Source organism: Carassius gibelio, chromosome B7 (genome assembly GCF_023724105.1).
Source record: "Carassius gibelio isolate Cgi1373 ecotype wild population from Czech Republic chromosome B7, carGib1.2-hapl.c, whole genome shotgun sequence".
Taxonomy (NCBI): Eukaryota; Metazoa; Chordata; class Actinopteri; order Cypriniformes; family Cyprinidae; genus Carassius; species Carassius gibelio.
In genome coordinates, this window is record NC_068402.1 from 16903811 (window position 1) to 16975899 (window position 72089).

A 72089-nucleotide genomic window follows, 5' to 3' on the forward strand; every position below is an offset into this window, starting at 1 on the left:
AATGTTGGAAAAGAGGCATGTTTAACACTGTCACATCAACCTTCCTTTTAATTAAAATGTTTAATTGTTTGGGAATTAAGGATACCAATTGTTCAAGTTTTGCAAGCATCATTGTTGTCCACTCTCGCTTGATACAAGACTTCAGATGCACAGCAGTCTGTGATCGTTGTTGTAAACCATGCTGTTGTAGCACATGCAAGATGAGACCTGGGATTGTCTTGATCTAATAACCATGAACTTCCCATGAAACACATCATCTTGATGTCCACATATATCTTTGTACAATCCCAATATATGCTTCCATGTCAATAGTACCTTTGCACATAGGCCAGTTACTCATGATGTTTGCTCTGACCTCAGTCTGTTGCTGCAACTTGAATATAAGTTACTCTAGAAGAAAGCTATATATCAATTCTATGCAGTGATGCTGCTGGGTTCTCTGGGCCAGAGCTCATCTCATATAGTCAAATATTTTAAAGAATAAATAAAAAAAACTTGAAATTGTGTGCTGTAAACAGATGAGTACACATTTCAACAGAAAAATGGATTTTGAATTCTCAGTCCCAAAGACCAAAGGGACCATCCAGACTTTTATTAGTGACAGAAGCAAAAGCAAATGTCTGGGGGGGTTTCTGAAGTACTCCTGAGCCAATGTGTCTATATTTTACACTGCAGCATGACGGTTTCTTAAGCAATGCCATCTGTGGGCTCAAAGGTCGAGCACATTCAACTGAGGTGTCCTGCCTTGCCCTACGTGTACTGTGATTTCTCTGGATTATCTGAATCTTTTCACAAAATGATGTATGGTATTTGGTGAAAGACCTAAACTTTTTAGCAATTTTGCATTGTGAAATATGATTTTTGATTTGACACTTCTCTCGTGAAATTTGGCACAAAGTGACTAGCCATGATCCAGCTTTTCTTGCAAAGACTGAGATGTTCCTTTTATAACCAAACATCATGCCTTGACCATTTACCAATTCACATTCTGTCAACTGTTTCAAAACAATTGAAGCAAATGTGTTGTAGCCGTCAAAAACAAAATTTGTTCATATTTACAGAGTACATTTACATTGGTCAGTGAAAACTTTGGAAATCTTTTTAGTAATTTTGTCAATTAAATAAAAGTTAAAGAGAATTAACAAATCACAGATTCTTGATTTTACTGCATTTTGCAAAATGTCCCAACTTTTCTGGGACTGGGGTTGTACTAGGCATTACCCTGGAAAGAAAAAATGAAAAATTTGTCAGAAATATCTTGGCTGATGTATAAAATCTCAAACTCAACGCATATGCAAACTTTTTCATGGAACACTTCACTGAACCTTCAGACAAAAAATAAATGAAATAAAAATAAATAAAAGTTGCATTTGTGTTGAGAATCAAATTTTACACATCAGGCTTTTGTGACTCAATACTCAAGGTTGGAGAAACAACTCAGGTTCATTGAGACCCCCACAATATGCTGTTTGGTGCAGCTGCTGATACTTATAAAAGAAGATGAAATTCTGATAGCTTCTGATAAATACTACTTGTCAATCTATATTTCCCAATATGTCTTGTAAGGACTTTATTGTTATAGTGTGCATATTTGAACTTTTTCATATATATTTGTCACTTACAATCAAAAGGACAGTTTTGTAGTTGTACACGTTATTCTGTAAGCATCACTCAGAAATGCCAGAGCTGCTCCGTTTACATTCATGTGGTTACATTACCCCCGGTTACACGGAAGAATACATTTCTGAATATTTATATCTTTACCGACATCACACAGCATGATATAACAGTAGACACTTTGCTTTAAATGTTTTACATTCACATTTTATAAAGAATTTGTTACATACAATATTAGATATATAACAAAAGAATATATTTGTATCTCTTTATATGTCATAATCCACATATGTTGCTTACTTCCTACCAGTGATCATGTTTTCTGTAATTTTTTTGTATTTCAAATGATTCTACACAAATAAATAAAACACAAACCAACATAATGGCAGTTGATTTTGACACTTTAAAATGTTAAAACAGTTCCTTCAAGCAAAAATCCCACAGTGAATCACAAAATGTATGCGTCATCTTGAGACAAAGACAACCATATAGACTATTGATTTTAACTAGTTTGATAACCTAAGAGACTTAATCTGTTATCTATACTCACACACAGACACACACACATTCCATACAAGGCATGAAATGATCAACAAGACCACATGATAATGGGATTGTACCACAAGAGCTCAATTAATTGAATTTTCAGTGTATAGTGTAAAAAGATTTCCAATGTCATGTCAAACAGAATTTTAACTAAATAAGCTAAACCCCTGCCTAGTGTATTTGAACATTGCTGCTTTACTGTACATCAGCTGGACTTTCCTTCATGAGTTTAAAATATAATGTTATTTGTCTTTATCTGATAATTTTGAATTTCTCGAAGGGGCAAAAATGTCTTGTGCAAAGTAGCGAATTTGTGACAATAATAATTGTTGCTCTGACCCAAGGCCGTAAGTAAAGCATAAAAGTTGATCCATTGACTCTAAGCACAAAAAATCCCTTTTCTTTAAAACTATAACAAAATAAAAGCTCTTCAGCTCTACTTGAGACAAATCATTGGAGCTCAGTTCATTTTGAAAGCTATGAGCATAAATTGAGCGTCATTTGGCATGGAGTTAATTGAGACTCTCTCTCAATGAGATGCTTTAGCCACTCTCTTCATGAGGATGAGTAACTTAATGACAGGAAGTTTATGACTAGATAAGGCACTGACACAATGGTGTACGTCTGCTTTGTGAGGTTTGTCAAAAAGGAAAAAGATGTGCTTAAAAAAATGCTTGGTGGACACTTGATGTAAGCCAGCTGTTGCAAAACCAAGGTAAAATGTGAGAAACTCACAGCTGCGCTCTAACATGTACTGTAGCAATGACTCAAAATGCTCCAAACCTGTTATATATTTCCTGGAATATCAAGGGGGTTTCCATTTCTCAGTGTGTTACGTAAAGCTCTACAACTTACACTATGAAATAGATTGTAAGTTAACCCGTCACACCCACACACATTCACCTTCCCAGTCATACAGAACAAAATAGCTTGGGGGGGTGGGTTCTGCTTACATTTTCATACATAAAGACCTATAACCATCATAACCAAAACTAAAATATTAATAATATAACTAATATATAAATAAACATCTTAAGAGGATTGAAACCTAAGGGTATGATTTAAAAGAAGTACAGACGCCATACAATATAAAAAAGTCTAGTCAACCACTGAACACAAATGGAGCAGACTTGACAGTACAGTGTGTGGTTGGGAAATGCACAAAGCCATTGCTTCATTCTGTCCTTTTCTCAGGGGACACTTTTCAAATGGTAAAAGGCCTTTGCAGAAACTTTTCTCTCTCTTACACATGCCATATCTTCTCCAGTATTCAAGTAGCATTTGAAAGGTCACTCCCACCTGACCCCTTCATCAGATGGATAACCAATGTCTGAGCTGGAAAAAAAACAAGACCAAACATGCAATAGGAAAACCATGAGGATGTTGCTCCGGGACATTTTCTTCAAAATAATATCGGTAAACTGTAATTGTAATGGTAGATTTTGCATTATCTTACCTTAGACTGTCTGATATTACCCTCCATCACCATGTGATATTCATGTTCAGGAGTAATGCAGTACGCTATCCTCTGCAATGAAGGACATTAAAAGCAAAAAAATGAACTAGCAGAAATAATAAACCACACGTTTAAACAAAAACTTAATTATTGGCTCAGAAACAGATGGCAATGTGGCATTTTATTTTGCATAGGTTAGATAATCTCTGAAGCCATTTAAGATAGCATGCTGCTTGTGGAAAATATGAGTATGTAAGCACTGAGCCAGATGTCAGTAGCATGTTTGTGGCTTTGGGAAGTGACGCATTTTGAAATGAAAACATCTCTCAGTTTTAGGACCACACAAAGTCATGAAGCAGACTTAAGTGTTGGACAGATTTACTGAGGGCATTCAACGTATGATGAGATTGAAACAAGGAATCTGCTGGAAGTTCACTCTGCTTGAGTGAAAATGAAGGGGTGTATGAATATAAAACCTAATATAATATAATAACAATATGTATGTGTGTGTGTGTGTGTATATATATATATATATATATATATATTCTTTTTAATTTTTTTTCTTTGTTTCCTTTTTCACCGATAAATGTGTCACTTACCAGTGTGTGTGTGTGTCTGTCTACATATACCTATAGCATTAAACCATATTTTGAGGAAAATTTATATTATTTATTAACTTGCTATATGCAAAAATAATAAAAGTCCTCATTTAGACCATTAATACAAACGTGTTTACTAACCTGTGTGAAGGTGCCTGGCAAAATAAAGAATTTGTAGATGGCGTAGACTGGTACACACAGCATGGAGGACAAGGCTATGAACCAGCCCAACGTATTTGACCAGGTAGGGAAAACATAGTCATCATATGTCAGTTCGCCGGAGGTAACAATGCTGGCGATTACCACAAACTGCACAGAAAAAGAAGTCAGGAAGTGCATAAACAAGGTGTAATTCCCTATTCTGTACAAATGAGCCAGATTTGTCAGCATAAGAAAGTATATATATATATTTTTTTTACTAGTTGAAACAAGTACACTTGAGTAAATTTTCGGTTAACTGTCAAAAGAGATTTAATAATCTGACAGGGGACAGAGAAAGACATTATTTCCTTAAAGGTGTTATGACATGAAAAACCAAATTTCCCTTGATCTTTTGACATAGAAGAGGTCTTTGTATGCTTGCTACATCCTGCAAGTTTCATAACTTTAATTTCCTCATGATCAATAAAAAAGCATTTATCTAATAACCCTCAGAAAATGGCTCATTTGGATCTGAGGTGCCAGGTGACATAAACTGGGCACAGTAGTTTGCATATGACCACCTCCAGAGCAAGTAATCTTCTCAACATATGGCCCCACCCACTTTCAGATGTTTAACAGCTGACACCATGTCCTAACTACACGCGACGACGCAACACGCGATTAAAGGTATATTTTCCATGTAAACCATGTAACTTTCACCTAGATATTACACTATAGAGACTATGTCTGTATCCTGAACAAGAAAATACAAAAAACATCCAAACCAATTTAAGAGTAACAATTTAATTGTGATTCAACAAATAAAAAACAGATGCAATACGGATTAAACAAATGATAAAGCTTGGTTTATTGAATATCAGGTCCCTTTCTACGAAAGTACTTTTTTAAATTATATGATCACTGATCATAACCTAGATGTGCTCTGTTTGACAGAAACCTGGCTAAAACCTGATGATTATATTATTTTAAATGAGTCTACCTCCCAAGATTACTGTATAAACATGAGCCGTGTTCAAAAGGTAAAGGGGGAGGTGTTGCTTCAATTTATAACAATGATTTCAGTATTTCTCAGAGGGCGGGCTTGAAGTATAACTCGTTTGAAGTAATTGCGCTTCATATAACATTATCCAGAGAAATGTGTGTTAATGATATAATGATAAGAAAACAAACACAACACAACCCCAGGTATTTATTCAATACAGTGGCTAAATTAACGAGAGATAAAGCATCAACAAGTGCTGACATTTTACAACAGCACAGCAGTAATGACTTTATGAACTATTTTACTTCTAAGATCGATACTATTAGAGATAAAATTTTACCCATGCTGCCTTCAGCTACAGCATCGCATCAGACAGTGCACTATAGATCCCCTTAGGAACAGTTCCACTTATTCTCTACTATAGGAGAGGAATAATTGTATAAACTTGTTAAATCATCTTAACCAACAACATGTATGTTAGACCCATCTAAGCTCCTAAAAGAGGTGGTTCCAGAAGTCATATATCCTCTTCTGACTATTATTAATTCATCATTATCATTAGGATATGTTCCCAAAACCTTAAAACGGGATGTTATTAAGCCTCTCATCAAAAAAAACCCCCAAAACTCGACCCCCCCAAAATTAGTTAATTACAGACCAATCTCGAATCTCCCTTTTCTATCCAAGATACTAGAAAAGGTAGTATCCTCACATTTATATTCCTTCTTAGAAAAAATGGTACCTGTGACTTCCAGTTGGGATTTAGACTGTATCATAGAACTGATACTGCTCTCCTTAGAGTTACAAATAACCTGCTTGTATCATCTGATTGTGGTTGTATCTCTCTATTAGTGCAATTGGATCTTAGTGCTGCGTTCGACACTATTGACCACAACATTCTTTTGCATAGACTAGAAAACTTTGTTGGCATTAATGGAAGTGCATTAGCATGGTTTAAATCATACTTATATGACCGCCATCAGTTCATGGCAGTGAATGAAGAGGTATAATATCGATCACAAGTGCATTATGGAGTACCTCAAGGCTCAGTACTAGGGCCGTTACTCTTCACGCTTTACACGTTACCCTTGGGAGATATCATCAGAAAACACGATGTTAGCTTGTTGTCCACTGTTATGCTGATGATACTCAGCTCTATATTTCTTCATGGCCTGGTGAAACATACCAATTTGAAAAACTAACGGTTCTAATGGCCACATTGCTTTGTCTTTGTTTATTTTGACCATGTGCTCCTTTTGTCCTGCCCCCTTGTTTCACATTACCACGCCCCCTCGTTTAGTCCTTGTTTGGTGCTTATTACTTGATTGTTCTCACCTTTCCTGTGTGCTTTCCTTCCTATTTTTTGTGCTCATTTTCCTCATGTGTTTGCTGGTTCGTTTTGTGTGTGTTTGCGTAGCTCGCTAGCTGATCTTTGCAAAATAAGAGTTTTTTCTGTTAAGGTCTGGTTTTTATTAGTTAAAGTCTATTTTTGTCTATTATTGTTTTTCTTTTAGTTTGGATCTCATTTTTAGTATTCTTAAGTATGACTTATTTTTATTTCAAGGATTTATTTTTTTCCTTTGAGTCATTTCATTTATTAGACTTTCCAGTTATTTCAAGAGCTTTTATTTTCTTTACTTTTATTCATTTCTTTACTTTTTCGTTTACTTTGGTTTGTCACCGTTGGTTATTTTTCTAGCTCCCCTTTTACTTACAGTATTTTGTTTCTAGGTCATAATATTCCTGTCTGCCTTTTTGCTCTCGTTTTGTTATTGTTATTATTATAATTATTATTATTTCTGTGTTCTCTTGTTGTCATTGTTGTCTTGAGTCTCGTCTGGTGTTTGAGTTCTCTGTCTGTTCCTGTCTTGCTTCCTGATGTCTCCCTGGCCACTGGGTCTGCTCCGCCTGGAGGTCTGATGTGTGCGGCTTCACCTCCATAGCCAAGTGCCCTTGGTTCCTGGTGCAGTGGTCTGGTCTCTAGTGCTGCCTCCTCCCTTACATTCCTCCACTCGGTTGTCACCCAGGGCCCTTCACCCCCCCCCCCCCCCCCCCCCCACCTGCCTGCACCACAGTTGTGTACCCTACTGTCTGGTCAATTCAAGCCATTCCCTTCTATTGTGCCTTGTCTAATTTGTCAATAAACTGATGGTCACTGCAGTCACCCAGATCCAGTACATATCCAGCCCAGATGGTGGATCGGCATCTAGAGAGGATCTCTACAGCCCAGAAAGACAGAGGAGACCAGTACAACTAGATGAGTTCCAGAGACAGATTCATAGTCGAGACCTTGTCTCCTAGACAGCCACCAGGACAAGACCACAGGAAACAGATGATGCTTCTGCACAATCTGACTGTGCTGCAGCATGGATGAACCTGCTGGTTTCGTCTGGCCAGAGGAGAACTGGAACCCGACTGAGCCTGGTTTCTCCAAAGGTTTTTTTCTCCATTTTGTTACCAATGGAGTTTTGGTTCCTTGCTACTCTCACCTCTGGCTTGCTTAGTTGGGGACACTTCATTTTTAGCGATATCATTGACTTGATTGCACAGATACTATATAAACCGAACTGAGCTGGATTATGACATCACTGAATTCAGTGATGAACTGCCTTTAACTGTCATTTTGCATTATTGACACACTGTTTTCCTAATTTATGTTGTTCAGTTGCTTTGACACAATCTGTTTTGTTTAAAGCAATATATATATAAAAAAAATGACTTGACTTTAGAAAAAAAAAATCCTGATTTTCAGTTTTTTACATGTGCTGAGAGTGGGGAAAAGAGGGTAAACTCAACTCATGCACACCCCTGCCAGTGATACAAGTATTACTTTCGATTAAACATTGGGAAAATTTCCTCACCATCACACACAAGTTGAAAGATGAAGTGGAATTAGATCTGACTCCAGCTGATTCACAAACCATAAGAAAATGATTTCATAATGCTTTGTTTTGAAATGACCATTTTATTTTGATTATGTTGATACTTTTTCCTATGCAATGACGTTAGATAATCATAACAGTGGCTGAATACTAACAAGCATTAAAGGACTCGCTTTTGTCCTTTGTAAATACGTACGTCTAAATAAAAACAGGTTATTTTTGACAGAGGGTCAGAATGAGGGTTGAGAAATAATAAATATTTTTTTCTTTTTGGCAATTTTTTTTTTAACATTATAGGTACACCTCAAGGAATGTATTAAATAAAAAATAAAAAGAAAATCCATGTCATGACCCCTTTAAGAGACAAATTACATCAGGTGTTATGTTCATACACCCCTGTTTCACTCACCAGTAAGAACGTTGGACTGACGTACTTCCAGCAGAGCCTCCAGTAGATCCCTGGTTTGAAGCCTGTCATGCGTTCAATGTCCTCACTAAATCTGTCCACGCCTAAGGGACAAACACACATGGAAATTTGCAGCATCTGGACATCATTTCAAGATAAAAGTACCAGAGACCTTTCTCTGTATTTCTCTGAATTGTGGTTTCTCTTCAATATCAATGATGATCTGAACTCTTTGTACCGCACTCTTAGACATCACTGTATTTAAAATTTATGTAATACTATATGAAGTAGATATGAGTTTTGGATCTCTGGAAGTGATGTAATGGAATGCAGTGCAGATAATTGACATTTTAAAGAGTAGTTGCATAAAATAATATTACAGACAATGTGTTGAAATGTACAGTATGCAAACCATTTTGAAATTCACACAATACAAAGTAGGACTATAATAAATTACATCCCTTGCAGTAACTTAAACTTAATGTGTTTTGGAATAATTACAAAAATATATGAAGTTGAGATAAATGTATAATTTTTGGTCAGTCTTCAAACTTTCATTGTCATAGCTCTGATATGGTTCAGTTCTGACCTTACTTGCACTGTAATGCATGTAATGGAGTTGGTCCTCCCTTTGTACCTTCCACTCTTCTGGAAAGGCTTTCCACGAGAATTTGGAGGGTTTCTGTGGGAATTTATGCCCATTCATTCAGAAGAGCATTTGTGAAATCAGGCAGTGATGTTGGATGAGAAGGCCTACAATGCAATCTCCATACATGTTCATGCCAAGGGTGTTTGATGGATTTGAGGTCAGGGCTCTGAGCAGGCCAGTCAAGTTGTTCCACACCAAACTCTTCCAACAAAAGCTATGTTTTTATCCACATATTTTTATCCACATTTTGGAAAAATTAAATAAATATATTAAATTCAATTTTTTTATATAAATGTGCATAAAAACGTATGCACTCAACTAAGTAATTAGTTGTTATCAATTTCTTATCCTGGAAACACTTTTACCAAATATATTCCTTAATGCACATCAAAAAGGATTTTGCAATGGGACAACATAACTGGACTAAAAACCAACAGAACGATCTCTTTGCACAGCATCTGAAATGCTAGTTCTGTAATTCTAAAATGCTTGCGCATGTCTTGCCATAGTGCTTTGTTATAATTAACTCCCAGAACTGTGTTCCCAAATAGCAAGCTCTGAAAATAAGATAACATAACATAACTGTATTTTGTCTGTGCAGCCTGAAGCTCATTATTTATTGTATACTTTAATTATTAAATAAAGTGCCTACTCCTACTTCAGCAAATAAGTTTTTTGTTTTCTACAACTCACTGAATGGAAAGAGAGGTTCATTCACAAATGTTTATTTCAATAATCTATTTTTGCACATAAGTTTATTTCGTAACTTCATAATGAAAGCATATCAAACTGACTTTCACAGTACCATGCTAGAATTCACACTTGAATTACCCATTTTTGTCACAAATGTTTTTCAATGCAGACTGCATGGCTAGGTGCTTGATTGTATACACCTGTGGCAATGGGTCTAAGTGAAACAGTTATTGTTTAATTTACATTTATGCATTTGGCAGATGCTTTTATCCAAAGCGACTTACACTGCATTCAAGTTATTAATTTTTTTACCTAACATGTGTTCCCTGGGAATCGAACCCACAACCTTTTGCACTGCTAACACAATGCTCTAACACTGAGCCATAGGAACTAAAGGTGTGCCCCAATACATTTATTTGCCGGCAGCCATATCACCCTGGAGCCCAAGACCGGTTTCCCACTGAAGGTAAGCAGGACTGAGCCTGGTCAGTAACTGGATGGGAGACCTCCTGGAAAAACTAGGTTGCTGCTGGAAGAGGTGCTAGTGAGGCCAGTAGGGGGTGCTCACCCTGAGGTCTGTGTGGGTCCTAGTGCCCCAGTGTAGTGATGGGGACACTATACTGTCAACAAGCACCGTCCTTCGGATGAGACGATAAACCGAGGTCCTGACTCTCTGTGGCCAGTAAAAATCTTTCGAAAAGAGTAGAGGTGTGACCTCGGCATCCTGGCTAAATTTGCCCATTGGCCTCCGACCATCATGGCCTCCTAACAATCCCCATATCTGCTGACTGGCTTCATCACTCTGTCTCCTCTCCACCAGTAAGCTGGTGTGTGATGGGTGTTCTGGCGCACTATGGCTGCCGTCGCATCATCCAGGTGAATGCTGCACACTGGTGCCGGATGAGGATATACCCCTGACAATGTAAAGCGCTAGAAAAGTGCCTAGAAAAACGCTATATAAATGTAATGAATTATGAATTATTATCCAAGCAGTGTATATATTAATATATGTACCTTAGGGTGGCCACATGCGCCGTTCATACGGGACTCGTCCCAGCCAGGATTTTAATATTGGCTAAAATATCCAGGTTGTGTGACATTCATGAGTTATAGAAAGCAGAGCAGACAGCTCCTAATGCTTTCGATTCGCTCTCACGAACCTACTTTTTGATGAAGTGTCTTTTTTTGAGTGTGAAGCAACGATTCAAGTCAAACGACCGAACAAACATGTGCTTTGCATGTGCATCAGATTTGCCAGTTCTCCCACTCTTCCACCAAAGCACTTGCAATTTCTCAAACATTTTTGGGGAGACACAAGGTTTCCTTCCTGTCTCCCTGTAACTGTTTTAGGCATTTTCCATTACAGACACTTCAGTTTATTGCTTTAGCCACATCTCCCTGCAGTCCCTGAGTAAGTAGAAAGGTGTCTTTGCTGTCCTAAGTTACTGTAAATGTGACCTTCATTGCCTTACGCCTGTAAACTGTTATCACAACTGTTTTAAGGACTGTTCCATAGGTGCATGTGGTATACTTAATAAAGGTTCATTAAACACTGTTTAAACCCTTTCCAAAAAAAAAAAAAAAAATATCTGTAAAGCTTATTTGTATTATTCTAAACGTAGTAGATAAACCTGTTAAAGATTACAAAAAATGTGCTCATCTGTGCATGAAATTCTGTCAGTAGTGGAAAGAACCTTAAAAGACAAAAATATGTTGTTTATTTCTGCTCACCATAGAACCAAGCTACTCCAATAGCCTCAATCAGCACCCCAAATAGAATAGATGTCCCTGCAGCATAGTTGTCCAACAGGGTCAGCACATAGATCCCTCCCTGTCATGACCGAGATATAAGTCAAAATGCTGCTGAATAAAGGACTTAAATTAAATTAACTCAACATTATATTTATTTTAAGTTTATTTTGTGAATATTCATTTATTTTGCCTGTTCATGGTTATATATATTCACAAAACATAATTTGATCTGCTAAGTTTTTTTTCTTTGTAACCCAATGCATGCTGAAATGCTCGATAGTGTACATTTTACTGATTTGAACACATTGATCACACTACTGAAGCTAAATAAATATGATCACAATAGCAAATTAAATAGGGATATTATATATGATAAAATATAATGTGGCAAGAAAAAAAATCATAGTATTTTCATATGGTCACACTGCTAAAAACAGACCCAACATACTTACATTTGTGATGCACAAAAGGGCCACTAGGAATGTCCCAAATGCTACAATAAACGTAAATACTTTTCTATTCCTCTTCAGAATTTTGAAGTCATCTGACAGCCCAGTGATCACTGCCTCCATGCCACCCATCTAAATAAGACATTATTAGTAACTCAGTTATTATTAGTAGTAATTCAAAAATAATTTTTTTGTAATTGCACTGTTTTTGTCAATTAACATTTTTGTGAGATGGCCCAGACAAATCAAAGGTGTTTAACCAAAAGGACTATTTGCATGATCTTTATATATGCCATACAAATATATTACAAACTAGTTCCATATAAATTGAGACAATTACAGTGTCACTTTGTACTCACAGCGCTGTCAATTCCAAGAGTCAAGAGCATAATGAAAAAGACTATCGCAAAGAATGTGGCTCCAGGTAGGGTTGAGATCGCCTCTGGGTAGATAATAAAAACCAATCCAGCTCCTGCACACAGATATAAACAATCACTACACAGATCAGCAGAGGGACACTGTACAACATCATAAAAATAATTACGTTTGTTGGGGATCAACCTCTGAGAAACTGAGAAAAACATGAATAGGTTGAGTAATAAACAGAGTAAAATGGTGAGGTTTTAGGAGTCACATACCCTCAGTGGCCACATCCTTTATGTCGACATGATGCTGATTAGCCATATAGCCCAGTACTGAAAAGATTGCAAACCCTGAGAAGAAACTGGTCACGCAGTTTATTGTGCTTGTCAGAATAGCATCCCTGCAACAAAGCACAAAGCAGAACAGTTTACATTGCACCAGAAGTCTCAAAACTGCTGAGTAGAATCTATGACTTGAACACTTTAATGGCGCAGCGAGTTGATACCAAAGCTGTGGCTTATCCCCACTGTGGATATGCTTCGAGTTATCGAGTCTCATTTAGATTGTTCCTGTGCAGAGGAACTGTGCACTGTTGAAGTTTAGCATTGTTCTTTGAAAGCTTGTTCACTTGTTCCCACAATGTCTGTCAGTTGCAGTGACTAGACATTACAAAAGCCCAATTCATAAGCAAACAATTTATACAAAGAGTAGATCCAAGAAGAAAGAATACAACAATTCATGATTTTAATCATTTCAAAGTGTGTCCTAGGGTAGGACCATTCAGTGTAGTCTGTGAAGAAGCGCATAAATCTGAGCAGCCATCTGCTTGCAATGTATTGCTATGGTGGCCAAAAGCTGAAGAGGTGCAAAATGCTGCTGAATACTACATCATTTAAATGTATATAATGTGAAGATGAATATTTCAAACTGACATCTTCATTGGTTTTCTTTATTTCCCATTAAAAACTAAAAAAAATATTTTGTCATTTTAGGTCTTAGTAAGACATATGTGCCCTGGAGAGCAAAACCCTGTTGGATCAGTGGGGTCATTGACATGCTTTAGATGTGCACATTGACAAAGCATCAAAAGAAGATTGCAATTCTGAATATTAATGTCATTAAACACAAGCCAACCAAAGTGGGCATTGACTTCATTGAACATTGGGCATTGAAATAAACTTATGAAGTCAATTAATAATTCAGACTGACTTTTGCCTCTTCATACCAGAAATCAGCACATTCAAGCGTCTAGTAACTTTGTACCAATTTCAACTACATGACAAATTTTTTTTTAATACTGACAACCATATCTGCATTGTTCTTTCATTCATACCTGACAGTTTTACCCAATTGCAAATATGTGATTTCCACCTCTGCAATTACTCAAAAATTGACAAGTTGTGTCGTTAATCATAATGAGGTTAAATGGTTAGTGCACAACTGAATGAGGGTTGAAACATATAAATCTACAGACTGACATTAGTCTATTTGACAAGAATTTTGTACTAAAACCTACCTGTTATTTTGTCTATTGGGTTCCACAAAGCCCACAAGGTGACTGCCACCTGCTGGTCCAACTAACAACTCTTCCTAACCTTTGATCTCTGGAAATAACATGCTGGTTTTCCCATGAAAGCTTTAACCCACCAGCAAGCAAAGCCATAGCATCTCAGTATTAGTAAACTGAAATGGTTCTGGGTATCAGATCAGAAAAAAATAATTATAATCCTTCAAATAAGATTTTACTCACATTGGAACCTGTTTGTAGTAAACACCATTATATAATTCTGAATAGATGTTATTATTAAGGACAATGCACACTGAACAGACAGAAGCAGACCAGCGCCAACAGTCAACCGATTATAGTGAAGTGAAGACCTGACAAACACTGATTCAGCATCGACGAAATTGAGTGTAGACCGATGGCAACAGATACTGACAGATGTAACACAACAATCCGACAAAAAATCTTTGTTGCCGGTTGTCTGCATCTGTGAAAAGGCATTTAGGGAATTTACAAACTTATCAAAGACTGGTCGTACCTGTAGCAGTTATTTTCAAATTTATTGTAGCTTGCGAAGGCGATGAGGACTCCAAACCCAGCTCCTAGAGAATAGAAAATCTGAGTAGCTGCGTCAATCCATACCTGCAGCAAACAAAAATGAGTGACAATCCATCTCTATTAACGAAAAGCGTGGATTTGTCCAAAAATCCAAGATATACAGTATATATCAGGAATAGTTCATAAAATAGGTTGAGCCCTGGTGGCATGAACTTACTTGAGGATTATTGAGCTTCTGTAGGTCAATGTGGAGATATGCCCTAATTCCATTCATTGCACCAGGGAGAGTGATTCCTCGAATCAGCAACACTAACAGCACTACGTAGGGCATAGTAGCTGTAACATACACCACCTAAACACCCCACAAATAAAGAAAGGTATTTTTTGTCCAGTGCCTTGAGATTGTTTTTCAGTGAAAAAGTGTATATATGAACAATAAATTCATCTTTGACAAAATGGCCAAACAACAACAACAACAACAAAAACATTTATCTGGTGTTTTTGCACCTTTCCCGAGGACTTGACTCCCTTCCACAGGCTGAAGTACAGGATAAAGACAACCACCAAAAGGCAGATAGCGAGCTCCCAGCGAGGAAGACCCAGGTCACTGATGCCTCTACTCTCATGAATGTGCAGCACCCCGCGCCTGGAGGAGGAGAAATGGTAGAAAAGAGTATTTTGTTCATAGTCACACTGTCTAAAAGTGGGAAAAAATGTTGAGAAATGTTGTGTGTGCCTTTTTCAAAGGCTCTCCAAGAGTAAAGGAAGTGTCCTGGGCCACAGTTCTCCTGGGACCAAGATATTCTTTAGAGTGATTTCCTCATCAAATGATCTCTATTCTTATCTCTGTTATGCTCTATTCTTAGTCATGCTCCAAGAGAATGGTGCAAAAATATTTATCTGCACATCAAAAAATGTTTTGAATAAACATACTGTACAGGTTCATTGGTGCCAAGGAACACCCTCTTTTCAGCAGAGTGTGTCACTGAGTTATAAACCATTGACATTCTTGTTAGACTCTAAAGTTTATGTAGGAGTTGCCTTGTCACTTGACATCACTGCCCATATAATACTATAATAAGGGGTTATGCATCAAAATAAAAGTGATGTTCTCTACAAACTTGAGTTAAGCTGCCACTTATAAAAGAGATTTCTATTCTATTTGTCATATACACCAGAAAAGGCAAATTATATTGTAAAGAAGGAGGCCTATGCCAGTCATTCATTAATGTTAATGATACGAATTTCAATTAAAATGTGTGGTGTGATGTGGACTGGGTGTGGTGGGCCGCTCTGTGCCAGAAAGTTCAACGCCATTTTTTTTAGCCCCAGTCCACCCGACTGTGTGTCACACACTGTGCTGCGTCAATCGCTTCAAAAGATTTGCCAGAGAGTAAATTAACCATAAACTTGCTCCCCAACAGGGAGGACCTACGTTTCTAACATTTTAATGGCTGCATAAATAAAAAAGGGTTGAATAATGGTTAAGAACAAAGGTTTCTCAACCAGCCAATGATGAATAGTATTGCTGGTTCTCGCAAAATATCTGGATACACCCCGTGAAAAGAGTCTCTGTATAATGTGATCTAAATGATTCCTGTGCTTCACCCAGTGAGGTTCAAAGCAGAAAAACAGTACAGGCCATTGTTCATATATTATAAACAAACCCCTATAGCACTGCCAGAATATTGTTGTAGTCTTTTCTACTGAAAGAAGTATCTTGTAAAGGAAAAAACGAAAACTGCTCTGTTTGAATACACTTTATGAGTTTAGAACCCATGATGTGAATGTAAGGTTAAAGACAGCATTTGGGTGTTTCCAAGTAATCTGCTCACCGGATCCAGTATTAAAGGGGTCATATGATGTCATATGAAGAGATTTTTCCTTTCTCTTTGGAGTGTTACAAGCCCGTGGTGCATAAAGAATATATGTAAAGTTGCAAAGACTAAAGTATAAAATCCAAAGAGATATTCTTTATAAAAGTTAAGACTCATCCACACCCCCTGAAACGGCTCATTCTAATATGCCCTCACATCTCTACATCACTGTGTGGGAAGATTTGCATAAGCCGCCCAAATGTTCAAGCAAAGATTAAAGGCGTAACTTTTATTCTCTCTGTTGCCACCGCTGCCATGTCGTGGAGTTGCTGTTTGTTTCATTGTGAAAGTGAAGCTACTACTTTGGCCTTTTCCTGTTTCCTGAACCAGTAGCCTCCAATGCATCTGTGGCACAATGGCTGTTTCTATAAAGTTGGGCAGTTCAAACATTGCAAGGACAGTCTGGCGCTTCTGACTCACAGCCTGTAAGTACATTATTTATATAAAGAATTTGCCACTGATGATTCAAACGCGAGTTTTGAGCGGTGTACTGTAGGCTTGTTTCTTGTATCTCAGATCACTAATGCAGACATAGTAACGCGATATGCAACGCAATGCTTAAAAAGACAATATAACTCTGACGCTAAATAAACCAATATCCTGAGTTATTCAGTTACTCCTAACAGTACATTGACTGAACTGCTAAAAGAGAACCGATGATGGGATGTGCATGGACTGAGTCTCGTGCTGCTGGCTTTGGGGACCACATAGTATGTTAAGGGCCGCATAGCATGAAACACGCTTGAGGCATTCGGCCAATCACAATGCACTGATTAGCTGGCCAATCAGAGCACACTTTTCAGAGCGATGAACCTTGTAAAAATCAACACGTTTCAGAAGGCTGGGCATAGAGGAGAAAAAAATGATGTGCAGTATGTGGAAAATAATTTATTAAAGTTTTTTTAACCTTAAACTGCATAAACACATTGCATTACACCAAATACACCAAATAATGTTATTTTTTTAGCAACGTCATATAACCCCTTTAAGGAACTATTATATAGATAAAGGACTCACTCAATGATGGGTTTGTTTCTTACAAACACCACTTTTTGTTTCACCGTATGTTAATTGATAGACTGTGGGATACTTGTGGATTACTGTGATGTTTTTTATAAGCTGTTTGGACTCATTCTGATGGCAACCGTTCACTGCAGAGGATTCATTGGTTGGCAGGTGATGTAATACTAAATTTCTCCAAATCTTTTTAGATGAACTAACAAGCTCATCTACAACTAAAATTGCCTTAAAGTGAGTACGTTTTCATTTTTGGGCACATTTTGAAGAATCCAATGCTCTGTTATTGGCCAGTGACAAAACTAGTCATTCTTTCACACTATGACAGAAGTAACTGTAATAATATATAGTCCAAAAACACACAAACAGAAACTCCTAGATACACTCCTAAATAATCTTCCTAACTTCAGAAACAGACATAACCACTCTTTTCATTCTGTGGCAGCAGATCTTGAGCCTGAGATCAGTTTCGGTGACAGCGGTTAAGTCAGGACAGATGTGAGCACAGCCTCCTCTAATTGAATAATTACATTAGATTGGCGAGTATCTTGGCAAGCGTTCCCTCTGCTCTTCATTTATCTGATGTCCCATCCTTGCCAAGCTAAATCCAAACACCTATGATTTCAATATATCCTCAGCTGAGCCAGAAATCAGTCACAGAAGAAAACTCTGATGGCATGCGGGGTCTCATCACAGCTTGCTTAACTCTGGGACAAATTATATTTGTTTTCATATAAGGCAACATAATGTCCTAATATGTGTGTGTATGTTTGCGTTTAATTTCCTTCCTATTATTTTTGTAATTATTAACAACGCACAAGCACTGCAAATGAATAGCATTTGTAAGAATTACAACAATCATATTTCATTTTGACAAAATGAAAAACTATTTACTGAAACACAACCGCTTGGTACTTTTAATAAATCGGGACATAACAAAATAAATCAAACAAGCACAATGAACCTATATACTAAGGGTTCACCATTATGCTGGTTTTATTTACTATTTTAATTACTTTTACCCCCCCCAACCCAGTAATCACAAAAAATGGTTTAAGCCTAGTCCCACACTGAAATGCATGACTTAATGCATGAGATGTTTTAACTGAATAATAATAATAATAAAAGTATTACAATATGTACAGTAAGTGCCTTTGATTTGTCTCAAGATGCACTCCAGTAATATTTTTTTTTTCTAAGGCATGTTTGCAAAAATTATTTTAATGTTCTATTTAAACTATGGCCTAATCCTGGCTTAGTCTGAAATCAGGCCTTAATGATTATTATTTGAAGGCACAAAAAGCAAGCTTTGTCTCTGCTTTTCAAATGATTATATTTTTCCTCAAAATCCACTATTTCTAGCTTCATGACATCAGTCCAGTGTTAAATCTAACAAGATTTCAGTAATGACAGAATAATTAGATCTAGGACACCTGCTGTGTAAAACAATACAACGGAGCAGTAACGGTTCATTATTCTCAACAAACAGTGATCGACTCGAACATGTCAAGATCGGCAGAGACAGCGTAGTCAAAGGATATGCGGGAGGCATACAAACTGAGGAAATTTGCTTTGTTGAGCTTGTCATATTTTGCTTTTGTCTGGTTGTCGGTTGTTTTAGAAAGATGTGTGGCACGAAGGGTTTGTGTAAGACCAATGAACTTCTGGATGGCTTCTGGACTGAAAGCTGCTGGTTCAACACCTCTTTCTGCTTAATCTAATATTCAATGTACGGCACACCTGCTGAGCATGTGAATCTGCTGTATGTGTGACAGTAATGAATATTCTCTAGTGCCCTGTTTGCTGTCCCATGATGGCAGGATTACTGGTGGCCGAAAACTATTATGGGGGAGGAAATGACAGCTTTCCACATCCCCTCACACACAGAAGACAGCTGGGGAAATGACACTTCAAAGGACTGCTGGGTGGAAAACCAGTCCAAAAGTGGGTAAGAGCACAGGAGAGGGAGAAAGTGAGAGAAACAGCTAAACAGACAGTGAGAACAAGACAAGCAGAGGGTTTAAGAAGCGGCAGATCACCGAGAAAGATGAGAAAAGGGGAGAAGCAAATGTGTTTAAAATATTAATTAAAATATATCATATCTGTATATATAGGAGAGAAACTTATGGATGAATATCTACATTTTACAGTGATGCTAGACTCTTTAAGAGATTGTGTGATATACAAACATGCATAAGATTTGAGCATTAATAAAGACACGGAAACCCTCACTAGAATCTGATGACGTGTCTCTGTGATTTTGTCCATAACTGCTTGTAAACAAATCGGCAAGTGCTGTAGGTTCTTCATTGTTTTACACATTCTTCTGGTTTCCCCTGACACAAGGAGCCAAATTTTCCCTTAGACACCGGGAAAGAATTGCTTTTCTTTGAAGTGCAAGCGGCTGCCTTTCTTTCAGTCAACATCAAGAGTTTTACATACTGATTGTAGGCAGAAGTTTCTGAGTTTCAAGTGATTGCATACATGTTTCAGTGATTTTGAACTAATTTTGCGAAATTGTTTACATCAGATCTGCTAATCATTGGGCCTGTGTTCCACCCCCAGAACAGCAACTGGGTACAATATAACTGGATAATAGTTAGGAAGGAATAGTTGACGAAAAAATATAATTCTGTCAATGTTTACTCAATCTCTTGTTGTTCAAAATCTATATGCTTAACTTGCCTCTATGGAACATAAAATAAGATATTTTGAAGAACCTTGAACAGTTTGGTGACAACTGACCATTATTATTATTATTTTTATATATAAAACACTCAGAATGTCTTATGTTCCACAGAAGAAGGAAATCATACAGGTTCGGAATAACATGAGGGTGAACTATATAATGAAAGACTTAGGAAAAGCTTTAAAAAGATTGATTTTCTAGAACTTACTATAAAATGTGGTAAAATTACTAGATAAATGCAGACTAAAAACCTTTTCCTTGGTATTTTTCATGGGATCAATAAAGCCAATTAACTTTTCCAATTGGCTGTCCCTGATACATATGCATCTCAAATCTTGGACATACAGTGCACACATGAAATTAAACTGTAGCTTCACAGTTCTAGAAGAAATTTGACCAAATATTGCTTCAACAAGATAATTATGTTAACTGCTAAAATGAATGGAAATCAACCTGTCTTCCAATACTAAACTAGCACTGACTGATTTATTCTCCCTCACAGCTAACTCCTCATGCAACTAGAAGTAATGATTAACTAAAACCCAAGACCCCTCCAACACAGCCTGATAGGGGCGCAGGCACAGCCAGGTTTGATATGTCTTTTCATCTTTTCCTGTCTGATCCAAAAGAAATCATTCCTATCTTTCAGAATGTCCTCATGATCTCACACAAGAATGAGAAAAAGAATATATGAAAAACAAATAGCTAAATGATAGCTCCATAAGGTGCCATATCAGCAAGACTCCATAAGCGACAAGCAACTGGTACAACATGACAAACTGAAACAGTGTAGAAAGACATCACGGACATTGTGAAGCAAGGAAACACCTGACTTGTTAAACAGCTGTATCATTCATAACTGATTTTGTACTTGAAAATGTTTCATTTACATTTACAAAACTACAGTAAAAGTGTTTGTTTAATAAACAGGATATTCATACTTGCAAATCTCAAGCTCACTGCAGTTGATTAAATAGAAAATATATAAACTGTCTGCCTGAATTCATTTAACTGACAATGATATGAAGATTTCATTTGCAAAAACATAACTCAGTTTTTAACCATTTTTAATAATTGATGTTCTTTCATTGTGCATTCAAATGAATATAAATCAAAATGCAGCTGGGTTATTTTGATTAGGCAAAGCAAAAAATGCAGCTAACTAACACAATAAAACACCATAAAAACATAACAATAAAAATAAAATATATGATTTTTGAAAATTAAAAGAGTTATCTGTTCATGCAAATAAACTTTTCATATTGCGTCACGTGTTCCTAGACATTTTTATGATACTATTGTTGGAATAATACACACAACAACAAAGCCACAGAGCCATAATAAAAAAAACATGATAAAAATGAATTTAAGACTCACTCGTAGAACTCTGCGGCTGGTGTGTTCTTGTACTTGGAATAGGAGGTTCTGTTACCCAAGACAGTGCCATTGATGTGTTGTGGTTCTGTGCAGTTTGGGCTGTTCCATGGGTTATTACACTTGAGCCAGGGCAGCTCACTCGTCAAAGAGGCAAATAAGTAATACAGTGACCAAGCTATGATGACGTTGTAGTAAAAGCCCACGTACAATGCTATGATGATCACAGTGTACCCAACACCTGAGGAGGAAAGTCACAAATATTTTGTAATTATATGTAAATATAATTTACATTGCTTTATCTGTTTCAGGCCTTTCTTTAAAAGTGTGTGCACTGACTTCAAAGTCACAAGAGAGTCAGTATAACCTAGTTCACTGCCCCATTGAATAGATTTGTTGGCTTTAGTTGGATCATTGAGTTAACCCTGTTTTTGTTTGTTGGGTCAGTGTAAAAGGAAACATCCAAAAGTTAGAACATTTGTTTTGGGGTTCGTTGGGCGAACTGTGTTCAGTGTTGAAATGTGTGAATCTGGTACAGTTAATCTCAGCATCTTTTATGTCTACAAATTTTCAGCGTACCTTTAAATACAGGGCAGATCTTCCAAACTGTAGCTGCTCCCTCTCTGTTAAACTGACCCAAGGCAAGTTCCATGTAGAACAGGGGCATCCCAGCAATGACAAGGAACAGAACGTATGGGATCAAAAAGGCACCTGGGAGGACACATTATAGAATTTTACATTTGATAGCTGATAGATTATGTACAGATGGCCAAAGAACAAATGGAGGCTAAACAACTGGCATTTGTGACTATACCTGCTAACATAGTGAATAGTCAATCAACAGTGGAGTTAGAAGCAGTTTGACGTAATCATAGTCTGACTTTGCATTATAATGTATTCACATATGGAAAATTCGACATGGTGTAACATTCTCATAAAACTTTCTGACCCTATGATTATATTTTCAAAATCAGAAATCTACCCGATCCCTGCTATATTTGTCTTTGTTCATGATGTTTTAATAACATAGTTTTAATATTATAATTGATACAAAAAAGTAAAATGTATAATTTATGCAAAAAGTGGTTTATTTTATGAAAAACTGATTACTGATTACTGTTTACTTTTCCACTAAAAAGTTAGACTGTTTCAATCATAAACACATTTCTGTCTCAAAGCTGATATAGATGCCTAAAACGGAAAAAAAAAATACATTTTGTTAGCTACTCATAAATTAAAGAAGATAACAAACTGTTAAACAACAGCCCACTAGTAGTTAATGAGTTGACTGACAGTGATATCTAGTACAGGGACGACTGGCAGGTTGTTGAGAAAAACAACAGGTTACAATTTTAATCTTTAACGACTGGAATAAAATGATGTAATGTTGATTAAAATGCATAAGTATACAATGAAATATGTATGTATGTATGTATGTATATATGTGTGTATTCTTTTGTAAATTATAGGGCAATTAAAAAGATATTTTTTCAATATTTCAACATATATTTCTCAATTTATGTTAAGATAATACAGTTGTCAAATTATTTTGTTCTTTTTTTCTTTCATACAATATTTGCTCTAACTCAGCAAGAAAATAATAGATTCAGCTCAAAGAATTTCTGAAACACAAAATGTGTTTTAAGCTAATACTTTGATACATAATATGTATGTTATACAGTGTATGTTCAATCAAAATTAACTTCAAAATCAAGAACAACGCTTGTAAATTCGTAAGCTGCTCCTCACAATAATTATATATCAAGTAGCCCACATTTTGTTCAGGGTGAAGGGTGACCCTCAGAATAAACAGAAGAACCAATTCTTACCTCCTCCATTTTTGTAACACAGGTAGGGGAACCTCCACACATTGGCCAGGTCCACAGCGAAGCCTATGACAGAGAGCAGAAAGTCCATTTTCTTGCCCCAGGTCTCCCTGACAACATCATCACTGGAGCCGGGGGTGCCGCCGCGGGAGCCCGGAGAAGCCACGACAGAGGAGTTCGTGTACTGGACCCCGTTCTGCTCCTTCACCAGGATCAGCTCCACTTCCTTTTTCTCCATGTTAAACTGCTTCAGCGGGGCCACCGAGGACAGTTTATGCTCAGGCAGGAGTTGGATGTTCATCTTTGCGCCCTGACGCTCTCGTGGCCCCAAGGATGTGGAGCAAGTGAGGTGCGTGCCGCTCGAACTGACGATGATGATGCTGATGATGCTCCTGTTGAGGATGATGATGATGGTGATGATGATGAATAGGAAACGCTACAGCAGTTGCTCTCCCGGAGAGGTAGATTGTTGCCAAGTCTTCATCAGCTGAAAGAGAGGAGAGATGAAAGTTTACTGTTACTGTGAGAAATGAAAAGCATCCCATGCATCATACTGTTAACCAGCCGAGCGCGCAAAACGATTTACAATGAAAGCGCTCTGTAACGGTCAACGAGGAAAAGAAAACTTTACGATGAAGATCACTAGGCATTTTCCTCTGGGCGCAACATAGTTCATGGGGTAACTGTATATGCCTGCATAAAGTGTCGCTTTTCAAGTCTGTAATATTTAAAGATGACTGTACTTGTCAGCATGAGGGGGTCCCTCCATGATCCGTCCCTTCTGCTTGATACAGAAAATGAGAGACTGCTGCTTCTCATGAAGTTTTACTTTCCCCTCCCTTCCAGCTGGAGCCTATAAATTCTGAGCATTTAAACCAACATCCAGTTTCTTCACACGTGATATTTTCCATACGATCATCTTCATCCTCTCTTCTTAATGTTTTTTTTAAGCTTCTCCGCCTCAAAATCACAGTCATCTTCAATCACGCGCTGCGCCACTATCGGACTTAAAACATGAAGCACCTTACGGAAAGTTTTTTTTTTGGTCACATTTAACACCAACGTGTTGTATAAATAGTTTCGTAATTTAGGAGAAGCGCAGTATAACATTACTGAATTGTTAGTAAAGCAATTCAGTGTGTAAACTATTCTATTCTGTTTATTCGGTTTAATTATTCTTACAACGGAATAAAATAATTGGACGTTTGTTCCAAGTTATATGATTTTCAATAACGTTCTCAAAATAACAGCTCAAAATAATATATATATATATATATATATATTTTTTTATGGAACTTTTTTTCTTTCCTGAAACGTTTTAGTTGAATATTTTTCGTTTATATAACGTCATTTGTTCAGATCGTTCATTCAGAAGCAGGCTAACAATTTCGTAATGTTTTACAAAATTACAAGATGGAACTTTCCCTTAATGTTTTCCCTAATGTTTAAACTAGGAAAAACGTGCCTTTGAGTGTTAAGAGATAATTTCATAACTTAATGGAAACTTAAAGCTAAACGTTCTTATATTTTAGCCGATGACGCCCCTTATACTTTGTATTTGTATTTTTGTTTAGTTTTGTTATTTGCTGGTTATATGTAGGGTGAATTCATCAGGTAAAGTGGGCCATTTAAGCTTGATTGTACTGTGCTCAAAGGGTTTACACTTTCAGAGCATAACAATCATTCTTAATTAAAGGGACACTATTTCTCTAATAAATAGTTTTGGTTGATGCAATGTGACACTGGTGGGTGTGGCTACCCCTTAAAGGAGGACTGTGTCATGGTTAAAGGTAGAATCTTTGACATAAGAGTTTTACTTGTAACTTATAAGGTTGCTCACTAAATATAAACAAACATGAATCTATAGTTTCTGTTTTATTCAATACTACCATTAACAGGGAATATATATATATATATATATATATATATATATATATATATATATATATATATATATATATATATATATATATATATATATATATATATTGCTGGTCCACGTTGGCTGAATTTGTTAGATATAGAGAGTTAACCTTCAGTAATTATAAACAAATTAATTAAATAAACTGACATTAACTGGTTATTTTTAAGTTGGCATTTAAAATGTACTTATTTAGAAAACAGAAATGAGACTGCAGTCAGAAATGGAAAGAGAGAATAGAAAGGAAGTTGAGTCATGAATTTCAATCTGTGGAGTGAAGAAAGGTTGATAGTAGTAAAATATAGATATAGAATATAAATCTTTAAAATATGGGCACAAGTGAAAATCATTTAAAATGTTAATTTTTTATATATATATATGGTTACCATTTTAAATGTTCCCCTTATTAGTGTTTTTAACCTATATATTTTTGCTTGTATTATGGTCACATGTATAATATATTGTAATTGAGATTTTTTTTTTAATCAGTATTCTGATTTCTGAATATTGTCAATGTTTGTCCAAGACTGATCTGGATAGAAGGCGCTTGAGGAACAAACCATTGCTGTTTGCCATTGCTTATGTCTGTAAACTCAATCAAACTGAATCTTGTAATCTACATCTTTACTAAAACATTGTGCAGTGGAAAATAAATACATTTTAACAAGTATTGCATTTGGAGTTACCAAGATAGTAGGCCTATTAATCTGGCCATATACGTATTATCTCAACATGTGGGGATTTGCTCCATGCAAAATAAAACAGCTTTATGTCATATGAATCATCATCTTATATGTGCATGATTTTAAATGTGTTCAAAAATACTGCTCACTTACCCTCTACAATTAGAAGGGTCAGATTTCCCAAATCCCTCTCTTAATTCACACCTTGTGTTTTTTGTCAAGAATTCATAACATATAAACATATTAGAGCTATGTCCATCTCCCATCACTACTACATTTTTTTTTTCCAAAGTCTGTTTTTATTCCTCTTTGAGTTGCCTGTTTCTTCTCTCTTCTTCTACATAGATTCAATTAGTTGTTTTCTAAGAAGCAGTAAAAGCATTGTGTTCCACATGTAATCTAATTCCACACCCGCTTTAGCCAAAGGCGACGATTTCTATTAGATATGGCCAATCAGTTCATCCCATTAAAGTCAATGAATGTCCCCTTAAAGCTCTCCAGCGTTTCTTTTATGAAACCTTTACAGGCCTGTTTTTGTGCAGTTTTGTACATATTTGGGTTCAGATTAGATAACAAAAGTAAGGAGCAGGGTTTAGAGGTTTTTGTTTATTCATTTGTTCCTTAATACACATTCTTCCTCCAAAGGAACTGGAATCTTTCATTTCTGTTGATGTTGCCATACATGTAAGAGAGGGTGATGCTAAAGAAGGTCACCTTTAGAGCAAAGCATCCTTTCCTTGAAGCATAAACGATGTTTGAATATTTTGCATCAATATTGCAATTAGTCTCAGGAGTTAGACTGGAGTAATCACTTGTATTATCTGCCATATGAACCACTACAATATCTGTGGGCATCTTATATTCAGGCTATAAACACAATCATTGACCTCTGATCTTCACTTTTATCTAAAATTTACCGACTATTAACATGAAATTGATTCTGCATGGTAAATCTATACACCAGTTCAGGGTACAATATATTTTATTTAAATGAAACTCAAAGCAGTAGATGATCAACGGTGCCAGGGCTTACAGTAAAAAGTCACTGATTGCACTAAATAAGGACTTTGATGTCAAAACATTAATATTCTTGAATTCCCCTAATTATGCCGTTTTCATTTCTGTGACAGATCAATATCATGAATATGGGGTCAAGCATGTGATTCAGTACAAGACTGGTGAGCTAGGATCACATTTGCCCTTTTCGTTTACTAATGATTGTATTTACATGTAGTTTGGATAATGTTGGATCAAAGTTTCAGCATTTTTACAAAGCATGTATTGACCACTTAACACATGTACACATTCATTTTGTGTATTTTGTCATTTTGATATTGCTTTAAAACCCTCAGTATAAAACAGAAATTGTGACAAAAATATTAGGACACCAAAATGTTAAAGGGGTCATATGATTTTTAAAGATCATTATTTTGTGTATTTGGTGTAACAGAATATGTTGACTTGCCTTAATGTAAAAACAACAACAACAAAAAACACAGTATTTTTCAAATACTGTAAATTTTTGTAGGTTCTCTATTCCCTGTCGTTTTCTACAACGTCTCTCCTTCTGACAAGCGAAGTCATCTCTGATTGGCCAACTGACCCAGTGTATTGTGATTGGCCGATTTTACCGTCACTTCAAGCCTGAAAGGGGAACAGAGTGGTGTGACAGACAGTGATGAAGCTCATATGTTTTTGCAATATGCAAGCCAAGGACAGTTAAGACAGCTGACTCCACTGTGATGTGAGTGAGTACAGTAGCTGATTCAGAAGCCCCAGATTTTCGTAGCCAAGTCAGAATTACCTCCTCTCCAAGGTTCACTAAACTGTCATCCATAAAATGCGGTTCTGTTATGTTGTAACCTGTAAGTAATCTTAAAGATTCCGAAATGCATCTACTTTCGGTAGTCCAAATATAATGGCTGCTTCAACACTAAGGTTACTGAAACCACGCCTTCTTTCATTGCGTGAACATTTGGGCGGCATTACACAAATATTTCCACGAAGTGATGTAGACGTGGGGGCATGTTTGAACGAACCATAGAGGGGCATGGCAGAGTCTTCATTTTGATAAAGAATATCTCTTTGGTTTTGAGACTTTAGTCTTTGTAACTTCAGGGATATGCACAATCAGCTTGTAACACTCCAAAGAGAAAGAAAAACTTGAAATCACATCATATGACCCCTTTAAGATAATGAATCTTGATGTTGTATACATTTTACATTACATATTTAAAAGGACTTAAAATAAGTCAACAATTGTATTGCTGCTCTTCTAATCCTTATTGATCATGGTCAGATTGAAATTGAGATTCATTCATTTCTTTCTAAATCCCATACGAAAGATTTTTGTAGCTGTTATAATGTTTGGCAAATACTTCCTACATTAGCAGTAAACCAACAATCCATCACTTAATGCTGGCTAAATCTATCCTGGTTAACATCAGGAGATCTTTTGTGTACAGTAGCCTATTTCGGCATGAGATCAATCCTAATCCCGATGTTGACGTACATTGTTCTAGTTCACACTACAGTTTTGCTGTTATGCTTTTGCTGTCCTGTCTGAGAGAATAGATTTGGATCCATCAGCATTAATTCATCCAACAGATGGCGAAAGCTTAATGCATGTTTTATATGTGCTCTCACTATAAGAGGAACTATAAGATGCTTCTTTCCAAGGTCAGGCCCTCCTGCTCTGTAGGCGTGATGGCTCCAAATAGAGAGAGAGAGAGAGAGAGAGAGAGAAGTTAATATGATAAGACAGCGATTTAAAGCCCTCATTCTGCCATTTTGACAAACAAATTAAAACTAAGAACTAGGGAGAGAGAAGGAGGAGAAAAGATGCAGTATGTTATACATTTCCTTCTAAGGGAAAAGTATTTGATGTATATATTGTCTACACATACAGTGGGAGTGAAGGGTCAGTGATTTGCAGCTATTTTGCAACCCGTCAATTAGCAGTGTAGCCTGTCGGCACTGACCTTTTCAGACGAGCCCCCGATCAGCCCCCTCATCTGTTCCAGACCGCCCAGTCAAAGCCCTAACAGCTAACTCTTGTTTGGTCTTGTGCAAATAAAACCAGATTACTTGGGCTGATTGCCCACAATTTGACTAGGCAGACTCACCTCAGGCTGAAATAAAAATGAATGCTGCAATATTGTGAGCAAAAAAAGGGAGAAAGAGAGCGAAAGAAAGAAAGATGGACATGGAGACAGCGAGAGACGGAGAGAGAGAAACAGTAACAACAATGTGACTTAATTGATTCCATGCAATCTCATCAATTGTGATTAAATGAAATGAATTTAATGAAATGCCCCCGTCATGTCTGAAAAGGTTAAAACAAATTGACGGTGGAAATCACAGCTGGTTATCACAGCGTGTGGAGCAGCAGGACTTTAATGAAGTGAGTGCAATCTCATCCTTCATCCTGCTGTATCAAGACAAGAGAGAGAGAGAGAACATTAGCTGCTCATAAGACATCATCATATCGTCGTCCCTGACCTGCCCTCTGATGATATTATATGGACAAAAGCACTGCAAGTTGCTTGCTGAGTACTCTTACTGATTGACTTGGTTTTGATATACTGCAGCTCAGCACAACAGAAGGTACATTACAGAAACCACTTAATGATGAACCTGTTTCTCCTTTACCAACCTCCTTTATGATATTAAAGAGGTCAGATATTTCATCCTACGCTGATGGAAACTTGAAAAGGCGCTGCAGGCATTGTGTTTCACTATCATGAATCAATGTAATTCTGAGGCCCTGTTCTTTTTAAATAGTTTGAACTTTTGATTTCATTTATGGCAAGAAATTAGTATTGTAGTAGTAATTAAATATACACTTGGTTTCCACCAAACCTCTCTCAATTTTGCTATCAAGAGAAAAATGACATTATCAAATAAAAATGTTATAATTAAAAAAAATCATGCTTCCTCAGAAGCTCGTCAAGATTTGTGAGATACCTTCTGTACGTGCCCAAACGCTGACTGCAAAGTCATTGCCCGACAGCCAGCGAGGCAATATTTCAACTGCCTAAACTCCTGGACACAGAGAAAGGGTGTCTTTATGACCACTATGTCCCCTAAAATCTTTTTTTTTTTTGCATTGATGCTGACTATACCCGACAGTCTTTGTGACATTATGACATCAAAATGTGTGAATTCCGACTGTAGATGCTTATGCTGCTTTTTGGGAGCAACAAAGATGATGAAACATGACCTTTGACCTCAATTGCATGGCATTTTATAATCACATGAGACAGCAGAGAAGTCCCTTTTCATTTTATTATTTTTAACTTTGTACACATGCATTCTGAAACTCCATAAAAGCAGAAGTTCATCTAATATTGTGGATGTACATTTCCAGTATTTGCACATTCACTAAAGATTTCTTTGGAAATGAGGAGCCGTTTATGCAGACGAGCTGCTTTCTGTATATACTAGGAGTTGCTGTCACCTAGTGGAAGTTTTCAGTATGAAAGTATTCTTAGCAGGCTGCTTATCAGCAGTTTTTCTTCTGTATTTCCTGACAATTCACAAGAGTGTACAAACTCTTCTAACAAGTGCTCATGCACTCAAACATAAAAGGGACAACACATACTAGTTAAAATTCAAAGGATTATTTTAATTGCAAAAAAAAAAAGCTAACTTTGCTGTGTTAACAAAATCATAATTGCAACCTGCATTGCTAAATAAATACCACTGCAGAGGGATCATTTGGAATCAAGCCCTTTGTTGCATACTACTGTGGGCGTGTTGTGTTGCCGGTTTGCTCACAAATTGGCCTATTTTCAGCGGATGCAACAGAGTATTAGTCTGAACAAGCAGCAGGGACAGAACGCTAACTCAGCAACATCTCCCCTCGATGGGAATGCAAATAAAAACAAGATGCAAAGTTAAACCTTTGATTACAACTCGCTTTCTGTACCAACATCCCTGAGCAGAAAAGTGGGAAAAAAGGAAAAAAGAAAAGAAACTTGGTATTTGTATAATAATCTCTTTTGTAAAATATTCATTTTAAGAAATATATACTTTTCCATTAAAGACACACAATTATCTCCAATGCAATCACAAAATAATTTTCCAGATTAGATATATTCAAATAATATATATTTGTTTATTAGACATTATCAAATAAAATGCATAAAAACTGAATTGGAACTAAGCTTCGTGTCTAAAAAATTGAGTTGTGTTATAACAATAAAATTTACTTTTTAGCTGCAGATTAAGATTAAAATGTATTTTCAATGTCCAATTCTCACGATTAACCAGCCATTAACTATGATTTTTGCCTCAATATACTCCTAATTCGCTGCTTATTAATAGCTATTAAGGTAATGTTCAGGTTTAGGTACTGGGTAAGATTATGGATGTAGAATATGTTCATGCAGAATATTTCCTTAAAATACTAATAAACAGCCATTATGTTAACAATAGGCATGCTAATAAGCTACTAGTTAATAGGGAGAATTGTAACCTGTCCTAAAGTGTTGCCAAAACATTTTAGCATGCCTGTGTGCATTTGCATTTATCTGAAACCCTTTAAATAAACCACTGAATAGTTTATGAAATACTTGGTGGTGTAAACAGAAAACTGCTGACATGGCATATGTGAGAGTACAATCCTTCCGGCCAAGCTTAATGCACATGTTTAAATGGCGTGGCAGAAAATGAACCTTATGGCTGCATGCTGTCAGTCATCTTTCTTATCAGAGGTACTGTCCTCTTGGTGGTTACTATGAGAAGCAGTGCAGCACTCAGACAAACTGGCATCAAAATCGAGCTCCTCCCCCTGGAGCCCCTGGTAACGCTGTAGCTCGATGTAGGTGGTGAAGAGCTTGGCATACTCCGGATGGGTGAGAGCGAAGGAGCAGAACTCATCTGAGAGACAAATAGAGAAAGCAAATTAGTTACAGATTTATACTTCTTTCGATACTCAAAAAGAAACCACACTAATCAAGTAAGTGTGGCAGGCATTAATGAATGAATAACATAATATGAATATGCTATGGGAAATAGGACACTGTGTGAAAACATCCTTGATTTAATTTGGCATGCGGCTGAAATCAACTCACAAAACTTTCAACAAGTTTTACAAAAGACCAATCCTAGTCATGATTCAACCTTGACAACTGATAGATGAGACAGACAACAAGCCTTCACTTGAAAGTGTTCATGAATCCGCACACATATATTTCCCTAGGCATTTACATACACACAATGGAATCATGTGATGCCAGCGGTGTCATGCACTCTTGATTTTTGAGTGGGCATGTGAGGGGGTGGGCTGGGTTGTAATGCTGTATAACTGATAAAGGATTATGTTTTTTTTTTCTTTTCTCTTTTTATTATAAATATTTCCAAACATGTAAACTACATTAGGGAATATCTCGATTCTCAAATATGTGCAGCTTTTAAATGCGTCTGCACCTTTATAGATTGTTAATTGATCAATAAATGGTGATGGGCACTATTAGTAGACTAATAGTGTAATCTATTAACCTCACATAAAAATACTTTTATCTTAAGTGGCAGATATGGGTGTCATGCCATAAAATATTTTTAATATGACTGAATTTGCATTTAATGTGACAATATTGTAAGTTGCTTATTATACAATTTACATTATCAAAGAACATTTTCATTCAGTCTAGCCAGTTCAGGCACTCTCAAAGACATTCGTACACACATTTGCACTTTGTTGTTTCTGATGAGAGAATTTGCCACATAATCAGTCAGCGAGCAAGTGAACAAAACTCATCTGAACGTCTCTGATTGGCCATTGCATTCATAAGCTCAGCAGAATCATATGTGATTGGTTATAATGCAGCGTCTGTCTCTGGCTCAGCGCCAGCCAGCGAGCGATGCTGTGCCGCACTGGACGATCTAATCACACCGGTGTGATTGTAAAAAATAATATTATACTCTGTGTGCTGCTAACCATGATACTTTCATTGGAAAAAAAAGCCTTGGGCCCTGGGGTGATGCTTTTAAATAATTGATTGTGGAAACTTCTGTTGGACTTTTAAACCTAAACTGATAAACAGCATTCAGACTTAGAAATCTGCTAGTTCTCTTCTAGTATCAGACAGCCCAAAGTCAAGGTTCAATTCAGACGAGTTAAATCATGACATGAAATGATCTGTTTCAAAAGATTTGGATTGTGATACTGCCTAGATTGTCAAGTCAAGTCAAATCCATGATTGTAAAGCAGCTTCACAGGAAAATCCTCCTGAGAGTCCTCACTGAGCAGTTGTATTTAAACATTTATTGGAACAATTATGCTTAAATATATTTTCAAATCAATAAAATTAGTTTAATAAAGATGATACTAGTATAAAGAAATTTAGCATTGAGTAATTCGCTTAATACAACTAAAACAGGCAACCAAAGTTAACATGGCCAGTATTAGGCCTGTGTGTAGTTCAGTTTAGTCTTACAAGCAACAATTGGGTTTGACAACTTTCAAAAAAACTAAACTGAAAAACTAGACAATCACTGCCACCGTTTCCGTGAATTATGTTTCTTTGTAAAAAAAAAAAAAAAAAAAAAAAAACTAATGATAAAACACTGAATGTAGCAACAAATGTAATCATCATGACAGCCCACAAAACAATTGGTTATAATAGTACTAGTTATTTGTTTACTAAATTGCCTAATTTATATTAGGTGGCCTTAACTACTGTGTACTTGCATCACAAATGTACTTATTGTGTTCGTATTGTATTGCAAAACACTTTTTTTGCTATTGAGGTTTGGGGACGTTTAAGGGTGGGTTAAGGTGTAAAGAATGGGTCGACAGTGTAATTATCAATGTAATTAGATAAATCAATTACAGATGCAATTACATGCAGATATGTTTTCAAATATAAGTACAATGTAAAAACATGTATGTACACAATATGTGCACTGTACCAAATTATTAATTTAAATGTAAGTACATAGTAGTAAAGGCCACCTAATAAAAAGTGTGAATAAAAGAAGTATTCTCTGAATGATAGCTCTATTAATGTGACAGTTCCTATCACTGTGGTAGTTGCTATACAGTTGGCATACAGACCATAAGTTATGTGTCCTGATCCATCTGCATCAATTTCTTTGAAGAGGCTGTGGACATCAAGATCACATACACCGAGAGCAGAACGCAGCAAACCGCTAAACTCCTCTTGTGTGATACAGTTGTCCTCATCAATGTCAAACAGCTGTAGAAACAATTCAAAGACACGTGAAAATATTTTTGACGATAAATCCCACTATAGTACTCCCACATACTGTAGTATTGTTCTACTGATGACTGATGACTGATGATTTTTTTTTTTTTTGTAAACCACCTCGAGGTGTTAACAACCACTGGCACCAAAAAACCAAACCACAAAATATGTTTAATCTTTTAATCTTTATCAGATGAAATCTTCTTTTAATCTTTGCATAGTCACATTTTGAGATCATTGATATTTTTTTTTTTGTTTTTTTTACAATAAAATCAGTGCTATCTGTGACATCATTACAGTACCTTAAAAACAGTCTGAATGACTTCCTCGTTATTAGCTGGGCGGCACAGAACTGTGACACCAATCACATACTCTCTGAAATCAATGGTCCCATCGCCATTCTACAAAGAGAAAACATATGCTTTAAACAGACCACACTGTGGATAAAATAGAATGCCGTTAGAGTCATCCAGTACCATAGATTCACTGTAGATTTGTTGTTTTGGAAATATTATTAAGCAGACTTTAAAGCAGATATCTGAGAGCATTTTATACATTTATAAGCTTCTGTTCTGTGATGCTCTTTTCCCTATCTTTTTCCATGTGGTTAGTTATAGACAAACTCACCCTGTCAAACAGAGTGAAGAGCTCCTGTAGAGCTGGGCTGACAGGCAGTTTGAGAAAGCCGGCAAACTCCTCAATTGTGATCCTGCCGCCTTTGCAGGAACAGGCTATGTTGGCAAAACTCTCCAATTCCTTCTTCACATTGTCCCATTTTAATCTGGAGTTACGACAGAAGCAAAGATTTTAAATGGTGCGTCATGTGGGATACCAGTTTCAAAATGTTTACAATTTTTTTTTTTTTATTAAATACACAGTCATACTCCAATTTCCTGCTGATCTTGGTAAACTCCACGAGGCCTGCCTCCATAGGCAGAGTCAGTTCTCCTGCTGCAATCATCAGACGACAATCTTCGTAGGTGTGGTCTGTGACCGGAAGGCCCAGAGACCTAGTGACAGAGAGAGAAATTAACACTGAAATACTGTATTGTGCACACATCTTAAATATCCAATAAATATAATATTATAAAGACACAGAATAATAAACGGCAACAAGGCATGCTTACTCAGCCATCACAGCTCTCACTGAATGAGCAAACTTGATAGGACACTTTTTCTCCATCTCAGTAGGAATTTGAGGGGGCAGAAACTAAAACACAAATGCAATACATATACTTAACTTTCTGGAAATTAGCTGTATAGTATGTGGGATTAGCTTAGTCATTCATGTTTCTTCATTAAAGGGGTAAAATGCTGAGATACTGAAATCATAAGATCATGAAATACACAAATGTTTCTCACAGACCTCAACCTCCACTGTAGTATAGAGCTGACAGAGTGTGAGCAGCAGTAGTCTGGCCCTAAAACAGGAACTGGTGGTGAGGTTCCAAACCAACAGCATTTCAGGAAGCATTGCTCTCTTTACATGCATGACTGTGCAACTGCGTTTCTTGTATAACATACTACAAAAGGGTCTCAAAACCAAGCTTATCTAAGAAAGCAATCTACAACACTACGCATGCAGAGATGTCTCGCCGTGTAAGGAGGAAGATGAGAATTTGGTCAGACCACATGTTATTTCCCCATTTGGTTTGAATATAAAATATCTCTCATCTTCAGTTCCAATAAACAAATGAAACATCATTTTTGGCTCATCATCAGAGTGTTTCTTGCAACATAATATTTAATTCTGGTGACTTTTTCCTTGTAACAGTGATGGGAAAATACCCAGTTGTGAAAGCATTTCATCAACTGTGTTAAAACTTCTGACTTTGTTTATATTAATTACTACTTACGATTTTGGGCCCTGCCATGTCCATGTAACTGTGTCCTATAAGTATTAAAAATACACACATTGGTAAGAAACCTTCCATTTAAAGAGGTATGAACATTTGATCTACTGTATTCACACAAGAGCAGCAGATTATGAAAGTCCTCAACTGACATACTGGCAGAGCCTTCAGTTTGCTTGGTATGCATTTGTATGCTTATTTTATGGTCTCCTAAAGTGCTCTTTGGTTATTTACGGATTTGTATTTTGCATATATTTAAAATTCTTATGTTACTCAAAAATGGAGGCATCATGACAACAGTATAGGACTTTTGTTGAATTCATACTGACCAGCTTATTTGGGTATCTGATCAGAACAGGCTGTACTGGGACCCCTGGGACAAAGGCTCCTGTGGAGTTTAAGAAGAGAGTAGCACATAAGCACCTTTCATTCTTTCTCATGAACAATTCTCAAATGCTTCAGAATGCTGTTAAATCCCTGTCTGACACTCCATTGATCAAACCATGCCCTACATATGAGGTCATAGCTATCTGACAGGTTCTCAAGCGGACAATCAATGATTATCAATCAAGCAAACACCGTCTAATGATATGACTTGATGGTAGAGAGAAATCTATAAATCTCACATGATACAAAAATAAATATAAATCACTCTGAACCGCTAAATTAATGGATCCTACTGCAAACACAGTTCTTTATATATATATATATATATATATATATATATATATATATATATATATATATATATATATATATATATATATATACATTTAAATAAATGTCACAGACTCAAAGGGATAACGTCTGAGTGGTGTGGATAATACCTTTTCATAGACACAATACTCCTGTCTCTTTTATGTGCTGTATTTTGCTGGTTTCAGACCTCATTCTACTTTTTATAGTACGCAGAAACAAACCATGTCCCATAACACCATGATAGTTTCTTTTTCCTTTCTCTTGTATATATTTGCATTAGTAAAAGCAGTTATCTGATAACAGACAATACGATTTCCATATGGTGCAGTCAATATACAATCTTCATTATGTACTGACTTTGTATTATAGTGTCTATGTTATAATTATTATGCATAATATATAGAATATCAACAGAAATAAACATAATCTGCTAACCTTGTTTAAAGGTAATGAGACATGATCTGTTGGTACATGTTCCTTCAGGGAAAATGAGCACCTGAAAAAGAAAATAAAAAGAAATTTACATTTAATTCAGCTGGATAAACGAATAAAAAATCCAAAATGTTGACATCATTGTTTTGGAACCGGACATCCTTTGTTCTAGCTGGGGAAGTACAGTACAGTAATTTCCTGCTTTCAAAAGTTGGAAAACTTTGTTTGTTACTTTGGTTTCACATGGTCAGATTCACATGGTATTCTTAAAACCTTTTTTTGACATGGTTTTATTTTTGACCATTTTAAAGTCACATGTGAATTTTTTTTTTTTAAATGAGGTAGTGAAATCTTTCACGGAGTATGATGAAATGCAGTAAATTAGTGGTGTGACCTAATTTAGACCTTTAGGAGGCTAGAAGTAGAGACGCTCACCTGTGGCCAGTGTCCTCCTGACTTTGCTCTCCGCTCAATCTCAAGGATAGTGTTTCTGCGAGAGTCTGGATCTTTGCGTGAAACAAGCACTGGCTGCACACAGCGCAAAAACCCTGGGGAACATAATATCATCTTACCCACTGAAGAATAAGGGATGCTAAGTAATGATAATAGTCATAATAACACATGTAAAATTATCATCAATAATGGATATTTAACTTTCTGCCCTGGTTTTGTTTGGATTTGTCTCTGTGTTGTCTATGATACTCACAATTTGCAGTAACAGAAACTAAACTAATAAACAAAGTATACATATTCAACGCTACGGGAACACATTATAAAAACATTCGCCATTAGATTTTGTGTAGACCAATATTGACAAACATCCATACTGCCAAAGATTGGTGCTTCCAGGGACTCCGAACGGGATACAGTAGAGGGTAGACCAGTTTCAATGCAGGCAATGGCATCAAAGAAAGAAGAGTGGGGGGCCACAGCTAGAATGGGGGCCTCTGTACTGCTGGCCTTCTTCCCCTTCACCACCACCCTGAAGCCCATGCCGAAGAAATACAGCCGACCTAGAAAGGTCATCACTCTTTTGTGCATGATCCTGTCCACAAACACACATATACAAGCACACAAACATGAGGAATTTTACTGGATAATGACATTAATTAGTCCAACATACTAACGGCTTTGACACCTTGTGCTCATCGGATGTCAGATCAGCACATTGTTGCATCATTTTAGAGAATAACCACATCCCTCCAACCGCCGTGCTACCTCCTACGCTAAGACTTCATTAATCTGATCGGTGTGGTCAATTCAAGAAGAAACGAGAAACAGCAAAATGAGCTGTTTTGCAATAAACCATGTGGCTTGTTTTTACAGAGAAGCATGAATTAAACAGACTGGAGGGGTTCTGTAATGCAGCAATTATGTGTAACTGCCGATATGCAAACCACAAATTTCACATCATCAAAATCATCTCTCACATCTATTATTAATACAGAGGAAACAAACACGCATAAACCCACCTTCCTCTACCCACAGCTCCTGACAGACCACTATTAGCTTAGGTTTATCTTTTTTGCATGCAGCAAAAGGAACAAATCAGGAACTAAGACAAAATCAACAAATGGAAAGAAGTAACGCTATCTGTAATGTTAGGTGCAAGGTTTGATGTGCTACATGTCAAGTTTAGTTAGTAGGCCAGGAGTATATGTAAGCGCAAAAGAGGAACACATATTTTAGTGCTGAAATGTAGGAGGTGAAATGTATCGGTGTTTAACATGAGTGAACAGGGACTGATCTTTACCTTCTCCAGCCAGTCATGGGCTCCACTGCTCCTTTCAGAGACTGTCTGAATGTTATCATGACAGAAACCGGCCACATCATCATAAGAACGAGAAGCAAGAAAATGCCACGGAGCGGCACAAGGATGATTCCCAGAAGAAAACACTAGATACACAAATTAGATAAAAAAATGTACACACTACATTAATATAACAGTTATTTTTTTAAATACATTTCATTAACTTATCTAATATACAAATAACCCAGCGCATCTTCCATCCTTGGCAACAGGTTGACAGAATAGACTATTATGTGGACATGCAATGCAGTCAAGAAAACATTCATAATAAAACCAATCAGATTCAAACATTCAACAGCCCTGTAGTATAAACTCATGTAAAATTAAATAAATAAATAATAATAAAATAAATGTAAAAAGTCAAGAAAAAAATATATAGTTTTATACTTGTTTCGAAGGACATACACTTTTTTTTTTTTTTTTAATGTCTGGAATCAGAAAACAAAATAGTTTGAAAAAGCATCTTTCACATAATTAGTTCAAAATAGCTGAGCATATAAGATGGGGTTGGGTTACCTCAAACATTGCTTGGGAAAGTTTGAGAGACACTGACCCAGCATGTAAACTAGCCCCTTTTAAACAGTGTCAGAGATCTTGATTGTGTTCAACAATTAAAAACATACCATGCCTAATTTTCCATTATCTATCTATATATTTATATTCTATACTGTAGTAAAAACATCTTATTAACTATTTAAAATGACCAGAAATGCAACATTTATAACATTCTCTCTACCACATGTTTTGAACTGCGTTCCTGCGTGATTTTCCCGTATTACAAAAACTGTTTTCCCGTATTACAAAAACTGTAAGATTGTAAAATACAAGAAGTAACATCATCTGAACACTTCTGCATCAGATGGAATTTTTATATTTCTCACGTGTTTACTTATCTTACTAATTAAACGTTTTACATTTGATGAAAGCATTTACTAGTCCCTTTTCCTATTCAACCAGTAAGATGTATCGGTAAAAGGAGGAAGGAGAAAATAAGAGTTCCTGCAGAGGGAAACGGATCATAGACAAATCAAATAGAAGTGGACACATTAATACGCTGAAGACCTGAATGACGTCGGTGAAGAATAATATTGACAGGCATGTCACAAATGGAGAGCAGCACTCACTTTGATTGTATCGGCTTTGGTTAACTTAAGGTCGTGCACGAAAGGGTTGATGACGGCGGGCAGCAGCAGGGAATGCTGTCTGGGCAGCGCGAACACTCTCTGCGGAACACCGGGCATCTTCACTCATCACAGCAGCAGCAGCTTCTTCATGTGTCCAAGCCTCTGTCAACAAAGCGCTTTCTCTATACACACCACAAGCACCACCTCACACATGACTTCAGCCCTAGCGGTCTGCGGATGTGTTTCACAATCAAGTGAGCTACCTAACTAGAAAGCATTTGAAAATCACAGACAAGCCGCATGCTGAAACTTTTGGCCATCCCAGGAGTCTGAGTGTCTGTGTGTGCACCGGCTGCCCCGAGATGCGCTTGTTATGTCCTAAAACGTTATAGCTAACTAGACAGCTCAGTAGGTTTTTGAGACCGAGCCGGTGTGTTTACACCCCCCCCCCCTCTTAGGGACATAATCCTATTAGCCATGTAGTAGCCACTAAATGAGCCCTAGTTGTTATTCTCTACAGGTTAACATATTGGATGACATTAGACTTAAAATGATTCATAGATTCACGCACAATTATCCATGTAGGCTACTGAATACATTGTATGCATGTATCTTACGAACCACGAACAAATGCGTTCATCTATTAATAATTTTGAGTCTAATACCATCCCATATTGAAGCCCTGATGGAATATTTCTGATACATACATCGCCTGACTTTATTGTATACGTGGCTGAGAATTTTTTTTGTGACCATATTCATGTCGGGGGCTCCGTTGACCGGTTGGATGCAGTGAAGCTCGACTCGAAAATGAATCACTCATTTGAGTCGATTCTTTTTAAAGGGCTGAACAAACGTTAAGGTCGGAACAGTATGGACCCCCTGTTTTAAAACAGTGTAAGGTTCGGACACGCACTGAATCGTTTAAAGCGGTTCTTCACTCAGCACAACATTAACGGGATATTTACACTAGAAGATAAAAGAAGAAAAATCAAGTACATATTGAATTAGCTACAGTTCATTGCCAAACTAAATCCTAGATGTTTTCAGCGACGAATTCCTTAAGTTCAGCCGTGCATTTACTAGCCATCTTCAAACCAAAAAGACTAGTAAAACACTACCACAAAAGCAGTTAAGCTATCAAAAAGTACAATATAAGCCTTAATAAATAAATAAATAACCCATAGATAAATAAATGTGGGGGTGTAAAATACATGGTCGCCTACATAAACATATTGAGAGCTCGACATTTTACACAATAACCACTAGATGTCGCTGTTTATCTAGATACGAGGAGTCATTTTAAGGCGTTTAATAATGGGAACCATACGGTTTTCTTGATGTGAAAGTCAAAGAATCATAGGCTACAGTACAATGCTTTACACAAACTATTAAAATTTAAAAGTTGAATGACAAAATTCCACGTAAAGTATAGTTCATATTTATTTTGAGACAGTGACAAAGTGCACAAAGCAAAACAGAAAGTAATAAAGCAAAACATTACAAATATAAACAAATTGCATGTCATTTAAAAACAAAAACAAACTAAAATAAAAAGAGTACAAATGATTATTAATCAGTAATCTCAAGATACTTGCTTGACATGAGTCCATCATGCAACAAACCCTTTACAGTCTTCAGGCAACCCGTGCCATGAAACTCTCTGTACCATGAGAAGAAAGAAACAAGACTAACAAAAAATGATGTGTTTCAACAGTTGTTTGGTCTCATTATCATGTATAAAATGTGTCTCTTATTAAAAGCAGATTTTTTATTGGACTTTATTCACTACAAAATAAAACATTAATTAATTCCTTAATCTTTGCATATCAAATACTAAGAACATTTGTGCTTTTACATACTGCCTGGATTAATTTATTCTGGACAAAAAAGAAAAAAAAGAAAAGATGCATCTCACTGCCAGAACTGGGAAATGCCAGAAGTCCTTTTAAATCTGATGATATACAGTACATGTAGGCTATATTAAGGGGTAGGAGCTGCACTAAACCCTATCATTATAAAAATGAACAAAATTATCATGTTATGACAAAACAACAATAATTACGGTCTTTTCTGCCTATGTTTGGCATGCAGACATGGTCCAGGCAGTGAAGGCTACTCACAGGCCTCTCTGGTTAGCTAAGAATAGGTTATAATCTAATAGGCTCTGACTAACCAGGAGGGGCAGAATGGTAAATTTGAGTGCTGTCATTTGGCAAGGTAACACTGGCCTTGTTTATCTAGTGATGGAGGTCATCACAGAGCGCCAGGGCTGAATGTTCTGCTGATGTTCAGCAACGTAGCCAGTCCTTTTTGATCTCCCCAACTTTGACCATTTTCAGAGTGTCATCCATCTTGAGATAGTGGGAGTCTTTGAAGAAGTAGCTGTGACCTGAAAATATTAAATTTGTGTAAATACCAAGTAAAAATACATTAAAGGTTAAAGTTGAATGCAAATGTAATAATTTCACCCCAACCCCCCAAACTATTCAAACGTTTTGTATATTCAGAATTGATGAATAGAAAGTTCAAAAGAACAGCGTTTATGCAAAATAGATTTGTTTGTAACAACGAAAAAGTCTCAATTAAAAGTAAAAAAAAAATTTGAACTCCAAACTTTTGCAAGGTAGTGTAAAAAACTGAGGTCAATTAAATTGTGTCCATTTCATATAGTTTAGTTAACCATTAACCATCACCAGTTATCTTTAAAATGTTGGTGAGTGGGGTCGAATTCACAACCTAGAGAAGCTGTTTTTACTTGCTCAGATCCGATCAGGCTAATTACAAACAGAGGAACCTTTCAGATTCCCCACAGGCTTGCTCTATGAGGTGTGTACATGTGTGTGTATACCTGTATGAGTGTAGATGTGAGTTAGTGATAGCACAGGAAAGAGTTGGGTGGTCGTAAAAGTATGTATGTCAAGTAAATTCCCGTAAATCTAAATAAAACCAGAGCACCTTCCTTAAAACTGTTATAAATCCTTAATCTCTCTCTTTTAAGCTTTTCTCTCGTTTAGAGTTCTTATGTGCTCTTTAGACAGAGGCTGTTATTGGAAAAAAATGCCTCATCTTGAGCAGAGGGGAACCATATAGCCAGAGTTTTTTTGTTGTTGTTGAAGGCCTAAAGCCAGCAGTAATTGGGTTGGGGTTAACTGCCAAGAATGCTCGACCAAGCTCAATTTTTGTCCACACACACACACACACACACACACACACACACACACACACACACACACACACACACACACACACACACACACACACACACACACACTCTTACCATCACTATTAAGGCTGAAAGCAGCATCTACGTCATCAGGGACAGCACTCCAAGAATCTGCAATAATTTTAGGGTAGCCTGGATCCATCTTTTTCTTGGCTTCATTGTATCTGAGAAGTAATGGAAAAAAGTTAACATTATAATCAACCTATTCCTGCTTTTGCTTAGCTTTGAAATTCCATGATACTTCTTCAGAAGGTGTGTAGTTTTAAAAGCATGAGTAAATTCCAGTAAACCTCATGTCTGAAAATTTCATAATTCACAACTATGTACTTCTACTTTAGTTTCTTAAGGATCACTTGTAGTTTGCTCATTAAATCACAGCGAACACACGTTATTAAACTCAAACATTAAAAATAGATTACCTCCAGAACTTGTTTCCAGCAAATAAGTAAGTCTTCTTGCTCTTGTGGAAGGAGTAGGCAGCATCAATTGCATGCAAATCTGAAGGAAGACCCATGCTGGAGATCTTCTTGGGATAGTCTCTCTCCAGAGTATTAGTAGAATATACCCACATCTCATCACCTTTAGAAACAGTTCAAATATTTTAAACACAAATTCAAATATTTTAAACAAATTGTGTTTGGAGGACACACACACACACACAATATTTATAATTTAGAATATATACAGTAATTGACAAAAACTTGAATCCTGACATACACTTCCGTTCAAAGTTTTTTTTGTATTTTCCGCGCGAGATTGACTGTGATTGGAATTGCATTCAGTGTAAACGGAGACTGCTAATGTATTGATGTTGTGCCAGACAAGAGACGTCTCTCAGAAACGTATCGATGCACACTGCGGCAGTTTAAAGGAAATTGGCGCTATGATTTAGCTAAACAACATTGCACAACCAAGATGTTTCCGCAAAAATCAACATGACTGCAATGTGACACTGATTTTATACAATATAGCTCATAAACAAGTTAAATAAATAACTTCATTTTCAGAATCGGCCAAGAAAATTGCAATCGGTGCATCTCTATTATTATCAATGCTGAAAACAGTTGTGCTGCTTAAAATTTTTGTGGAAACCATGATGCATTTTTAAGCATTTTTTTTGTGAAAACCATGATGCATTTTTAAGCATTCTTTGAGGAATAACATTTCAAAAGAACAGCATTTATTTAAAACACATTTTTTTGGTAACATTATAAAGGTCGTTGTCACTTTTGATCAATTTAATGCATCCTCACTGAATATGTATAAACAAACAAACATACTGAACCTCAAACTTTTGAATGGTGGTGTATGTTTCTCAGTAAGCAAATAAGGACATTTTAAACAAGAGAGAAACATACCCACATAAAACCTTAAACTTGAAAATGAAGAGAATTTTTTTATGGAGAGACAGAGAGAAACAACTTGTATATACTTATAAGAATTTAAGAGAGACACGTAGACAGTTCGTAAAATGTGACTGAAGTCCACTGGCAAGCATTACACTATCCCATAAACACAGGATGCAAAACAGATAAACTACAAGCAAATAACCAAAAGAGAAGTCAAATCCAGCAGTATCATTTAGCAGCATCATATTTACTAGCACATAATGGAACCAAAAGAAGATACTGGCAATGCCATGCAAGGCAAGGCAAGGTTTCACTAAGTGTACCATCACTATCTTCTGTATTATTGATAGCAAGAGACTTCACAGGCCAGTGTCATGACTTATTCATGACCGGATTCGACCTATACCAGGTCCCAAAAGTGTTTTTTCAGTCTCAAATCTCACATATATAAACCATAACCCATCTCTGTTTCTAATGCCAGTATGTGAAGAGTGTGGGTTTACAGAGATGGAATGTGGATAAACTACAGTATGTAAATGTGTGAATGTTAGATTTGGTAGGTTCTGTGCTCAACTTAAATTGATAAAAATGTGTTCTGCAGCCTTTTACTGATCAAATAGCATGATCAACATTTATACTTGGCATTTCATGTGGTTTTATATTCACAGCCATCAAACATGCTGTTTTTTTTACCTGCAAAGAAGACAGTCTTCTCCTCTAGAGGATTCTCATAAGCTGCGTCAATCTTTTCCGGAAGTTCACTCCAAAATGTAGCCACCAGCATGGGGCCTGTCGGCTTCCTCCTGAAATCAGCAGTCTTGAAGAGGTATCTGTAACAGGAGGGGTAAGAATTAGGACAACATTATGCTTGTGCACCTACTGTATAAAGAGAAAGGGTAAACACGAGCGAGAGGGGGAAAAAAATAAGCAAGTAGGATAGAAGGAGACAGAGTGTACCGAACTCTAGCTACAATCAGGTGATTCACTGAGCAGATGTTTCTTATTATGGCTGAAGAATGAGTTAGGAGGAATTTGGACATGTCCAAATATGCCTGCTGCCCCAGAATAAACCACAAAAACAATACCAACCACCCCGGACCTCTTTCCACTGACCTATTTTTTTAAAAGGCAAAAACAGTTCATCTTTAGAGAAGACCGAGATCTCAGGACTTTCAAGGGTTGCACTTTATTTTACAGTACGTGTACTAACATGTACTTATAGTGTACTTATAGTGTATTTATCTAAGAAAGTTCTGGTAATACAAGGTAACTATATGGGGTAGGGTTAGGTTTAGGGGTAGGTTCAGGGTTAGTACTTAGTTATTACATAGTTATTGTAATTACTAAAATAAGTACATAGTATGTATATGAGGAACAGGACTGTAAAATAAAGTGCTACCCCTTCAAGTGACTACAGCTCATGCACTACATTGAAGAAAAGCGTCTGTGAGCAGCACACAGCCTCTGTCAGCAGTTATTTCACTTTCTGGTAACTGGTAACAGCACTAAGTTAGAACTGAACTTTTATTAAACATTTTGCCCCAAAGCTCCACTTCTTCAGATGAAAACACTTCTAAACATCCCTCCCTTCTCTGTTTATGCAATTAAACATGTAAGAACAGAACACTCCTGTAGTTAAAACACTACTTGAGTTCAGTTCTTATTCGCAGCGATAGACAGAAGAGGAATTCATTTCACCAAATGCCTTAGATGGGTCTTATAAATCTGAGCCAGAGATTAGATCAAATAAAGACTTTCTGGTGCAGCTGAATAAACAAAACATTAGTGAACCTTTTGAGGCTGCGCTCTCTGGCCTTACTCTCTTCTTCTTTCTTTTTCTCTGCGAAATGGCTTAAACAGCTGTCGCATTTATGCAGCTGGGTGAATATCAGAGATCTCAAGTCATTTTACCCACACAGTAAAGTGAGACTTGCAGCTCCAGGGATTCTCAGAATTACACTGTAATTTGATCATAACTCTATAATAATGACATTTCCACTGCTCAACCGTTTGACTCCTTTCCTGCACAGACAAATAATAAATCATCAGCGAAAATATGGAGAGCGGTTCAGACACTTGGAGAAGACTGATTTGTAAGTTAACCTACCATAGGCAGAAATCACCAGACGTCCCATGATGCAACAATATGTCAATAATTGGATTGCATTGTATCATAGAGTGAGTGAGACTTTTACGGTTTTAGAAGCATTTTTGCTATAAATTATAATTTGAACTAATTTAAACAAACAAAAAAAAACAAATAAATTGGATAAAATCATTGGTAAAATGGGGAGGGGGCTTGAGAATATTTAATTTCCCCTCATTTTCCTCCATCAGAGAGAAAAAGGACTGCAAAGGTAACGGAAATAACAGGCTTTATTTTTGATTTATGGAATCAACATGATCTGGATACTTTAGATCAGAATTTCAGGATCTTGCTTCGAGGTTATAAGAGTCCTATACAGACATACAGTCATACCCAGCATACACTATTTTCAGTGTGTGTGTGGTCTTGTGATGATCTCTGTAACCGCACAGCAGTCCGCTTTAAAAACGGAGGTGTGTGTAGAATACTGGCTCTTTTTCGTTCCAGAGCTCCTGATCCATGAGCACGTTGGTGAAAACCAATGACAGCACTCTTTATACTCCCCGTATATTTGCTTTGGACACCCTTCCAAAATGTTAACATTTATGATATTTACTGTACCTCTGATTATGCAAGTAATAAGTGTGGAGCATAAATACTATTTCAAAACTAAAAACAAATTAGCAAAATGGTCAATAATATTTAAATGGATGGAATATATATGTGTTGATTTATTTAGGTTGTTTCTCAGGCACCCACATAACAGGGAAACTCAAGCAACTTCAGTACTGTGGCAGAGGTACACTGAATGGTTCTCTAAGAGAGAGATTCTTGACTAATTGTTTTAAAGTAATACTGGTAGTGGTTGACTTAAAATTTACAAACAACAAATTTGTATTTTAAAGTCTCCTATTTAACAACCCTTCAAAAATATGTACAAATGTCTATAGTCAGCAATTTGTAAAGTGTTTACACTCTCATGACCATTTTCTACATTAAAGCAGTCAAAAGCAGACAAAAACAATGTACTCAAAGGAATAAGAATGCCCCCTGATATGGTAATGTCTGTGTTTAGATATTTAGATATTTAGGTATTTAGATTTCGGGATGTGGGATCAGATTTGTGGACTTTCCCTTCTCTACCCACTCTCGCCACCACTTACTTTGTTTGAACTTCGAATTCTGGACTAACAATGTGGCTAAAGCATCAGCATGATTCTTCTCCTGTTTAAATCGTCATCCTGTTATTCCAACCATTATAAAGCCATAACTCGCATTCATACTGATTTCAAATAGATATGCTGAAGTTTTTTAATAGGCAGATAAACTGGGTCATGAAGTTTTCCCCAGATGGCCATGGGGCCATTTCCTGTGCATGCAAGCAGAAAGATTTTGAAACCACTGCAAACAGATGAATTGAGCATTCCCTGGCAGCAAACTCGAAAATGAAATAACTGCTACCCACAGTTGCGTGTGCTTGGTTTCATGGTGTTCTATTCAACCGGTCAAATTATTGCATAGATGTTTTGTGGACAAAAAGCCAAAAGTAAGCAATACTTTTCTATTAAATGGGTGTCCTTAGTTACCTGTCCTTAAAGAAGATGATATCTCCTCTGATCTGGGCTACAGCATCAAATATGATGTTTTCATTACATACATCCATTGGCGTGACCGGAGGGGGTTCAGTGGGCAATGGTTTGTCCGTTGATACACCTGTACAGAGGAAAGTGTTAAGAGGAATAAAGAAAAGAAAAATATTTAGAATCATCACAACATCTGTTTAAACAAATATAATGAACTTGCAAGTACTAAAGTGCCTAAGTTAAGTCTTTTCTGGTCAATACGGTCTTCAACACTCCACACTCACCATAGAGATCCTGGATGCCTTTAACGTCATCATTAGACAACGTCAAGGTTTTGGTGAATTTGTAGACAGGTGCCATGAGAGCTTCAGGGTCATCAGAGTGCTCCAAACCCAGGGCATGGCCAAACTCATGGGCCGCCACCAGGAATAGACTGTAGCCTGAGAAAAAGACAAAGGACAATTTATTAATCGGACTACAAATACATAAGTAAAGAATCACAACAAGACACAGGAAGTGGAAAAATTTATATTTTTTATGACATGACAACCAATAGATATATTTTGCATGCTCCAAATTATATTGAAATAATACCTTGGTCAGGACAGAAGCCCCACTTGCGGTCGTCATCATAGCTTTTGGTGACGGCACACCACATCTTCCCATCACTGCGTCCTGACGTGGTGCAGGCGTCATAAGTGTTGCCCAGAAATTTAAAGGGGAAGACACAGGGTGCGCCTTCTGAATTTCCTCCGACCGTTGACATGGCTGTGTCATTTAAATAAATACCAACAATTTTAGAGGTTGATAATGACAAAAGTGGTGTTATAAAAAGTATGATCTACATGCATTCTAAACAATAAAAGGGGCCAGCTCTTAATTAAACAATAAATAGCTTAACAACTAATAAAATACAGAGAAAAGCAAAAGAAACAGTGATATGGAAACTGTTACGATTAAGTATGTGTATCTGTTTTTCAAATATGATGTCACAAGATATAACACAAGCTGTAGTTAGTGGTAAACCCACATATTAGACCATGGCATTCAAACCTACAGTAAAGAAAAACTACAGGAGCTAAGAGAGGCATCAGGGAGGAGTCCTCCTCAATTACACAGACTCAACAGTCTGAATCACACTGACTCAACAGACTCAAAAGACGGACACACCAGCTTCAGCTTTGTAAAAGTTCAGCTCAAGTATGGGACTGTGGTCCAATGTGACGGCTTGCACCATACTGGACTTGTTTTTGTAACTCAGCACGCATGCACGCACGCACGCACACAAATAGGAAGAGAGGGCTGCTTTCCCAGGGTATTATAACCAGATGAGTTCTGTGCTACTGACTTGCTTATGCCAGATCAGTAACACAATGGAAAAGATGCTGTAATAAAGAAAAAAAAAACTTTTACAGGCTGCTGGAAACTAAGACGTAAACGGAAAACTGCTTTAAAGACTGACTCACTTTAAAAAACAATTGCAGAGGTTTGTTAGGCACTATTCTGTAACACGTTTTTAGGAGTATGCATTATGAAGAACTGAATTGAACATAAATATACAGCATTATTTTCTGTTATTTTTGAGGTCTCTTTGATTAATATAAAGTTTAAAATAATATCAATTATTATTATTATTATTATTATTATTATTTATTTCTTTTTATTATTTACCTTTTTTGTTACAAATTGCTTTTGATCAATTTAATGCATGCCTACTGAAGTATTAATTTAATTAATTTATTAATTTAATTCAATTTTATTAATTTATTTTATTAATTTACAAACAAACATTTGAATTACTTACCAAACATTTATGGTAGTATAAGTTTTACTTGGTTTTGGTTTTCAAAGAAATCTAAATAAACACTGTTCTGGATTGAGACTTATTACAACTTATAGACTGACCTGTCTCAGGACAGAATCCATAAGTCTTGTCACGGTCATAATCATCGGTAGTGGCACACCAACGGTACCCATCATCCCGGCCCGAGGTGGTGCAACTGTCATATTTTTCCGCCTGAAATGTGAAGGGGAACTTACAAGGAGCTCCATCTGCATTCCCACCCAATGTGAACAGGACTGCAACACAGGAAGGAACAAAACTCAGTGAGTCAGTGATTATGACATTATTACAGTCACTATCTGTCACACACATTACTTCCCCAAATTAAGTCTGGGACTTTGCACCACTTTGGATGTGAACAGTGTCAAATTATACTTTAATCTAAAACTTAGCACAAAGGGTACTCACGCTCATGAGGACAGAAGCCATACTTTCCATCTTCATCAAAATTGTATGTGGTAGAGCACCATAGGAACCCATCATCTCGACCCTGAGAGGTGCAGCTGGTGTATTCTTTACCCATGAACAAGAATGGAAACTTACAGAACTCCCCTTCTGCATTGCCATATTTCACCTTTACCACTAAATCAAGATGGAGAGAGAGCAGATCACTGTATCACCTTTCATGAACAAATGTAGCAAAATAGTAAAAAACAAACAAAAAACAGCTACTTGAATTTAAAGAGGTAACAAGTCACCAGAAGCAAGACAATTCATATACCTTGTCCCTCTCCCAATGTCCACAGCTCATCATCATCGAAGTGAGAGTCTCCTCCAGTACCAGGTCCAGGAGCAAAGGCATGAGCCAGAAGACCATCCTTCCCATCAAATGGGTAACCATCACCATGTTCTAGAACAAATAGAACACATTTAACTCAAATTTTTGTTTTAATCATGACATAACATACCAGGCATGGTGTTTTGGGTAGGTAATAGTTTTTAACATAGGTCTCAAGTATAGTTTCATTTTATTTAGATTTTGTCCACAATTTTTCATTTACAGCATGCTCAGGAATGATTTACACTGTGACAATATTTGATTTTTTTGTAATTGCCTTGTGATCTAACGGTGGTATTTCAAAAGACCACAATGTAAATCAGTCTCTAGTGCAGGAAGCTTTATACTAAGGATTTTCCGAAGTGACTGTGGTTAGTATGTGACTTTAGTAGTTAGAATTGTGATTAGAACAAAATAAAAAAATAATCTGGGGTTTGTATATTTACACCACAGTAGTTTAGAACCTTACATAGAAACATTTTATAGAAAGACATACAGTAGACAAAAGGTTTTCTTGAATACCATTTCGGCCAAAGTTAATCATGATGTCAGCTTCTCCATCCATGATCCTTTTGAATTTCAGAGGTGTGACATCACTCCAGACTTTAAATGCACGAAAGAAAGCATCATCAATAGTTTCTTCATCCAGATCCGGGGTGTGCCCTAAGATCCTGCGGAAGAAGAAAACAATATTGCCTTCTTTTTTAACTATAATTTCCAGTTGATTATTCCATATTTTATTTACTATAGTTTCTCATTTATGGAACTATCTGTTATTTTTATAGTAGAAAAGTGGGTACTGCATTTGCTTTTAATCTCATGACTTTGAGTGGCTCAAGAATGCATATGCTTATAAGTCCAGATAAAAAGTTGCCAGTCATATTGTTCCACAATGGCAACGTCAAACTCAAGTATCATGTGCAGAAAACCTTTGGATGCCTTCATGCTTTTTGCTATGGTCTTTCTGTGTCAATAGTTTTCCACCAATTTCTTTTTGCATTACAAAGAGACATGGGGATGTCCAAGCTCCCAGCTCCATCCAATCATCATCAAGCTATTACGATCACTCACACACAGCGATCAGAGGACAGCTGGTTACACTGATCACCTGCTGGTGTGCAGCATGGTCTGGTTTCTTTATCCTAAGGAGGGATCTCCACTTCAAACCAAAACCAGGACTGTCAAATCCAAACCTGTTCTGGCATTACAAGGCAGTCTGAAATGGCCCCTACAGAAAAATGGAGCAACATCAAACAAATTTGGCAGGTGCAAAAAACTAAAAAAGGTTCTGTACTAATAATCAGTAAGAAAAGCTTTTCAATAGTCCCAGAACAGCATGGGGTGAAACACTGTTATTCTGACCACCCTGGAATACATAGATGATACTGCTAGCCTCTGACAAAAGACACAGCCATTTACAATGTACTGTACAATGACAACAAGGAACTTTCCGTGCAGCCATCATTACAACAAAATAAATGGGACTGAATGCTCAGAGCTCTTGCCAGTGTTTGGCAGCCTACTGTAGCAACTAGCAAATAAGCAAGTAACTTAACTTGTGGCAGTTATCAAAGCTTGAATCTTAATCACATGAAATACTAAAGTTATCATATTTTCTAGTACCAAACCACAGCACAATCTACAAGGAGCTGCATTTGCTTTCACCTATGTTTATGCACATTTTGGAATATCGCATTAAAAACTCTGGATGGAAATGCCAAGATACATGTAAATTAAAAAAAAAATTCATAAAAAAAAAATAAATAAATAAAATAAAACAGAGTAGAATAAACTTATTTTTCCGATATGAAAAAATTTGCATAAACTATGATGGAGACACATTTACCAAATAAATTAATCAATGCACATTGAAAAAGTCTCCCCTCTCTTGCAGTCCGCAGACAGACACTATTAGGATAACTTGACTAGCAGTTGACCGATCTCGTTCACAGCATCTATATGTTATGGTCATTCACCCTAGGGGAAACTAAAAACCAATTGTGACAGAGAATCAGTGTTGGTTACAGTTTCACAAGTAAGACGCTTCACAGCTTCACTTGATTTACAGAACAGCACAGATTCGGGAATGATGAACTGACTGCAAATATCAACCTGATTGTACATTTTTTTATTGCAATTATTATTGATGTTAATTGTGCTGTTTAATATTAATTAACATTTAATGAGGAGCTAGGCTTAATATAGACTTCTTTATAAAAGCCCTATATATATAAACTAGCAAAGCTGACACTGGCAGAAAATCTAAGGCTGAGCCATTTCTTCCACAAATCTGTGTAGGGAGGCTGAAAACTTTACCGGTAAAGCAACATAGCTGTGGTCATGACTCATTTAAACACTGAGGACATGTAGGCAAGTAAATATCCTCAAGATCCCAACTCTGTCCTTTTTGTTACAAAAGACTATTGATCACTTGTTGTTTTTGATTGTTGGCCAATTTTTTCAATGACAGTAAATATTCATTCATGGCCAAACATTTCTTGCACTTCCTGTAACTTTATAAATTATTAAATTTAGATTTGATGTTCCTTTTTCAGCTCCAACTTCAACACAGCCACAAAGGTCCAGCTGGGAACATTCTTTAAAGATATGTTTGTGCTCTCTGTGTTTTTGACTGGCTTACTGACTCACACAAATATGGTCCATATGTTTCTTTTAAAAAAATCTTTTTGGAAGCACAAAACGTCCCTAGGTTACGTATGTAACCCTAGTTCCTCGAGGGAACGATATGCTGCGTTGAGCGCTTTTGGGGAACGCCTTTGGCAAGAACAACTCTGAACATCGTGTGCAATCAGTCCAATGGAAGAGCGTGACGTAGCGACCAGGAAGCTATAAAGGCACGTGCCACGCAGCTGGCTTCAGCTTCGAGTAGGGAAGCAAGCGCCGGCAGGGGTGCCGGGAGTATGGCTCTGCGATGCAGCGTCTCATTCCCTCGAGGAACTAGGGTTACATACGTAACATAGGGACGTTCCTCTTCGGGAACTCTAGCTGCGTCGAACGCTTTTGGGGAACGATGTGCCAACGCTGCCAGACTTCCAAACCCCTGCCTTGTGTGTATCCGAAGAGCACAGCTAAGGCGAAAGAACAGAAGAGCCAGGAGCGGCTCACATATCAAGATTGTAAAATCTGGCAAATGTAGAGGGCGTGGACCACCCAGCAGCTTTGCAGATGTCCAAGAGGGAAACACCTGCTAGAAAGGCCTTAGAGGCAGCCATACTCCGTGTAGAGTGAGCCTCGGCTCCCAAAGGAAGGGGAAGACCAGATGACTCTTAGGAGACGTTGATAGCCTCGACTATCCAACGACTAAGGGTCTGCTTAGAGGCAGGGGAACCCTTTTTAGGAGGACCGTAGCAAACAAGCAATTGGTCAGACTTTCTCCACAGGGCAGCTCTGTGGATGTATGCGTCCAGTGCTCGCACTGGAAACATGCAGTTTAGCTTTTCCTGGTCTGGCTCCCGAAAGGGAGGAGGACAGAAGGCCTGCAGTACGACAGGTTGTGGTGTGACAGAGGGAACTTTAGGAACATGACCCGCTCGAGGGTATAAGAATGCTTTGGCCATACCAGGGGCAAAGTCTAAGTAGTTAGGGGCCACCGAGAGGGCCTGAAGATCTCCAACCCCCTTTTTGAGAAGTAATCGCCAGTAACAGGGCAGTCTTAAGTGTCAGATGTCTATCTGAAATGTCTTGAATTGGCTCGAATGGAGCTTGGCAGAGAGCCTCTAATACCACAACCAAGTCCCACAGGGGAATACGGGACCGTACTGGAGGTCTCAGCCTCAGTGCACTGCAGAGGGAACGTGTAACTAGGGGGTGTCTACCCACTAACTGATCATTGAAAGGGACATGGTAAGCAGATATGGTCGCCACGTACACCTTTAAGGTGGAGTGGGTTAACCCCGCAGAGAGCCTAGCTTGTAAAAACTCCAGAACTGTACCAACTGGGCAGTTAACAGGGTCAAGGTGGCGGTCTCTGCACCATGAAGTGAAGAGTTTCCACTTCAGGGCATACAGTTTCCTCGTAGAGGGAGCTCTGGATTGGAGGAGGGTCTCAACAACCTCGGTTGAGAGACCGGAAGCTAGAAACTGTGCTTCCTCAGGGGCCACACCCACAACTTCCGCTGCTCCGGGCGAGGGTGAATTATTTTGCCCTGCGCCTGAGAGAGTAGATCTGTCCTGATCGGAATCTCCCATGGAGAGCCGTCGAGGAGAGAGATCAGATCTCCGAGCCATACTCGGCCCGGCATGAATGGGGCTACTAACAACAGACGGACCCTGTCCCGGCGTACTCTCGCCAGATCTCCCGGGAGCAGAGCGATGGGGGGAAAGGCATACAGACGAAGCCTTGGCCAAGTCTGTGTCATGGCATCTAGTGTGTGTAGGACCCATTGAGATACATTTGGCAGTAGTTTCCACGCTGCTAGATAATGTACTAAAGGAATCAGTCTCTCGAGACTGATCTCTGGTGTAAGAGGCCCCCGAAGGGGTGGCGAGCTTCCCAGCTCCGCTACGCTCACGGGCGGAAATCTGGGAGTGACGCTCGCGGGAGACCGCTGCGCCCTGAAACACTGGCAGGGTTGGCAGACCGGACTCCAGAGGGCACCGTGGAAAGACGGGCACCGTATAATGAGTTGGACACCACTCTACCCCAGTAGGGGCTACCCTCGAGGTCACTGTGACTCTGGCTTGGGACATCTTCGTCGAGGACTTCCTAGCTTCGATAACAGTACGTACGAAGATCAGATTTTAATTTAGAAGTCCCCGACTCAGAGCGTGGAGGAGCAGTGGCGATGCTCTGTTTTTAAGCCTCGAGGTATGAGGAGCCCGCTAGTGGAGTGGGTATCTCCCCTCCAGATAACCCACGAGAGCGACAAGGGAGGAAAATCTGGAACGCTGCCGCCTGCTTGCGAGCCTCCTGGAACCTGTCAACGATGGTATTGACTGTGTTGCCGAACAGGCCCGAGGCTTGAAGCGGGGCGTCCAGGAGGCAGACCATGTCACGTTCTCTTATTTGAGACAGGGTCAGCCATAAATGCATCTCCGCGGCCACCAAGGCTGCCATGGTGGCGCGGAGGGAGAGATCAGCGGTCCGTCTAAGCTCTGCAATATCGTCGGACTTGATCCCCTCTCCCTCCTCTACATCTCTCAGCAGGTCAGCCTGATATGCTTGGAGGACGGCAATAGTGTGAAGGCACGCCCCCGCCTGACCTGCTGCCACATAGCCCTTGCCCATTAATGATGATGTCGTTTTTAACGGTTTTGTGAGCAAGGCCGGAGCCTTCAGAGACGATGCCGAACCGGGTGACAGATAGCTCGCGAGCGTCTGTTCGACCCGGTACATCGCTCTATACCCTCACTAATCGAGCCCCGCGACATTGCCGTAATATTGAGAATCGGGGCCGAAGAGACTGGTTGAATAGGGGTGTTTCCACGACCTCGCTATTTCTTCGTGGAGAGCCGACTCAGCGTGCTTCGACCCCAGGCAAACCACGCATAAATATTGTGTGTCCCCAGCCATGATGTAACGTTGGCAGGGAGGAACACACAGTTTATAGCGCGATTTGGATTCGCCCTTCACGTGTCTGGTCTTTGCTTTAGACTTTTGCATTTTGTCTTTATTGTTTCTGGACAGACAACAGTAAATAAGACTTACAAGACAGACTTTTGAAAATGCACACACAGAGCGCTTGCTGAAAGACGCGAAGCTGAAGCCAGCTGCGTGGCACGTGCCTTTATAGCTTCCTGGTCGCTACGTCATCCCCCGTCCGTGACGTCACGCTCTTCCATTGGACTGATTGCACACGATATTCTGAGTTGTTCTTGCCAAAGGAGTTCCCCAAAAGCGCTCGACGCAGCTCGAGTTCCCGAAGAGGAACTTCTTGGTCTCTAACTAATAAAAGATCACATTTTTAATATTGAATCATTGGTGTTGACAGGATAGTAAATATATATTAAAGGGTAAAACTTAGTGATACAGGATATTAAATTTTTGGCGATATTTTACAAATCATTTTGGTCAATACCGATACCAATATATTTCATTTTGTTTGGAAACACCAAGTCTCTCCAGTGCAGAAATTATAAGTAAAATATTTAATATTTTTATTTAATATTTAATTTCGATTAATTTTCAACAATAACTTATTTGTTAGAATTAAATAATGACTTGAAGTTGAAGCTTACTGTAACTATAAATAAACGTAATAGCAATCACTGCATTTTTTTTTACCCAGAAAGTGGCGTTGTTAACCCTAACATTTTATTTTAAGATTAAACATTTGTAAAAGGTCTAAACAGTACCGTTTCTGGGCATAGACTAGCTATGCTGTCACCTAGGGTGCCACCACCTGGAGGGGGTGCCAATGAGCGCATGTACTGGCGAAGGGTTGTGATAAAGAGTGACACGGCCACCCTGAAATATGATTGCCGCCTCCCCTGGATTCCCCAACATTCTCGAGCTACAGTACTGTCAATCCGGCGGTTCCTGTATGCCACTGGATCAGATCGCTGTCAATTGCTGCTTCTGATTGTAGCATGCAAAGTTTGCATTTGGAGTGCTCAACAATGCCATTATATAAATGGGTTCTGTCAGTGCTTTGGCAAGATAAGCCTTTATTATGCCATGCAATAAAGCTAATTTCTTATCTTTAATAGGGATTATAGCTAATAGGGATTTCTGCTAGGGCATCAAAATGGCAAGAAATGACCCTGGGTCGATTTGTTTAAAAAAGAAAACATATTACACATCAATGAATAAATTTGTATATATGTATATAATTATTTAATTTAGAAGTATCATGGTTTGTTAATTAACAAGTATCCTGGATTTGTTTTTTTCATGTAAGCGATATATCATTCTGTTTATGTTCTCACCGATTAAATTCAGCAATCCAAAAGAGTGAATATAATCATCATTCAGACAAAACTTTGCTTCAAGAATGAGCCACACTGCTGACGTGATCTTATCACTAGTACACCCTAAGCACATGTGAGTTAACGTATTCCTCTTATCTGCAAGACATATTGGCATAATTTTTCATAATGGGCTGATGCCGATATTTACATTTAAAGTCATTATAGGCCAATTCTGATATTAGTCCGATAATATTATGCATCCCTAGTTAAATTGACAAACAGTAAGGAGACTTAGCTCAGCATTGTCTGAGGTAAACACACACCTGTAGGTAACTTCTTTCTGTCCCCACTTGGGCTTCCTGGGAAAGAAATTGTAATTGGCCACATCAGGAACTCCACATCTCGGTTTCTTCATGATCTCTACTGTCTGCTGGTCAATCTCTCCTGTCTCAGGTAAAGCAAAAAACTTCTGCATCTTCTTCAGGGTGTCCTTCAACACCATCAGATTACAATTGTCTTTTGGGCAGCCATAGAACTTATTTAAGTAGTGCTGTAAAAAGATTAGTACGGATACAATGAAAGACAGATAGAGAGTGAGAGAGAGAGAGAGAGAGAGAGAGAGAGAGATGTGTGTCAGCTTTACTCAAACTTTTTAACACATTCCACATATTCCCAACAACCATGTATGTATTGTACTTGTGCTTTACATTTTCAATAGATATTGTAACAGTGAATAAAGTCTAAAAAGTGAAAATACTGTGCAAATACTTAACATGATACAATTGTGAATAATGTTGAAGTTAAAGTTCTGAGGGAATTTAATAGAAATAAACAAACAAAAAACTTAACTCAAATGTATTATAAATATGTTTGTTAAAAGAAATTATTATACGTAGGCCTAGCCAAGAAAAAATAATAAGCTTGCTAACAAACGAACTGCTTTATTCTTTCAGCGAGATGAAAAAGCACTCACCAGAGCCACTTCTTTGTCTGTGAAAGATGCATCATCGCCTGGAAACTTTATGATGGGTGAGGGCGCAGCAAAAGTTTGCAAGGAAGCAAGAAACTGCACGAGGAAAACTTTAAGGACAACATGCCTACAGCTGAAAAACTTAAAGCACATCATTGTGGTCCGGTTCCCAGATGTCCGTGTGTTGAAAAAAAGGTTAGGAACAGGCCTTTACGACGTGTTCTCCGAGCTCCAAGTTTCTCTGACTGCACTGCAAACGCTCTTTCTTTTCCTCAGCGACACATCCTGCTTTCGTGGTCTGTGGAATAGGTTCTGCTTGCACACGCACTTTTCTGATGCTGGGGCTTGAGCTGAGACTGCGCACAGTGCGCAGCCTCCGGATCCAAGAATTTGGGAGAGCAGTGAAATAGGAGACGCCAGCGGGAGCGAGCGAGGTGAGCGCGCGCATCATGGAGACACTTTGAGAGAGGCTAGAAGTTTTAACTTTGGCCAGCCGCCTTTAAACACTTTAAATTGTGTTCTTTACTCTGTGTTTTCGTGTTACATGTTTCAAACTGTTCACATTTTCTCCTGGGGAAATAATTATCCCCAGCTTATTCTCAAGTATTAACACTGTACATTTGCAAACGAAGGCATAATTTGCATAATTTATGAGGTCATGACATTTATTGGACGAATCCTCGAATACTGTTTTAATGGCTGTTGTGTCTTTGCAAAAGTGGCAACGTTTTTATTCTCTAGCTCTTTTAATTTCCTAAACGGGAGTTCATATCGATTTACTGATACAAAGAGACCAGAGCTCATTTCAGATGTGTCAAGTAACAAGCAGTGAAGGTACAGCGATTACCAATGGGAGCGCAGCAAGTGATTTACCGCGACAGCTGGAAACAAACAGCACAGCGTCCTCCAGCGAGTGAATTCCTGTAAATGAAAACAGCAAAACCAATCAACAATCGACTGCTGATTCCAGTTAACTTGTTTCCTGTCACTGTGGGAGTATTTTTCTGTCAGATTCTGGAACTAAACAGCACGTGAAAGTTCTGAGTGTACAAAGAAAACACATGAACATTTAGTTAAGTAAGAACTGTAGAGTTTATGATTGATTGTCTGTTGCTCAACAACTAGGCTGTAACCTTGCAGTAGCTAGCTATCGAGTTGGCTTGAGAAATCGTGCTGTGGCCTGAACGTGGACAAACCAGATTCTTGCGATACATTGCTCTTAAAAGAAAACTTAGGCTATCCAGATTAAACCTCAAAAATGTGTATTTACACATATTTTACAATTTTCTGTGTCCTGCATTATTAGCTGTAACGTTAATGTAAAACATTCAAATACTGTCCATTTTTGTTACTTTTGACCTTCATAAACAAAACATCACAGATGCTGTCACATCCCACAACCTCATCATCTGCAGCAGAGGGAAACTGCCATTCGGTTACACCAAAATACACACATAATGATGGACTTAAAGGCATCATATAGGATTGTGCAATTATTTTAAAGAAACTTTCTATTCATCTATTTATTTATTTTTATTGTTTTATGCATTTAGACATGTTCAGTGTTGGCTTTCATTTATTTCAATCAATCAATCAATAAAAGTACCTAATTGACACAACTGCTGTTTTTTAAGCAAACTAAAATGTAAATGTATTCAAAACCCTAATAGAGACTACAAGATAAGAACAAGCAAATAGAGGGGTAAAAGAAGAAAGAAAGAAAATATATATATAAAAGTTGATAATCAAAAAAGTGCATGATAAATAAAGATCACCTTAACAAGTCGTAATTTTGCCTGTTACCGGTATACGTCACTGGGTAACATATTTGCATAATCCCCACCTGCCTGCAAATACTAACAGTCTGATCTGCCCAAAAAAAATTAGGCCTTGTGTCCACCAAAGCATTTTTCCCCGCGACTAGCATATTTTTTCAAGTTTCTCGTTCAACTTTGGATAAAACGCTGTGCTCATCACCGTCACTTTCTAGTCAGCTAACCAATCAGGAGGTGGGAGAACAACTGTAACTTTCATTTTGTTACAACGACGTGTCAACAAGTGCAACAACGAGAACGACTGAAAAAAAAAAAAAACGCTGCGCCACAAAAAGCCTCTCAAGCGCTCACGGGTGGCTGTTTTCAGCAGACTAAAAACGCTTTGGTGGACACAGGGCCTTACTTTCGCTAGTTAGTGCGTTTACCCTCATGTTGAGAAGACACTGTGTTCAAGGATACCACAGAAATACAATTTGAACCTTTTGTTGTGTACATGTCATTTTATCAAGCTGCTTCTCTAATCTTGGCTTTTATCTTCTAATCTTCTTAATTTGGGCTAACAATTTGGACCCTGGTGCGTACTGGGAACCCGAGACTACCTGGAGAAGGTGGTCGGAGTTTGGTTGCTCCCACAAGCCCTACTTGGAGGAATGTGCAAGGAACACGGACTCGGGTGCGCACTTGTTCAGGAAGTAAAGTATCCCGTGCATGCTTAACACTGTTGATATCATTGTTTCCTCAACACACGAGAGAGCCAAGGTTGATTCCACACACACTCCTAAAAGTAAAAAAATTTAATGAATTAAAATTAATTATAATACGGTGCATAATATCATCAAAACAACAACAAAAAATACAATTATGCTCAGTTGCATTGTGTTCTCCATGCGTTTTCAGTGTGCACATTTGTGATGCGCCGGGAACAATCACGCTCGGGATCGGACCGCAGCAAACGAGCCCAGTGTAAAAGCCCTCTCAGTCTTTGGTTCTTTTTATTGTGATGATTTTGGCTCAAATTTAACAAAAACCCACCAATTCACTATCTCAACATATTAGAATACTTCATAAGACCAATAAAAAAAAAAACAAGTGAAATATTGACCTTCTGGAAAGTATGTTCATTTACTGTACATGTACTCAATACTTGGTAGGGGGTCATTTTGCTTTAATTACTGCCTCAATTTGACATGGCATGGAGGTGATCAGTTTGTAGCACTGGTGAGGTGGTATGAAAGCCAAGGTTTCTTTGACCGTGGCCTTAAGCTCATCTGCATTTTTTGGTCTCTTGCTTCTCATTTTCCTCTTGACAATACCCCAAATCATCACAGACTGTGGCAATTTAACATTGGACTTGAATCAACTTGGGCTATGAGCTTCTCCACCCTTCTTCCAGACTCTAGGAACTTGGTTTCCAAATGAAAAACAAAACTTGTTCTCATCTGAAAAGAGGACATTGGACCACTGGGCAACGGTCCAGTTCTTTTTCTCCTTACCCCAGGTAATACGCCTCTGACATTGTCTGTGGTTCAGGAGTGGCTTAACAAAAGGAATATGGCAAGTGTAACCAAATTACTTGACATGTCTATGCCTTGACCCCAGCCTCAGTCCATTCCTTGTGAAGTTCACTCAAATTCTTGAATCGATTTTGCTTGACAATCCTCATAAGGCTGTGGTTTTCTTCCACACTTTTTCATTCCACTCACCTTTCTGTTAACATGGTTGGATACAGCACTCTGTGAACAGCCAGCTTATTTGGCAATGAATGTTTGTGGCTTACCCTCCTTGTGAAGGATGTCAATGATTGTCTTCTGGACAACTGTTGGATCTGCTGTCTTTCCCATTGCTGTGTGAACAAAACTGAGAGACCATCTTTAAGGCTCAGGAAACCTTTACAGGTGTTTTGAGTTGATAGCTGATTGACATGTCATCATATTCTAATTTGTTGAGATAGTGAATTGGTGGGTTTTTGTTAAATATGAGCCAAAATCATCACAAATAAAAGAACCAACGACTTAAACTACTTCAGTCTGTGTGCACTGAATTTATTTAATACACAAGTTTCACAATATGAGTTGAATTACTGAAATAAATTAACTTTTCCACGACATTTATTGAGATGCACCTGTATCTGTTTGATTAATAAAAGTTCTCTAGTACTTTAATGTTTGTAATGATTTTAACTAGGGCTCGGCGATAATTCGATAACGATATCATCAGAATATAATTTTCGTCGATAAAACGATATGAAGAGTTCGATAAATGTTCGATATAATGTTTATGCGACACATTCGGAACAAAACGGCGCGACTTATTTGAATCGCGCCACTTGGGCCGTTTGATCAAAGTTCAAACTGCAACGACGAGCTCATTATGTCATTAGAGCATGTTTATACGGTCACGCTAACATTAAGCAGCGCTGTGAGACCCAGTGTGAAGCTCTTGAATTCAGCGATGAACACAAATGACTCGGTGAGTTAAACTAGTTTAAAGCCAAACAGGAGAAACACTGTGAGACACTGACGAGACAGTCAGAAGGCTTTTTGATCTACAAATCGCCATCATTTACTATGGATCTACAGCAGCAACACTCACTGCACCATGGTATTGTTGCAGAAATGTGGGATATTCACACTGAATTTTATGAAAGGAGTAATGGTATATCGTTGTAGTATGAATTTGTGACTAAGTTGTAGCATGTGTGCATTTATAGCTAAAGCATATTTTTAGACTACTGTTTTTCATACACATAGGCTACCTAAAATTTGAGGTTGCTACAATTTTCACCGATCTTACTGATATGGATAATGAACAAAAATTTACCTCTGCATCCTAGCTCAAGCTACTATCAAATGTGCATTTCTAAGAGACAAAAAGTGATATTATTATTATTGTTGTTGTTGTTATTATTATCAGGCAACCCAAACCTGTTTCTTTATTTGGAACAATATCACTGATTAGAACATACAGAAACTAAGAAATCAATTTGCCTATTTGGATATTTATTTTGTTAAAAATTAAATGGAAAAAATATATATTTAAATTTTAAATTTGGTTAAAAATACTTTCTCTGGTTTCTACAACTTTAAATTTGTAGCAAAAATCTGGCCTTAAACTTGAAAGAAATAAATAGTTGACATTTATCGTGATAATTATCGATATACACTTATATGAATAAATATTAGCCAGATATTAGCCATATCGCCCAGCCCTTATTTGACAGACCGTCTTGACCAAGTTCAGTGACTCAAAGAAAGGAAAGGTCTTCCCTCTAGTGGCGTATTCGTGAAAATACATGAGATGAAATAAACGATTCACATCACCATCCTAAAATGGCCCACATTTTGCACTTTATTTTTTTTCATAGGTCCTATATTGCAAATACTGTATACTTATTCTAAAGATTGGTGTTAAAAGATCTTCCATCCAACTTTTTGTTGTATTCCCCTGCAGCATTCTCTGCTATACTCCGTATATATTAAAAATAAATTGGACCTGTATCTCTCTCTGTGGATCCCCCCCCCCATATATGTGTATAGGTATTTTGGTTTTACCTTTGTAGTTTGTGGTCATCTATTAAGTCCACCCAAATATGTATATTATTAATTAGTAAATAATGGTAATCATAGGATATTAACATTTGTAATGTAACCAAAGGAGCGTGATGATCTTTGAATCAAAACCTTAGTAAGTGTGCCCTCTGGTGGTAGACAATAGCCTTCACATACTTTGATGTGTCCTCAGTGGGGTTTATTGAGCTTCAGCAGGCCTGGCCCTGCAGTTCGCCTCTGGATTTCCTCTAACTCCACTTGACGTCTCTCTTTTCCTTCATTGGAGGGATTAATGTCGACAGTATATTGATGTGGTCTCTTTATAGGAGAAAGCGGGAGGACTTAGCACTGAAATCGAACAGGCTGAACGCTTTCTACTGCATTTCTCACCTGTCAATGCTCTTGCACTGAGAGGAGTTAATTTTGTTATCACTTGAGTGTTTGCCAATGGAAATCGAGAGCGTTATGTTCATTTGACTGTGATGCGCGTGTTCATCTCATTTCATGCTCAGGACTGTAAATAGAAAGAAAACCATTTTTAACTTGTCTTGTTTTCTCTTCATTTCTCGGTGTCTGTCTGGCTGTGCCTCTCTCACCTCTTTCTCCCTCCTCCTTTTAAATGATGAAATCACCTTTTGGCCCAGTATCAGCGAATAGAGGTGTCCTGTTCTCTCAGGGCTTTGAATGCATCTGCGTTTATGAATGCACAACAGGCATAGGGAGACTGAGATGATAAACTTTGATTTGTATGCAAATTGTTTCTTTTGTTCTGCATTTGTTGGCTGCCAGAGATCTTTTACTTATAGCTTACTCTCTCCTTTTCTGTTTCCCTTTCGCTGATGCTCTTCAACCCCCCATGCTTCCTCCACCAGAATGCAAATGCACAACTGATTCATCTGTTGGTTGATAAAACATTTAATCAACATCCCTGGCAGAGTTTAAAACTAAATAGGCTACATTCATAAGATGACTCTGTAGGAGTCGGAAAATCCTTTGACAAAGTGAAAACATCGCATTTCACTCTGTCTGGCATTTCTCTCTAGTTAGTTCCTCAGGGCCAGTCTCTGTGTCTGTTCAAGGGCCATCTCGCTCTCTCGTCCTCTCACATTTTCCATGTTGTCACTAGTGTAAGGGGAATGCTACATGAGGCTGGTTGGTGACTGTCCTCGTGCCCTCTTTCTTTCACATCCAGCTGGCCCTTGCTTCTCCTCTTGAACCACCAGTGTGATTCTTGACTCCAGACGTCCCAGCTGGTTGAATCAGGCCAGTCAACAGGCCAAACTGATTCTGAGGGGGTACTGCAGTGTTTTGGCGATTCATCTGGGTCATGTCAGAAGATCTGTCAACACATCGGTCCGTTTGGGACGTGTTCTGACCGTGTTCATATGTCCCACTGAGGTGTGACACTGCCCCTGCTACATTGGACATTTGTGGTCCTGTTCCAGTTTGGATGTAAAAGTGTACAAGTGCTCACAACAAAGTGAATTTCAGGGCAGTTGACTCCCACTCTTGTCACATACTTGTCTATTCGGAGAGGGTTTTGTGCACTAGCAAGTACTTTTTGAAGAGAACTTCTCATCCTTGTTTCAATTAGCATATTAGGTGAATAATACCATTTTTAATGCCTAAAGCAGTAGTTCTCAAACTTTTTGACTCCAGGAGCCCCCATTGTCTAAGATGTAAGATTTGAACTTCTCTAGTTTGTGGTTCACTGGATTTTGAAAAATTTTGATTAATAAAATGGAAGTAATAACTCAAATTCTATAGGCTACCTGCTAAAAGATTTAATAAATTGGAAAAATGTCAATGGTATTTTAAGATTATATGCGATTATATGTATATTATATTATACATATATGATATAATATACAGGTTTCATTAGCATTTATAAGGCATTGTTTCTTTGTATAGAATTTAGAGCTAGTAAAGAACCACCTCAGAGTCGACTCAAATGACAGAAAGATGCCTCGTGTTAATACCAAAAGGGACTCTGAAACCTTTGAATGAATACAGTAAGCTATAAACAGTTTGGCACATTTTTTTAAGTACCTTTGTTAAGCTAATTTCGTGAAGTAGGCTACATGGCTTTATATTTACATGACACATATTATAGAGCAGAGCTAGAAACACTGGGATGAATTATTGATCATAAACCCATTATCTCTAGCATAATTTATTCATGAGCGCATTAACAAGCTACAGTCGCTTCGGAGTGATTGTTTCTCCATTGTTACTATTTTACACTCAAAAGCTAATTCTGAAAGGATGATTCCACAGGCTTTTGTTTGATTGGCGCTTTGTCGAAGAAAATGGCCCAGAACAGCATTTGTGAAATCATTTTGATTTACCGCTTCTTTTTTTCGCGCGCGTGTTTCTTTTTGAGCGCAGACTTGTAAACACTGATGGAATAACGCGTTCCATAATGACAGAGTGTCTCCTGTGGCGTCTCTCCATCTCAATAATAGGTCAACAGCTGTATTTAAAAAATTAATCACATTTCTTGGCAGTCGCAAAGGTTAGCTCGTCGCACTTGGAGATGCAACCGGAGCACTCTGATCTGCGGAAAATCTCGCCGGAGATGAGCGGAGCAGCCTTTGATGAGACAAGCATGTACATGATTTGTGTCTTTATAGGACACGCGTGTGCGTATTCTCCACCGGCGTGTGCGGAAACAAGTTCGACACTTGTGCACACAGAGGCCTATACACTTATCCATCACTGAGCAATCAGACCGGAACTGGCATTTAGATTAGTGGGCAGCATCAGTGCTTTATCAACAGAACTTCAAACTTAGACATATTCATATGAGGTGTGCTATTGGGTACAGATGATGGTGTGAATATGTTAGGCTACCATCCCCAATCACTCTGTAGGCCTTTAAAGAAAAAAAACCCTGTTTACCCTTTACCAATTTGAAATATTGATGTTTTCACAAGCTTCATACAAATTACTCTAAGAGATATCAAGATGTGTGTGAACATTCGGATGAAATATTCATATGTACTTCAAATTGCTTTTAGTTACTTTAAAATATTCACACTGTTTTGTACCCCCCCCCCCCCCCACCGGGCTGACAGAACAGATTGACTTCTGCTCATTTTCATTCATCTCATCATATAAAGATGTGTCAGAAGTGAAAGTCATAGGCCTATAAATTTGAGTGTTTAACCAAAATGTGCAGTTTCTTAATTTGCTCTTTAATCTATAGATTGAAAATAGTTCAGTATAGAGACAATTAAACAGGGTTGAACATTTATTTAAAATCATTCTGCAGGCTTTAGTCTTAATTCATCTTTACTGCTAGATTTGAAAATATTAAAGATATAGTTCAACCAAAAATGAAAATTGTTATCATTTACTCACCCTCATATATTTTGAAAAATGCTGGTAATCAAACAGTTGTTGCTTCCCATTGAATGCCATAGTATCTCTTTCCCTAATATGGAAGCCAATGCTTGGTTCTTCAAAATTCTTCAAAATCTCTTCATTTGCATTCAACAAAAGAAAGAAACTTATACAAGTTTGGAACGACATCAGGGTGAGTGAATGATGACCGAATAAAAAAAAAGTTTGGTGAGCTATTCCTTGTATAGATTATTTCTTTTTAATGGAACACCATTCCTTAATTCAAGAACTTTTATATTTTAATTTTACGATTTTATAGTTTTATATCCTACATGTCCTGTCCTACACTGTAAAATAAACAAATAAATAAAAGGAAAAATGAAAATGTAGTGGTGATTTTCTGACATTATGCAGTAATTTTATGAACATTTCCATTATCCCTAAAACACAATGTAGTGAAGTGCAAAATTCTAAATACAGGTAAAACACCTGTAAAATAATGCATGCATGCATGAATGAATGAATAAATAGAGAATATCTCCTATATTGATATTAGGTTAATACAGTACATTGTGCACTATTTATATGGATTCTTGTTCTACAGTAGTACTCAAGAATCAGTGAAAGATTTTAACTGGGATGGGATTCTAGAGGCAGTACCATGTCAGTCCATCCATCTGTTTCCCAGTGCTCAGAAATCTCTCTCCCAGCATGTATTGGAGGTGTGTATTCTATCAAAAGGGACATTTGCCTGTTCTTAGCTGTAACTACATTAATGTCTACCTGACATTAATACCTACCTTGCGTTAAAGTATTCACACACGAACTGTGTATGTTTATGTGTGATATTAGATTAGTTTGCAGCACGTTTGTCTCCCACACCGATTAAAATGTCATATTTCTGCTTAGTCCTGCTGTCCTTGATTGAGGGCTGTTGTAATATGTTCAGGTAAGCACAGTTAATCAGCTTTGGCTGTGTGCTTGCAGTAGAGCTGGATTTCATTTGATATGATTTGGATCTGTCACGCAGATGGCCTTAAACCAAAGAGGAGATTTTCATAAATGTGTACAAATATGGATTTGACATTTAAGTACATTTATTCATTTTCTTATATATGTGACTATACCAGTAACATTACTGTTCTGATAATTATGAAAGGATTAAACACAATGCTCAGGTTGTGTGTTCACACTGTCACTCAAATTCAGTGTCAGTGTTTTAGGAATTATCTCACTTAATGTTACTTGCTTATGAAGAAATATTTACAACATTGCACACAACTTTTTTTTTAAACCTAAGCCTTAATACTAGTACAAAGAGAGTATAGAATACGAATATATAGAACAACTAGGGGAAAATAAGTAAATAAATAACTATTTGGATTTATAAAAGCTATGCAGAAATGCAGTGCATTTAATTTTATGTCATAATATTAAATTTTACACTGATAAAACTAAAGATTGTTTTGAAACTAAAGATTTACTTGAAACACTGAAGATGATAAATAACTATCAAAATTCAGCGAATATAATTCTACAAAATTACATTTGACATATTTGAGTTCTAATAGTAGATTTGTTGTGCAGTTTATATTTTCTTTCATCATACAGTATCAGATCTATAACGTTAGTCTCTGGTTGGCAAGTCAGAAGTCATTCAATTGAATGAGAGTGTTGCCCTTAACGGCAATCTAAACTAAAGTACACATTTTAGTTTTTGTTTCTTGGAAGTTTTTTGGTTTATCACTTTATGAGGCAAACTTTTTAATGGGAACAGACTACGTTCTTGTTGGATGTTCCATATCCATTCCAAAGTCTGTAATTCGGGTGCTTTTAAGCCTGAGTCAGTCACGCTAGTGGTTTTTGAATGGACTGAAAACAGCAGTGTGGCATCTGAATAAAACTAGCACCTCTGTTGTGATGTGTGCATGTGTTTAGGGAGTCGGGATGTTGATTATACAGACACAGACGTCTTGCCTCCCCTCATTCCTGTTGCCTGTGATCTAAATGGCCTTCTCATTTTTTGTGAGCACTACCTGGCACGCAATCTCTCTGCTTTCCTCCTCCTCTCTCTCTTGATTTCTCTCAGTCTCTCTCACTAACTCATAGCTCTCGCTACCCTCTCCTTCTCTCTTCAGGATATTGAGAAGGACCTTTGTCAGGAAGCAGAGGCCCATGGGGTGTTGGGGTGTTGGGGGGGGGGCACAAAGCAACACTAGTGGATCACATTACAGTATGTAGGTAAAACAGATGCACTTTTAACTTTTCAGACCGCAGGTACCAAAGACTTTTGGGTGAAAGAGTGCTGATAGAGTGGCCTTGAAAGGAGTGTAATGAGAGGCCTAAAATAAAGTGTAACCATGATTTTTTTTTTTTTACTCTGTCTAGCTTGTTAACTGAATATATTGATGAAATGTTGACCACAATAATTTAACACATTTATAAAATTCAATATTACTGATTCATTCTGCTTTCTGAAGATTGAAGTCAGAAGTCGTGCTATAAATTGCAGTTATTTTATTCTATTGATACCCTAAATTTTTAAAATAGAAATAATAATCGGCATAATTTTGTTGGTTAATTTGCATTCCAACATTATGTAAACTACATGCAAAATAGTTTGTATTTGTATAACTTTAGCAAAAAAAAACAAAAAAAAAAAAACAATATTCTGTACCACTGTCACATCCAGCATGTTATTTATTATTATTTTTTAGATATACAGTATTTATATAAAAAAAAAGTTATATTCTTTGTGTGTGTGTGTGTGTGTGTAAAGTGTCATACACCTACATTTGAACCAAATGGAATTATTGCAGATAATATTTTAAGAATTTGCCTTTGTTCAGAGACAACATAAAAGTTAATTATTTAATTTAAGGGACAACTTGTTGTGTTTAGAATAATAGACTTATTAGTTGTCCACACTCAATACAATTGGGTTGTTACACATAACAATATGTAACTGCCTTTATTTTTAAGGAAAGGGTTCCCTCTTTATGGGATCATCATATTTTGGTGTCCTTGCCATTAAAAGTTTGAAAACGCTTGCCTTAAGCAATTGTGTGCTTTCTACTAATACTGTATTTGCTATTTTGGAAAAATTACTTTAATAAATCTCCATTCTCAATGATTTTTCACTGATAAGACAATGTAAGCAATGGAAATAGATCAGTGTCACTGCAGCATCTTAGATTTAGATCAGTAAAGTAAAAGAAGAGCGGTACTTCAACTGTAATCTCCCTTTCGAAGTAGAATCAAGACCCAGATTGAAAAAAGGCCCCTGTTATGAGCTGTGTAGGGTCTCCAGCATTAAAGGTATGTGTGTTTCTGTGTTGAAAAAAAAAGAAATGTTGTGTTCCGAGCTGTCAGATGTTTGTGTGGCAGCTGCACGAGGATCTGACAGCCTATGAATCAAAAGCAGCCCTGCACCAGCAGCCATTAATATGCAAACCGAGAAGACGGCTTAAGTTTAATTTATATAATATTCCCCAAAGAATCATTATTATTCTAGGATCTTGCCAGCAACATTTGGCCTATAAAGAAATTAACTTTGTCTCCTTGTTAAGTACACCAATGCATCAAGCTATAATCTCTGCGATAGATGAATCATATTCCATATTATACAAGACGAATGTATTCATATTTCATATTTTTCTAATTTTTCCTGTCTGACCATCTGTGTGTATTAAGTCTCAGTAAGATTAATCTCTTGATCCTATTGCAGTAGGAGGCAGGTGTTTTTCCTAATACATCTATGAGTAAATAAGGCCTAGTATCAGGACATAATCCCCTGCATTATTTTTTATATCTCACGCCAATGTCACAAATTCTATTGTGTGTGCATATGTGTGTGTGAACGGTGGGGGTAGCATATACCCAGACATTTCCTAAGAGCAGCATTGTGAATATCAGTGGTGTATGAAATTGCTTGGAATGTCTCCGGATCATAGTGCTAAATCATTTAAAAGCTCCTTCCCCTTGAAAGGGGATCCATCTTGACAGGGAAGTGTGCATAGATGTATGTATGCATGTGTGAGAAAGTAGCGAACTGGAGGTGTTTTAAAGAAAGAAAGCAAGGGTCAATGCAATTGTGACCTCTGTCCTTTGCTGCATTAGCAGGGCCTTTGCGATTAGCAAATCAGCTTCTCATTCATAATGTAAAGTGATCGAGCAACAGCATAAGTCTGGTGTCAGTCAAATCTGTTCAAGTCTGGTCTCTTGTTACGTGTCGTGTGCGTATACTAATATTCTCATTGCAGTTTGCAGCTCTCACAGATATTCACGTCTTGTCGGAGGCACTTTAGGCATACTGATTAGGATGGCCATTTGCAATATGAAAATGAATTCCTGAGCCCTCCAGTTCCTTTCATCTGGGACTGATCTCGGGTCAGGCCCCACAAGGCTCATGCACGCTGGGTAATTCATCCTCCGTATTATCTCAATAATGATAAATTCGTAGCTTTATGAGTAGAGATGTATCAGCTGATGGAGCTTTGGATGTTATTTAGGAAGGGTTTTGGATCACTTTTGCCCTCTAATCCTACGGATAATTAAGGAGGGGCTGTAATTTATTCCTG

The 72089-nt window shown here is 37.5% G+C and overlaps 3 protein-coding genes across 3 annotated transcripts; all 3 read right to left on the minus strand.

The window, feature by feature from the left end:
- Positions 1–1545: 1545 nt before the first annotated feature.
- slc6a2 (solute carrier family 6 member 2) lies at positions 1546–24299 on the minus strand. Its single transcript, XM_052560319.1, has 15 exons — positions 24145–24299; positions 23405–23888; positions 22155–22286; positions 21579–21816; positions 15126–15264; positions 14836–14970; positions 14599–14702; positions 12832–12956; positions 12553–12665; positions 12197–12325; positions 11724–11823; positions 8654–8754; positions 4360–4527; positions 3620–3691; positions 1546–3498 (listed from the first exon to the last, which is right to left on the minus strand). Exons 2-15 carry the CDS (start codon positions 23700–23702, stop codon positions 3475–3477), a joined length of 1878 nt encoding a protein of 625 aa, XP_052416279.1. The 5' UTR covers positions 23703–23888; positions 24145–24299; the 3' UTR covers positions 1546–3474.
- Positions 24300–30274: 5975 nt separating this feature from the next.
- LOC127961270 (lysophosphatidylcholine acyltransferase 2-like) lies at positions 30275–40495 on the minus strand. Its single transcript, XM_052560320.1, has 14 exons — positions 40137–40495; positions 38956–39098; positions 38030–38247; positions 37638–37750; positions 37206–37266; positions 36401–36459; positions 36075–36109; positions 35585–35639; positions 35346–35428; positions 35103–35228; positions 34846–34999; positions 34521–34619; positions 34068–34209; positions 30275–31888 (listed from the first exon to the last, which is right to left on the minus strand). The coding sequence occupies exons 1-14, from the start codon at positions 40251–40253 to the stop codon at positions 31701–31703; spliced, it is 1593 nt and encodes a 530-aa protein (XP_052416280.1). The 5' UTR covers positions 40254–40495; the 3' UTR covers positions 30275–31700.
- A 1066-nt stretch (positions 40496–41561) lies between these two features.
- On the minus strand, positions 41562–59059 carry LOC127961268 (72 kDa type IV collagenase). Its single transcript, XM_052560318.1, has 13 exons — positions 58845–59059; positions 58195–58421; positions 51524–51672; positions 50945–51073; positions 50632–50805; positions 50286–50459; positions 48975–49148; positions 48665–48820; positions 48384–48510; positions 45405–45541; positions 43782–43941; positions 43417–43526; positions 41562–42528 (listed from the first exon to the last, which is right to left on the minus strand). Exons 1-13 carry the CDS (start codon positions 58995–58997, stop codon positions 42428–42430), a joined length of 1971 nt encoding a protein of 656 aa, XP_052416278.1. The 5' UTR covers positions 58998–59059; the 3' UTR covers positions 41562–42427.
- Positions 59060–72089: the final 13030 nt, after the last annotated feature.

Bases quoted from the DNA above. Each gene is read 5' to 3' on its own strand.
- slc6a2 (XM_052560319.1), bottom strand. From the start codon at position 23,702: ATGAACATCCAACTCCTGCCTGAGCATAAACTGTCCTCGGTGGCCCCG. The intron at 4,528-8,653 runs GTGAGTGAAACA...TTTTCTGTGCAG, and splicing joins TCAGTCCAACGTTCTTACTG to TTTGTGGTAATCGCCAGCAT. The intron at 3,692-4,359 runs GTTAGTAAACAC...CCTTCATTGCAG, and splicing joins TGCCAGGCACCTTCACACAG to AGGATAGCGTACTGCATTAC.
- LOC127961270 (XM_052560320.1), bottom strand. From the start codon at position 40,253: ATGCCCGGTGTTCCGCAGAGAGTGTTCGCGCTGCCCAGACAGCATTCC. The intron at 38,248-38,955 runs GTAAAGATCAGT...GTTTGTGGACAG, and splicing joins CCCATGACTGGCTGGAGAAG to GATCATGCACAAAAGAGTGA. The intron at 36,110-36,400 runs GTCAGTATGAAT...TAATACTTATAG, and splicing joins TCAGATACCCAAATAAGCTG to GACACAGTTACATGGACATG.
- LOC127961268 (XM_052560318.1), bottom strand. From the start codon at position 58,997: ATGATGTGCTTTAAGTTTTTCAGCTGTAGGCATGTTGTCCTTAAAGTT. The intron at 45,542-48,383 runs GTAACTAAGGAC...CTCCTGTTACAG, and splicing joins ATCATCTTCTTTAAGGACAG to ATACCTCTTCAAGACTGCTG. The intron at 42,529-43,416 runs GTAAGAGTGTGT...TAATATTTTCAG, and splicing joins TTTCAGCCTTAATAGTGATG to GTCACAGCTACTTCTTCAAA.